General features: G+C 41.0%; 1 protein-coding gene across 1 annotated transcript; it reads right to left on the minus strand.

Moving 5' to 3' along the window:
- Positions 1 to 4703: 4703 nt before the first annotated feature.
- Positions 4704 to 42454, minus strand: tox3 (TOX high mobility group box family member 3). Its single transcript, XM_076077960.1, has 9 exons — positions 42353 to 42454; positions 20993 to 21064; positions 19772 to 19774; positions 13072 to 13323; positions 6505 to 6768; positions 6154 to 6384; positions 5899 to 5979; positions 5079 to 5639; positions 4704 to 4916 (listed from the first exon to the last, which is right to left on the minus strand). The coding sequence occupies exons 1-9, from the start codon at positions 42452 to 42454 to the stop codon at positions 4704 to 4706; spliced, it is 1779 nt and encodes a 592-aa protein (XP_075934075.1).
- Positions 42455 to 72089: the final 29635 nt, after the last annotated feature.

A 72089-nucleotide genomic window follows, 5' to 3' on the forward strand; every position in this document is an offset into this window, starting at 1 on the left:
GGTCCTCATATGCTCACTGCTGTTATTGTTATGGTGACAACTGCTTCAAATAAACAGTTTTTTTCTTTGGGCTTTAGATGTTTGTTCCATGACCTTTGTCACGTTGACAGCAGCAGGATGGTGGTTAGCTTATCTGCTCTCATTCTAGCATATGCTTGACTGCACAATACACTCTCAAATATGTATAGAAGACATTTGCATGAAAAATCCCATTCTTTGAGTTTGTGATTCCAAAAGTATCTAATGACTCCTGACGCATGTCAAAACCATCATGAGGCAGGTAGAGGCATCTCAGTGACTTATTTGTGAACATCAAATCTACAACAGGTTTTTTTTTTTCCATCATTGCATAATTTAGATGTGGCGCTTTAACGTTCCAGATCCATGTGAATCCTCTGATTATGATTACATACTGTTAATCATTTACAGGAAATAGGCTTATTTACAGTCATTAAGAGCCGTAGCACTGCCTCTGGCAATATTAAACAGCAGCATTAGTCGTTTGCAGTATATGGTTTTCTGCATGTGTTTATCAGAATTGTGTTGGTATAGTGGTGCACAGGCTGGCTGACACGGGTCAAAAGACTGGCAGATCAGATCTACAATAACAGATCTCTACAAAAGAGGGGGCTCAGCCTAATGGCTGAATCACTGCGTCACCAAGGCAACATCATTGAGCAGAAATCCTAGGGTGGAAAACGTATGTGTGTGTGTGTGTGTGTGTGTGAGTTTGCATATTGCATGTTCATGCATGTGCCTGTGAGAGATGAAAAAGACGGAGAGGGAACAAAAGACTGCATTTGTGATTATTTGTGCTTGGGCTCGTCTTCCTTCAGAATAGCAAATCTGTATTTCTTGCCAGTATTTTTTCCTGATAATTCATAAAAATGAGCATTATCTTGTTTTCATTTTATTAGAATTAATACACATGATTCATTTACAGAATTAATGATTAATAGAATTAGATAAATAAGATAATCTAGGCTATCATAATATTTATACTAGCCCCCCTGAATATACCATTAGCTTAGCTCGGAGGCATCGTCTATGGTGCTCCTTTAGTCTGGCAGGTCAAAAGTTCTCTAAACAAACGTTACCATTGGTCAGGGATGTCAACAGTCCAGCCAGCCAAAAAGAGCAGCCAACAGCCCTCAAACAGAGTTCACCATTCATCTCAGAGGTCAATAGTTCTCTTCACAAAGCTCATCATCGCAAGGTCAAGAATTCCTTAAACAGAGTCATCCATTTGACTGGAGGCCTACTTCCTCCCTGTACACCAAAGACTGGCATTGCACTTGTAGGGTCAGTTGTCTCTGCAATTCCCCTTATCAGTCAAAAAAGCCTGTTTTGTTTTGTTTTGTTTTTAAGGAAACAAAGTTTAGTATCAGAGCAGAGCGGGTCCTACATCTGCGACCTGAGTCCAGACTGTGGGATTGGCTGCAGCGTGGGTCAGACGGTCAGATGGTCAGTGTCAGCAGGGCTTTTGTTATGCTCACATTGTATATGTGCGATGAACGGGAAAACAACAAAAGAGCCAAATAAATCATTAAAATCCAAAATCCCTTAGCTTCCACATCTGACTCCTTAGTCATCCTTGGCACGGTGCCGAGCAACTGACCTCAGTGGGGAGGTGGAGGACAATTAGGTCACCTCGTGATTGCATTACACAAATGACATATTAATGTCATAGTGCCCTTCATCAGCGTTAGTTAATGATGAGGACTGAAACAAAAAAAGAGCATCGATTGCCTCATGCTTCTATGATAATATCATGTTGCACTCTGGAAAAATATTTATCTTGCTCATACTAACAGGCAGAGTCTACAGCACAAAGCAGTGGAATTTATTTATTCACCTATTCAAATTAAACCAGTCCCCATTATAGGAGGAACAGTGTATTATCCTTGTAAATTATGTGTGTGTGTGTGTGTGTGTATATAGCAGTGTTTTGAAAATATCTGTAACCTTTTTATTGCAGAGTCCCATAACTCCAACCCTGGCTGTGAGATATTTGTACACACAGTGACCACAGTACTGAGGGGTTATGGAATAACAAGGAGCTCCATGCATTATTAATGGACTCTGCTGTGAATCTGTTCAGAATAATAACAGCGATTTCCCAGAGCCTCATTACTGTGTGTTTTTTAAAGCATGCGTTTTGGTATCCATGGACAACCGCTCTCACATTCTCCTCTTCCCCCCCGTGTTAACATTCAGGTCATGCGTGGCACTTGCTGTTTTTAATTTTCATTTCATCATAAGCACTTTAAGACTGTTGCCAGCGCTTATTTGCAGTTTTTTTCCTGCAGCCCTCTTCACTCAGGCTTCTGACAGGACAGATGCTGTAATTAATCACGGCGGAGAAATGGGCATCGCTTCCATACCGAGCCGAAGAGCCAATCACCGCGGCAGCAGCAGCAGCAGCAATGACGGCAGGGCCCCGGCCCAAATTACAAATGCTTTCCTAAAACTAACTAATTGAAAACAAACCAAAAATTTGAAAATTCTATCAAGCCGCTATCACAGAAGCACAGGAGCAGATTCTCTCTCTCTAATTTGTAACTAACATTAAGCCATGTCTAGAATGTCTCAGCAGCCTTTGGAATAAAAAAAGGCCCTTCTCTGGGCCAGTGGATTCACAGCCTATTGTGAAGATATGATAATTATTGTTTGCCTGCCTTCCCTCCCCCGCTCGCCATTTTATTCAAGGGAGCTCAGCGAACCCCTGGGGATGTCTTGGAAATGAAGCGATTTTGAAGGGAGTAAGAAAGAGGCAGAATCCAATGCACTGGTGTGTGAGAAGGGGACTGTTATTGAGACAAGTACCAGTTACAGTACATGCTGACCTTGTCCAGTATCGACACTGTTTTTACACAGTTACAATGACTTCTGTTTAAATCACTGACAAACAGCACGCACTATAATGATGCCCGCATGAATGCTCACATACCACTGAAAATGATCTTTTTCTCTTATAGAATTACTCCATAGAAAACATACAAATTTACATTTTTTGATGTTTCATAAAAAGGACTGAGTGCTATTTATTAATTTTCAATAGCTAACAAGGAGACGTGAATAATTATCGCATAGTAATTATGGCTAGTAAAGCTTTTGAAATAAAGCGATTCCTTCAAATAAATATTTGTGATTGATAGTTTAATTTTGAACAGAGACACAAAGAAATATATAATACTTCATACAAAATTATGGCTACTATCATATTAGTGATGGAATGTCTCTGGATTGGTCTTCATGGCCGAGCAAAAACTCAAACATTAAATTACTTTTCCTATTGTGAGCTGAAAACAACCGTTCAAGAACTCCATACCGATATGCATTTATTCTATGGACAGTTTTCAAAAAGCAGTTGGTTCGTAAGCAAAATACAAACAAAATGAATCGCTGCTATTGTAACTCATAAAAAAGTATAAAAGAGCAGAAATGCACTATGTGATATAGCAATCCACAGGTCGTTTAACAATGTTTTAATTAAAGCCTCACATATTAAAACTTTACAACATGTGATATGAAAAATGTACAACAATTTTCTTTTTTTCCAGGGACTTCTGTACAACTGGCAAAAATACCTCCGATGCCTTTTTCAGTTGGCTTTGGCAGTGCAAGAAACTGGCTCTGCTAGTTTTCTTTTTTCCTTTTTTAAAACAATGATGTATCAAGGAGCAGAGTAAAAATACATCAATCCCCCAAACCATCTGCCTCGACATTTGCATTTACCATAAAATATCCCCTTTGTTACACAAAATAAAAACATAATTTAATTGTTAAACATCTGAAGTAAAAACAAATAGAATAAAGAAGATCATTTTGGGGGGGGGGGGGGGTTGCTAGTTACACGCTTTTGGGCAAAGATTATTTGATACGCGAGGTCTCGCCTCTCCTCACTCTACAAAACATGTACAGCAGATTACAGCTACAGTTTGATGATGTGATGACATAAATGATTTATGGCAGTTTCTGTCTCAGTCTGTTCAGTCATTCATTCAGAGATCGGTGTCCCTAGACTTTGTATTTTCTGTTCCGCTTATTCTTCAAGACATTTTCTGCATTGGTGACATGATTTAAATGTGTTCAAATATCACTGGGCCTCCGACGTGTGATGATCTGATCAACCGTTTCCTCCAAGCCATTGTTAAACAGTTACATCTGCGACGGGTGAGAGATAAAGGTTTGAGTAAAGAATGTCTCGGTAATTACTGGCCAGTGTGGGAACAGAGAGTGACGTGTGGGTTACTGGTTTCCAGCAAAGATCCTCTGAGTCACTCAGTCCAGGTAAGAGCTGATAGAAATCCTTTTGTTGAAAGGCATTCAAACTGACAACTCTGGCCTCATAAATAAAGCTTTATTGTTAAATAAAACAGTGAAAGACACACATCTTCCAACATATTGTGTGCCCAGTCAGTTTAAATTGACAACTGAAAGACCGCACAAACAAACAAATAAACAAACACTGGGAGCTCGCCTTAACAGGCTTCTGTCATAGCTCAGCCTATTTTATAGACAAAAACCCAGTTAACATGTTTACCCCCTGTACACGCGTGTGCATATCCGTCTATAACAATGGACAAGTTCTTTGTATAACATTCGAAATCTTTCACACTTTTTAAGTGCAACTTAGCAAAGCAACGGGGAGTGATGCTTTTATTCTATTCCTGTTCTGTGAGATAGGATTTCCATTTGGCTCAGTAAATGCTGACTTGGGACAGGACCTGGGCGTGGGCCTGGATTTGGGAGGGGTGTGGTTGCTGCTGTGTGGCCGGCTGGGGGCTGCCGAGCGATGCAGAGCCTCCCACTGAATGGGGTGTACCAGGAGAGTGCTGGGGTGGGGAACACTGGGACTGGTGCTGCTGCTGCTGCTGTTGTTGTTGCTGCTGGAGATGTTGAATCTGCTGCTGGTGCAGCTGATGCTGCATCTGCATGTGCTGCATCTGCATCTGCTGCTGCTGCTGTTGTTGCTGCTGCTGCGGTTGTTGTTGGTGCTGCTGTTGGTGCTGCTGCTGCTGCGGTTGTTGTTGGTGCTGCTGTTGTTGTTGGTGCTGCTGTTGTTGTTGGTGCTGCTGTTGTTGTTGGTGCTGCTGCTGTTGTTGGTGCTGCTGCTGTTGCTGCATGTGGTGCTGCTGCAGCTGTTGCTGGAGGTGGTGTTGGAAATGCTGATGCTGCATCTGCTGCTGGATCTGCTGGTGATGCATCTGCTGCTGCTGCATCTGATGGTGCTGGAGATGCTGCTGCATCTGCTGCTGCTGCTGGATTTGCTGCATCGCATGCTGCTGCACCGGTTGCATCGGTGGGCTCATCTGAGACATCGCTGTGGACTGGGCACCCGCCACCATGCCCCCTCCGGCACCCATCTGGCCGAGCAGCTGCGGTGGCATCCCGGAGGACATGTTCGGGTGGGAGACGGTAACCGAGGTCACGATCTGATTGCCCCCTAGTCTCATCTGTAGAGGTTTTGGGGCAATGGCCCGTGGTAGGCCCTGTTGGAGAGCCAGGGCAGCTGCAGACATGGAGGGGTGCTGGTTGAGGGGTGAAGGCATCACCAGGCCTGGGGACAGGCTGGTGGAGGCCAGGGTCTGCTGCACCGAGCGGATAGTCTGTGCCTCAGCTGATTCTGCTGCAGCCTGGATGGGGCAAAAAAAAAATATCCAAACTTATCTACAAAGCCACAGTTTCCCCCTCTGAAGAATACCATTTCCTCCATCTACAGGTCTACTGTAAAGTTTCTGGACATCAAATTGCTTGTTGTTTTTCTCATTACAAAAAAAGTTTTCTACAACATCACAGTGCACAATGTAATACAAAGAATTCTGACAAAATTGAATAAACCTTTTCTGTCAAATTCACACTTTTTTGATGTGACAGGAAGGAACAGTTTCTCACCTTGGAAACCAGGCTGGCGCGGTATGCGGCAAGGGCTTTTAAATATTCTTTCTTGGCAGCTTCTGTTTTGCTTTTGTAAACCTGTAATGACACAAAGGTGCGTGTGAATGGACACATAAGGCTTCTTATCAATTAGAGATCATTCCTTTTAAAATATAGAGTACAATACACAGATCACATACTGTACATACATTTGCTTCTGATGATGTAACCTTTTGTAACTAGAGTAGTCTGAATAATCAAACTTTGTAGTACCTGCTTCTGCTCCTCTCCCAGACCGTCCCACATGGAGGCCACGATCTTGGACACCTCTCCAAAGGTGGCGTTGGGATTCTGACCCTTGATAGCGGCCTGGGTGTCTCTGAAGAACAGGGCATAAGCCGAGACCGGCTTCGAAGGCTCATTGGGATCCTTCTTCTTCTTCTTCTTAGGGGTCTTGGGCTTCTTTACGGGATCTATAGGAGCTGGTCGCTTCTCTCCAATGACCTGCAATGATTGAGATAACGAAATTTACAAAACAATTGTAACAGTCCATTATATCAGCAGGTTAATTCCCTACAAATACGACTTAATACGGTAACATGACTGGATTCCAACTTCGCTCACCCTGTTGCCTTCGTCCTGGTCGTCTTCGTTGATGGAGCTGGAGGGAGACGGTGTGGCGGACTTGCTGGCAGGCGGTGATGGGGAAGTATGGGTGATGTGGGGTCCTGCCATGTTTAGGCTCAGCTGCGCATTGAGTTGGGATTGGTTGATGGTGGTCAGCTGATTCCGTGATAACATCCCATTGGGGCTGTTCATGCTGATGATGGACTTCATCACCATGGCTGGGTTGGGTGGGTACTGGCGAAGATGGCCTGGTCCAACATTCTGTAAAGGAATTGATACAAAAGCAAGAGACATTTGTTAAGAAAATAATAATCAAACAATGTTTTATTGATCCCTTTTTGCTTTCATACTGCTCTCAAGGTTTGGCTGCATAGACTCCCACCTCCTCTCTCCAGCGCAGAGATATCTCTGTACTCACTGTGACACCCCACTGGCCCGTGCACAGAGCTCATGAAGCTGTATCTCCCTACTAGAGGGGAAATCGGGTCATTGGATTCTGCGGATTGTCATGTGGCAGATCACATCGTCACTACGTCCCGGGTCTTAAATGTCTCTATTACAGGCCATGATAAATTATCTCGACACCCGAGGAGCCAACTTCATAAGCCAGTAATAGATGGCTACACAGCTCGGTTGATTCATTTCAAAACTCTATTGTATGGAAATCTGTGACACAGCTTTTGACTGCCCGGTCCCTGGAGGGGAACAGTGGACTCAGTTCCCCGGCGCTGTGGTACATAACTACAAATGCCACAATAAAAGGACTGTTGGAGTCGCAGTTACAATGCATGCACCTAAATGTCAGTTAAGATTGAGGCGGCCACAAGCCTATATGCTTTAGTGTAGCGTTAATTTTTAGGTTATAACTCTTAGATCATGTTTGACGGCCAGAGTGGTATAAAAAAATACTGCTGTATAATCAACTCCATAAATTAACTGGCTGAAGGTTTGAAGCTTAAGGGCTTTGGACAGCTCCCCTCACTTCTACCAGACAGTATACAATGTAATAACATCTTCAAAATCTCTTTTCCGTTTATTTCCTGGGAAAACGTTTGGTTCTTGAAAAAGAGGCTCAGTGAAGGTGCATGCAACATGTTTGCATTGATTGTGGTGAGGATGAAATTACAAGGACTGCCAGCTCCCCAGAGGGAAGACTGATCAGAGAGCAAGCAGAGCTGACATGGAACAGGGGAACACAACAGAAAAGGTGATTTGTTCTCCCTGGGTACATCCATCTGGTATTCAGCAGCACAAACTCAATCTCTCCCAACATCAACACATCATAAACCCACACACCTGGCTTTATTGAAAGAACCTTATGAATGTGCGCCTTCAAAAACAATATTGTAACACCATTTCTGACAAAAACATATTGGATCTGCAGTCCATTTCTTTCTCATATGCCATGTCTACTGCTTATCATAAATACAATCTATGAAGTGAGAGCGGATTTGTAGTTACACGTGCGAGGAGGATTCGGCAAAAGGTGAGCCGAAGGTGGGGGAGAAATTGAAGACATATTGTCGCGACGCTTCAAATATGGAAGCTCTCAGTTTTCTCGCAAATAAAAAGCTGCAATAAACAAGCCTGTGACCAAATGACTGTGATTTACATATCTGCAACACGGCATGTTCCAAGTGCTATTGTCATCTTCATTACCGAGAACACGATGGCTCGCAGTTTGCTCTCTGCTCGCTGCGAACATCAAAGACGCACACACTGAGCTCATTAGTCGTGGCCATCTGTATAATAACACTTTTGCCGAATCCCAATGATGCAGTTTTGACTTAGAGCAATGGCCCATTCTGCCATTTGTTTGGAATATGGTGATTTCTTCTGAATGGCCTTTGGATGTTTGTGCGTTTTAAAAAAGAAATATGCACTGATGACCACGGTTAAACACTTAAACGTATCACATCCAACAGTCTGCTAAATGTCTTATTTTATCACATATTATAGCAATAGCTGGAGTAGTAGCAATTTCCACCCTGTGTAACAGAACAACGATGACAGTTACGTCGGAGAAATGCCAGCATCAGCACGTCTGATTCGAGTGAAAAGATAATAACGCAGCTAATAACACAGCGGAAGAAATCATCTTAGGTAACGTTTGCCTTGATTGTGAATATGAATCTGGTCCGAGGATGTTTATGTATGTTCTTCTACTTCCTCATTTGCATTTTGATTGCAGTATTGTCAGCAGTCACAGCAGACATCTAACTAGATATTTTGATAGTCATCGTAAATCTGCAAATAAGTCCTTATCTCGAGTACACAGTGACCAGATGTGCCCTGTGTGTGTGTGTGTGTGTGTGTGTGTGTGTGTGTGTGTGTGTAGGTGTGCTGTCTGCCTGTGTGTTTGTACGGTCAAACACTAACAAGCGGAAATCTACTCTCAAATCAATAAAGGTCGTTTATTTTTAAATGCAAATTCATTTTGTAATATTCCCCATTGTGTTGCGTTTAATGTGGGATCTGAAAAAGCTGGCAACAACACAATGCTTTTAACAATGTGCTGCAAAAAAGAAGAAAAATAGTTTGTTTTGTACATTATTGTTGGCCTCATCCACACTCCACACAGAGCCGCATAAAGCGTTCGGAAAAAATAAAACAACAAAACAAAAACGCTATTGACAACATGTGAAACCTTTTCCACAGTAAATGCAGGCCAATAAACAGCAGCTGGACCAAAGAAAATGAAACATTATGCATTCACCAAGTGATAAAAATCTCAACACTGATGTCAATGAAAACAGGCTACAGTCTGTTCTTTAAGATATTGGAAATCAGAATTGAAGGAGACTTTATGAACAGTGGCACCATGTACTGAGCTGTAACAGGCTGAAAAGAATGTTAACAAGTTCAATTTCCATTCAATCAATGCCAGAGCTCTTGGAAATGTTCCATGGCAGGAGAGGGGTAAAATCATCTATATGGTAATTATAAGGATGAATCCCCCAGTAACTTTCGCCAGCATGAAAGGTCAGTCCTATTAAAGATAGTTTATCAGTGCTCTGCACATATTCCTTTACTCGCCATCTAAATGGGTACACCATTTTATTTTTTTTCCTCCTCCATTTTCAGCAACCTGCTGAAGTCTGTGCTTAAGCCAAATGAGAAAAATGGAATTTTGAATGCCGGTAAAGGCTATAATAGCATGAAGATAAATTGTTTTTCTTTCCCCTGCCCCGTCTCAGTCAAACACACTTCTCTCTCTTTCTCTCTCTCTGTGGTGCTCAAACTCAGTCCATCTATCTTCCCAACCTCTAACCCCCACTTAAAAACAGATCTCTCTTCTTCTTCCCTGTTCTCTCCCCTCCCCCCCCTCCTCCATCAGACTCTGAGGCCAGCAGGTTCCCTCCCCTTGGTCCGGTACAGCCACTGACCCATACCCCCTTTCCACCCTTTCTCCCGATGCATTATGGGTATTTAAAACTTGTCCAACATGACATCATTTCATTTTGAGAGCTGCCTGAGAAAAGTAAATTACAGAATCAATCATGCAGAAGGTCAAGCTGAGACTTCATTACAAGTATTGCATGCCTGCATGAATATCTTTCATTTCTGACTGACCCAATATGTCACAATAGCCGTCTGTCGAGGGAGAAACGAAAAAAAGAAACAGAGCGAGAGAAGGAAAAAAAAATAAAAAATCCACTCTCTTAAATTGATGTACAACTCATGTCAGTGCTTCTTGGCTTGGAAGGGAGATAAGAGGGAAGTGTAGAAAAACATGCTTTCTGCAACAGTGCTCACATGTTCCATTTGATTCAAGATAGTGTTTTTGACCAGTCAAAGCCCAGGGTATTATACTCTGGCAATCTACACAATATCAAGGCATATCAAATCATGTGAACAACAAACTGAAAATCTCTTTCTCAGCCTAGCTTTCATCTAGCATGACGCATGTGCTCCAAACGGACTATACGTTTGCTGCTGTAGAGCTAATGACATGCGAAACAGCTAGTTGTTAATGAAACATATATAATGCATCGCCACATAGTGGCAAATGGAATGAGACAGCAGGGCTCATTTCTCCTAAATATTGAAATTAACAATTTATACAACTAGTTACTGTAGGGTTTGGAATCCAAGCGTGGAGGATATTTCAGTGCATGCCAACATGTGTCAAGGAAAGCCTAAAGTGTGGTGAAGGCACCAGGTGTTGTTTGAAATAGAACCCAGAGACCCTCGCTGTGCAGCAGGGAGAAAATCGAGAAGAAATTGTGAATAAAGCAATACTGGCAGCCCCAACTCCACTACTATTTGGCACTATTGAGATTCAATCACAAATCAGGAGGACACATGCTGGGAGACAAAAATGAGAGTCAGAAAGCTTGTTAGGAGAGCAGATTAAATAAATAATGACTTCAGATTCATGGCTTGCCAGGCACATTGCAGCTGAGAAAATGTATTTCTCTTTGTAGAAGACCGGCATCTGTGGCCAATTTGCAAGACATACGCTGAACATTACGGGGAGAGGAATTAGCGGAACACTTGGCAATGCAATGACATGGAGGAAGCTTTTGAAAATAGCCCAGGTAATATTCACTGCTTGGGTTTCCTCATTAAGTTGTGATAAGAAGACAGGCTTCCACACACACTCAATATTCCCCACCAGTAAGCGTGTTGAAAGAAAGAAAACCCAAGACAAGTGTTTGGGAAATATGAGCACGGCAGCTTGATGAAAAATGTAATTGCAATAGTGCACGGTTTATTTGTTTGCCCCTGCAGCCATAACAAATACCACAGAATGTAATCATGTATATAAGGTTGTCATTCCTTTATCAGTGTGCTGACAAAATGACAAAACACCCCTCTTAGGGCCTTCGTAAATCATTGTCTCTGTATATAGAATGCACTGCAAACAGCGCTGTTACTTATCTCATTTAAAAGTTGCGTTCCCTTTTTAAGGCAAAGATAAAACCATAGATGAATAAAATTTCTAAAAAGGCATTGTCACGAGACTTTTAGGGATCAATCCCATTTACAGGAAAAATGAAAGGCCACCACCAGCTACAATGTGCGATGACTGATAACAAGTTAGTAGTGTGCCGACGACAAAAGCCACGAGGCAAGGAGCAGAAAACCCCACATGCTCCCCTCGGTTTTTAATAGAGTCTCCGCACAATCAGAGACATGAGCCATGCAAATGGTGTTAAAGAGGAATAATGTTTGAGAATCAAATCTAATCCTCCAGCAAGTCGTGAGAACAGTCAGGAATGTAATTGTGTCAAGGTTCCGTTTCTTCCAGATGTAGAAAGCTTAACTGACCATGAAATGAAAATTCTTTAGGCAAAAGCCTTCCGGGGCTCACTTACTGTATGCGGCGAAAGATATTTTAAAAGCAGCAATTATTTCACATGCCAGAAGCATGGAAGCAGGGAAAAGAGCTGTAAAATTTGACAGCCCCCTTCCCGTATGGAATGTAAATAAATATCTCTAATATCAATGCGATTTAACAAATGTGTTGGGGGGGGGGGGGGGGGGGTAAAGGGGATGCAGGTGGTCTAAACTACATTTAATTTACTCACACAGTTACAATTATCATAGCACCTCTTCTCAATACAATGCGTTTTGTGGTTCACAAAGCCAATTCAGCATCAACATCATCATCTCTCCGCTCATGCCTTTGTCCTTTCATTTCTCCTAAATGAATCTTCCATTCTTATAATAGGTCTGTAAGACAACTACTCAGCCGGTGACATTTCCATTTTTCCTCCTCAATGCTTCTATGATTGTGGCATTTGAAAATGCCTTTCCACCCCAATACAACAATCTCACAATCTATAGCACCAGGCAACATAAAGAGAGTGATTATGTCATCTACAGTTCCATGTTTGATCATCCATAACAGAGGAAAGGAGGATCAAGCTAAAAGTAGAAGGTTTTTCTATACAACACAAAGACAAAGCTGATCCTAAACTCCAAACAGAAACGTGTGTCTTTTTCTGAAGACCTTGTGTGACATTGGACAGGAGCATGCATCAGCATTTACAACAGAAAAAAGGGGGCTTCTGGAGGCAACATGAATTAAATATGAGCATGTGAAACGGTGGCACTTTTGGGTCCTATTTTCTCTGTCCTTCTGGGACTGGATGTGCTTTGTACGTTAACACCTGTGATCTATTCACATCTGCTCACCTTACAGAGGGAGATCATCCACACTCCAAAAAAAAATTCCTCACAGTAAGTAACATAATATCATGACATTTACTTAATGTGATCATATACCTCCTGTGTTGTAAACAAGGCCAGATGCTGTGCCAGATGCAGGGACAACAGGAGGCATACAAAAACTGTGAAGGTGACATTTTGGTTCAGTAAAAGGGATCATTTAAGGACTGTATGCTTCTGATATCAGGGGTGTCCAGGGGTGGATACTTATAAGTCCTATCTGTTAGTTTGGATACATCATCAAAAACCACATCTGGAGCTGCAGCTACTAGAAGGACACATACTGGAGCAGCACTAGTGCAGGCTTTCTGTGTGGTTTTTCTCTAATCACAGAAAATAAACAGACGTCTTGATTTGCTAGTGCTGTATGTGCAATGCAGTGCTCACCACAGGTTGGCCGTTGTTGACAGACACCCCTTCCTGGTCCATCATGTTGCGTGAGATGGTAATAGAGGGCAGATCCAGGCTCTGAGGGGGGAACTGGGGAATTAAGAGACCCCTGTGAGTAACTGGGGGCTCTGGCATTCCTGGGAAAGGCGAGTCCACTTCCGATAGACCCAGACCAGACTCCGTCTCAGGTGGAGGTGTGATGGGAGGAATCTCAAACTCCTCGTCTCCCAAGCTGGGCGTGTGAAAAGTCTGCAAGGAAGAGGGAAATCATGAAATCCAGCAGCAGAAAACAGGAAGGAAACATTCTCTGAGGTGGGCCTTCTCCAACATGCCGGAAGGAAACCTTCAGGGATTAAATCAGACAACTTTGTTTAAGACAGGGAGTGTTTTGGTAGAGTGGTAATACACGTGTCTGTAAGTGCACGAAGATGTAACATGTAACATGTACATGATGTGCACAACATGTAACAAACCTATTAAAGTCCACTTTGAGGAAAAAGAAGGAAAAAAAGGGCGAATGCAGAGGAAGACGTCAAAAGCAAAAATATCAAGCAGCAATCACGGGAGAGAGAGGATACATGACAAAAGCCCTTAATCTTAGGGATGGAAGATGTTGGGTTGAAGTGCAGTGAAAATACACGTCACAGGGAGATGGGTTTAAAGAACATTTTCAAAGATTATTACGCTTGGCCAGAAGTGTTCCTTTATGTTCCCCCTTGCCTGCACCCTTAAATCTGCTCATCAAACAGCCTAATCCTTCTGCCTTTCGAATTAAAGCTTTTGGTCACACTTAATTTGCTTATGTGCCTTCTTGGAGATGGGACTGTTCACCTACTTGGGTCTTGTTTTCATCCGCACATTGCATTAAGCTACTCTGTGGAAAGCCAATATATTCATATCATCACAATGACCACACTGCAAGTCTACACGCATGTGTGCAGACATGATTTCAACCGCTAGCACTTTGCACACTGCTTGCATCAAGAAGCTGCTGTGAAAAACAAACACTATGTGGTTCAGGTTGATCCCAAACGCTACTTTCTTAGCCTCTGTTCACTTCTACGGTACTGTTTAAGACCTGCCTCTAGCGACCGCATCAACATTTTGAAATGTCTCGCACAATCCTGGCATGAAAATAATTGGCTTATAGGCCAAAAGAACAGGAGTAAACAGGCGTTCATACCAATTCAAACGGGCACCGATGAGTCTCCCGCAAGGCGTGTGTGTGTGTGTGAAAAGTGTGTGTGTGTGAAAAGGTTTCACCTTTTCACACACACCTGCTTTTCATTTTCAACGGGATTGGGAGTCCCGGAGATGAGCGTGCCTCACTTTCGGAGATAAACCCTGCTTCTTTGAAAGGGCAGCTGGTTTGTCTCACTCTTGGTTGGCTCACTTTTAACAAAATGTGACAACATTACATCGCTTAGGCACATGTTAAGCATCATCGCTTAGGCTTATCCCATGGGAATCAACCTCCCACCCTAACCTGAAACCTATAAACCGGATATTGAGAGTTGCACGATGTGCAAGCAGAGCACACCATGTTCAACAATGAAGCTAACCGGGCATGTCCTCCGCGTCTTCCTCGGCTCTGTCTGTCTGTCTCCGGTAGGGGATAGAATAACAGAAGGGAGACAACGGAGGGAATATGCCAACAAAGCCCTTGATTAGGGAGTATTAATGTTCCCCCTGTTTGCTTTAGCACACAGACACTTGAAACTAATTCATTGCCTACTCAGGGCAGCTGTCTTGACAAGCACTGATGAATTCCAGTGGCAAAGGCAGCAAATAGAGTTCCTTCCCTTTCTCTCTCTCTCTCTCTCTCTCTCCCTTCCTGCTTCCCATACCACTGTTTCACTTTTCAGTGCTAGAGAATCAGTTCTCCTTTCAAAAGGAGCTAAGGTCATATTCATCACAGCCCTGGCCTCTGGCTCGCAGAGTGCAGAATAAATCACGAGCACCTTCAGTAGGAGCCATTTACTATGAGTCCTCTGCTGTCATATTATGCTTCAGTCCGCTCAAAAGCCTCCAGAACTTAGTCCACAATAATGCCTGTTCAGCAGCATGTGAATCAAAACGCAGTGTTTATAAAAAAATAAAAATATATATATATATAAAACAAAATTGTCATGAGTCATGGACAACAGGTTCCAGTAGCACATTGGAAGGATCAGAGATCGTTTATCATCGCAGTCTTCATTCATCTTTCTCAACATCCCCTGCAGAGTCGGGTCAACCTCCACACCAGCTTTGAGATTGATGGTCTCATCTGTATCCTATCATGTAGCGATGTGAAAACACCGGCACACGCTCACAATACCTCTGACAGAAAAGTATCAGCCTGGTCTTGATCCTGCCTTGTCCAGTACAGATACGCTGCACCGGCTGTGATACTTTGACCACATTTATCCACATAAGCCCTTGCAGGAATGCTTTCGAGGAAGGAAACGTATCAATTACATGATTTTGCTCTTGTGCTTCTATGGAAACCTTTTGCTGATGTGAGTAGGTTTCCAGTGGTGTTACACCGTGTAAGGTAAATCAGGGCAGGACTATATTAGGCCACTGGATCCTATAGGCTGGGTGCATTGTGGCCTGAATCACAGAGCCAACCTGGAGATTTGAGGTGTCAAAGAAGAAGGTTGGCTGAGGTGAGCTCCACTTTTGTAGGACAGCAGCACAAGCATGACTGTGACCTTTAAGCAAAACGCAGACATGTACTTGGAGGAGAGGAATGCTGGTGTTTAGTGTCTGCTAAAGAAGTAGAAGATCGAAACAGAAAAAAAAAAAAACTGTGGGGGAGGGAAGATAGAGCAAGATCAGTATCAAGAGACCTAGCTTGTGTGCATTGCATCTCTTTGTTAATGATGATACAAATTAACATCTGCACCAGAGGCACTGATAATGGAGACATGGCGTTTGCGTCTCTTAGGGGGTGGGGGGTATGGAAGATGTCAACTGTCTGCGAAGAAAGACCCTCTCCCCATAGAGGAGCCAGATTTTACTGGAACCCACAGAGTGTTACAGTGTTGCACACTGTCTAGTGTCATTTCACATAAAGCCAGTCTAATTCTGCACCAGGAGCAGCTTAGGGGGCTCTGATCAGAGATTAAGAGATGCACAATCCACTTTCTTCGCATCACCAGCCTGATTATCCATTTAAATTGTTCTGAAAGGATCAACGGAGCCAAGTGCCAAGCCAGATGCTGGCTTGGGATGTGCAGGCATGTACATGTTAAAGGGTGGGCAAGGGACAGCACAACAGAGAGAGAGAGAGAGAGAGAGAGAGAGAGAGAGAGAGAGAGAGAGAGAGTAGTGTGTGTGTGTGTGTGTGTGTGTGTGTGTGTGTGTGTGTGTGTGTGTGTGTGTGTGTGTGTGTGTGTGTCTTTCCATTGGCAGCCACCGGGGCCAGTGGCATGAGGGCAGAGCAGGGCTTGTAACAGAGAGGCCTGATGTAGCCAGCATGAGGATCCTCAGCAGGTGTGTGGGAAATCTCCAGTCCTCAGTGGTAAACCTGAACTGAACTAAACTGTACTGCATTCTAATAGTCGTTATATTCTGCCTGACAAACTAAACATCTAATAGTGGGGTTTATCTAGTATGTGGTGACAAACAAACCTCCCCTAATAATTAATAATAATCTGAATTACATGATGATGCCCAGCAGTAAATACCAAATAGTGAGATAAAACTAGACAAAAATCCAAAACGAAGAGTCTTCAGCCAGAGCAGCGCTTTGAGCTAAATGCTAACGTCAGCCTGCTAACCTGCTGATGTTTAGCAGGTATATGCATGTTCACCATCTTAGCATGCTAACATGCTAACATTTGATACTCTGACATGTAAACACAAAGTACAGCTGTGGCTGATAGGAATGTTATTAGTTCTGGAAGTATTTAGTCATAAACCAAAGTATCGGACAAATTAAAATGTTGACTTGATGGTGGTGCTAGATGAAAAGTCAGGGAATCATCAGAATAAAAATAAATTAGTCGCGGGATCATTAAAGTCATGTACATCGTCTGAGAAACACAAAACATCTTCTGCCATCCATCTGTCAGATGTTGATATATTTCAAGAGATGAGTAAAAACATGTGTGTAATATCGCCTGTGAAATATCCTTCTGAGGCTTCGTCCTCTGGGGAACATGAACGTCTATGCAAAATCAATTTCCATTCCAATAGTGGGGCTATTTCAGTCTTAGCATGGCTAAAAGTGACTTTAATGCAAAGGGTCAACAAACCTTGTTTTTACCATGCATTATATGCTGCTTTATATTGTGATACTGTAGCTCTATTGAACAAAATTACAATGTTTACAACAAAAGAAACAGGCATTGAGTTGACTAGGAGACGTGTATCAGTGAGTTCTCCCTTCCGATATTTTATCCTCGTGCTGCCTTGGTGCTCTTTCAATATCAGCACAAAGAGCAAGAGAAAGCTTTTCAGGCAATATTCCCAGCCCTTCAATAAACGTAGTAATGCAATTCACAGATGCAATAACCAAGACTTGTTAAAGGCAGCAGCATGCAATTACTGCATATAATAGGCCTCAGAATCAATAGAGGCAGGATTGAGGATCCAGTTTCAAATATCTAGACGGGCAGAGTGCAGCTACTCAAATGACAACATCAACCATGGCACCCCTAATCAACATTATTTCAAATTTGGATCATTTGTAGTCCATTTCTACATATTTATAGTTCATTACACATCTCTAATTTGATTAGGAAAGTAAAGTGATACATCTGAGTGGAACACAAACTCGGTGTACAGTATCCTTTTCCCTCGAGAGAAGCAGTCAAGCTTTCCCTGCTTGTATGCTTTACCAGGCACACCAAGGTCATCTTATCTCATCCTCTAAGTGCATACGGTAAATGATACACCAGCCATCTAAACGGCAAATACAGGTCTGCTGTTCTGATGTAGAAGCATTCTGCCTCGAGCACAATCCATACTGTTATTGTAGATGTATAGTATGTTTTGCTCAGACAAACAGTAACTGGATGTAGGCTGGTTAGAAATTAAATTCAGAAATTCAGCTTCAAAGGATTTGGGGTAATGCTTAATTTATTAACTATTTTCTTTGAACCAACAGTCAAATCCAGGACAGCAATATATGTATATATATATATATATATATATATAAATGAAAATGTATTTTTCAAGAAAGAAATATTACATTATTCCTCTTTTAAATGAGAAGCTTGATTCATTAGCAATAAAACCCTTTGCCGCTACAGTCTCACTTGACGCACAATTAATCAAATATTAATCGCAATCACGATTTTCGCTTCCCACAATGAAATAAATATGAGCGACTGCTTATTGACATTCAAAATGCGTGCTCCGCTTATAGAAAACTCTGCTGCGTATCAAATCAAGCTCTTCCTAAACGGACAGCCAGCCACCAGGGGGCGATGGCCAACTTTTGGCTTCACTTTTGGGGGAGCCGTCGTGCTGCTATGCCGCAGACGTGCGGCCTGTTAAAAACGTTCCTGAATGTTGCGGCTGCAGTCCAGAGTAGAACAGTAATGTAGTGTATTTCATGGGCCAAACAACAATGCACTGAATTCAAGTGAAGAAGAACTTTATTTTAAGTCTCATTTTGGTGCAGAGATTTGTTAATTAGCGCTGACGTAGCACTGTCCCTAAATACAATGAACAATCCACATAAATAACCGGGATCTCAATATTGATCAAAATAATTGTGGTTATCATTTTGGCTATAATCGTGTATCCCTAGTTATGGTTTGCTAATCTTAGCCAACTTTAGATAGGTATGGCTTAAGTTTTGCTGTTTCACGAACATCAGTGAGTCAGTTCACTGACTTTATGACCCTACTTGTGTTACCGTTACACTACGTTTTAACATTTTCCCGCACATTGAAATGTGTGGCCACAGTGGCAGCTGTTAGCAAAACTTATATAGTCTCGCTAAATTGTTAGGTGAAACAACTAAACACTCGCATTGCAATTTCTTTATGTAAAACAACAGGTGGTTGGAAAACAAAAGGGCTGCAAAGTTGCTGACCGTTGTCATTGTTCAAGCAGTTAACTTTCCCCAGACTGAAGCCAAGCACTGGTGCTAACTGATGCAAGGTACAATACTAGTACGGGAAAAGAAGAAAACATGTTGCAACAAGTGCTGATGTGTTTCTAAGAGCGATCAATGTTAAAGTTTAAATTAGAAAAAAACATTTAGAGAATATATGTGCGACTATGCAAATGCTTGTTAGTGCTACGGCCTTGCTAACAACTGAACCTACAGGCCAAATATGTTTGCATATGTCCAATTTATAACTCAAAGCTAATGCTCATTTAATCAGACCTCTTTGGAGAAAGAGGTGAAGCTACCCACAAAAGTAGCAGTTAATCTTCATAAAATACATAGAGGGTGCATCTTTGTATGCGGTACACCACTGGTTTTGATTAGAGAACAATAGCTAAACAAATGTGGTTGCATAAACTTAGCATGCTGTCAAAGTTGGCTGTTCATCATGGAGCCCTCATAAAGGACACTTCCTTTCCCACTGAAACCTGAGCCCAGGGCAGGCACATCAAGTAGATTAATATAGCATTACAGTGGAGATAGAGTGAAACCTCAAAGTGGAAGTCAAATTAACCTTAATTTAGCTCTGGTTGCGACAAACAATACTGTGGGCTCTCAGGGAAAAGACAATCCTATGCTGAAGACTTGCTCTCTCGTTCTCTCCTAAGCACAATACCATCTGTGCCCCAACACTGGAAACAGTTGTTCCTTTTGATGAAATGCAAATGAGCTAGGCTGTTTTTATAAATGAAAAAAATTTAAAAGAAATAATAATAAAAACCTGCCCATCCCCCCCCCCCCCCCCCCCCTGTTCCCTGGATGCCACAGTGGGCCCTCACAGCTGGGGGTTGAATGCTCTCCAAGCAGCTTGTGTCGGCGTGGTCCCCGTTACAGTGGGCCCCAGCAGCCACTGGATACAGAGGATGCACCCACTCAGCGTAAAAGTGGGGGAAAATTAAACTTCTTCCATAACACTCTGTGGCTTTGTGAAGTGGGCCACTCAAAACACTTCTGTCTGTCTGAGCTTGAATGTCACAATTGCATCCCAACTGCCCAAGTGACGTGAATGAAAACAATCGGGTTAACGGTGATATCCATCTCTCTATTTAGGAGCGGTGTAATGATGCTTTGCTGTGCGTTTTGAAGCCAGATCAATCTCCCCTGCTACACTGGATGAGATTGGCCCGTTTGAACCACAGAGGATGATGGGTATTTTTGGTGCACTTGTCTCTAATGACAGGGCAGCGGAGTGGGTGGAGGGGGAATAGAACAAGTAAATTTAGCACACTGTTAGGACTACTATGGCTCAGAGAGGCAGTTTTATACCTCCAGAGAAACAACTGTGCCCTTCTTTCTTTCAATGCCACAGTGCAGCACACAGACCTATTCCAGCAGCTCCACACACTCAGGATTGTTGGTGACATTGCACTTTATGTAAGTGCCAGCAGAGAGAAAGTAACAGAAACGTAGCACCTCTTTCATTACGTCTTTGAAAAGATGAAGAAAACAGGCGTTTATAACCATAGCTTGATATGATATCAATTTATCTTACAGAGTGCAGTCAAGATAGTCAGATCACATCAGCATCAGCTCTCAGAAGTTACTCTGAGACAGTATAGGGTGAGTCGAGCTCATCTTTCCGTAAGCTTATTGTCTCTTTTGAGGCTCTCGGGACAGGCAGCATTTCAGGAAATAAAATAATGTTGCCTCTGATAAACATGGAGAAATTCAAATTGGAATGTATCATTATGGATGTTTCAGTGGGCTTTACAGTGTGAAATATAGGGCTCATGCTTTAGATGAGTGTATGTCTGCATCGGTTGACTTTTCCACGTTCAAAAGAGAACTCTAATAAAGTATACTTACATCACCAGCAGCGAGCAGAGCACCGTTCGCCTCCGCCATGTTCATGTAGCTGTTGTTGTTGTTGTTCTGGAACTGCAAAAAAAAAAAAAAAACACAATCAGCCTACTAGTGTCCAGATAACATCAAGTGCAACTCGAGCTCTGCCCTTTCATAATGGACACCTGTCACTCAAACAGATTGTCACACTTGGCTCTGAATGTTTACACACAGTGTTAACCCCTCTTCTCTCTGTGCATGCGCATTCTGCCACTCTGCCATTATTGAGACATGACGAGAGGCATGCGAGAGGCCCAGGCCAATTCAAACCAGGGTAATGAGAATCTGGTCTGGCTATTCAGCTCATATGGGATGGCAATTAAGGATATGTTTGCATCACAAAGCCATCAAGATGCAGTGGCAGGTTATTAACTTCAAATAAACTATGGGAGAGGAGAGACACTGAGGGGAAATAAGGAGGCGAGGAGTGTTTTTAATATGGCTCGAGTACATTTTTGGTTAATGGGGGTTTTACAATTTAATTCACCAACATGATTTGGACATGTTTCCATTCTCATGAAGAATCCGATTTCCTGTTTTAGTGCAACAAGTAAAAGTGTATTCTTCTCAAGCATTTACCTGTTAATATCAGAGCTGATATCAGAAGAATAGCACTGGTGATACAATCGTGCCACACTGTCAAGAAAACATTCAAAACAGCAAAACATCAGTGTGTAAGACAGTTGATAAGTTACTAAAAACCCTGTACTTTGGTAAGAAACTGTTTTCACAACATACCCCTCCCTCCCAACCCACACATAGCCTGCTGGCAAAATGGCAGCCACTTCCTTTCTTTGGAGACACAGCCATGCTGACAGGTAGGAACAATGGGACATAGAATGAAGAATTATGGGCTAGCAGCTGGGCCCAGGAGCACAATGCACCTCTCTGTGAGTGAGGAGTGCAAAAACCCAGCCTACACGGCACGGAGGAGAAAGAGTCACAGCGCGTTTGCGTCTTCTTGAGGTTCCACTGAGAACACAATTTCAACAAAGCTCGGCGGTAATCTCTTTTGTGTGTTTATTACAAAGTCACTCTCTTAAAACATTATGAGAGGCGAAGAACTCCAATAGACGGAGAGAAATAAATGGCTTCTTATCCCAGCAGAAGCCAAACAATAGTGGAAACAAATTAAGATCAGAGCGAACTGAGAAGTGCGTTAATATATTTTCTAGCCCTTTGTGTTTTTTTTGCCCTTCTCCTTTTCTTCCGAGTGGTTAGTATGCGAATGTAATTACCGAAAGAACTGCTGCTAATCAACTGCGAATGGTATCCATTAATTAGTCTATGCCCTGGAGAGAGAGAGTGGGGAATCAGCAGCAATGTTAACAGTGCTACGCACCGCTGAGTAGCAGAGCCACAAGCTCTGCTAGCAGTTGCTGGAGCAGGTGGTTTGTGCCGTCTAGGCCTCCGGTGCCACCTTACCTGGAGCTGCCCCACTAAACTATATCTGACTGGAGCACTGGGGGTTTGCATGTTTGCACAAATGCACACACAAATGTATAAACACACACACCTTAAGTGAGAACCATCTGTCAATACTCCTTCACTTCCCAGCTGTGTGTAACTTTGAGACATGACATGGTTGGGTTACGTCAGCCACTCGGCTGGTAATTAACCTTATGCTGGGCTTATCTTTGAAGTGTTACTCCGTCCCTCTTCTTCTTTTAGATAACAAATTGAAGTCTCGGAGATATCCTTCTCTATTCAAGCACCGGGAACATTGTTGTGATTGTGGGGGGAGATAGGGCTCCGTTTCTCCTGTCCCCGTGTCTCTCTGGATGTGAATATGACTTTTTTAGAGTGAGCAGACAACAGATCTTCTTTGGAAATAGTTCTCTGAGAATTCAGGTAAAAAAAAAAATAGAGGACTACAGACGGATCTGAAATCTTCATGCTACTTTTAATATAGATGCTTGTACACCCTCCTGCCTGAAAAAAGCTGCGAAATGTCTCTGCGAGCGGAGTAGCTTTGTCTCGGGTTCCGTGCAAACTTGTTGGTGGCACTTCTTGGTCACACATTTCAACTCCATTACTTGCCATGTTAGACTACTTCACAAGCATGTAAGTGTTTCTAAATCAGGAAGAAACACACTGTGATGTATGGCTGAGCTACATACCGCAAGCACGGACATTACGAGAATCATATTAGCTCCATTAGAGGAAACGTAATCACGTTAAATCCATGGGCTGATTAGCGGTGTGAACCTCCCTGGTCTCTGTCTCTGTGAGTCATGTTTTATTGTGTTTCCAGGGCCCTTTAAGAGCAGTTCCTTATCTCCTCTGAGAACTGTGACTAACATCCCAAGAAATGTCCCCAGCCACTGGCGGTATCAATCTTCACCATTAAAAGCTGCACCATGTCGCATCGCAGCCCGGGCCAGAGGCCCCGGCGGACAAGCAGAGCAGGGAGTGGCGATTATTATTGTTATTCCCAATTCATTTTTTTTGCGGGGGTGGGGGGGAGGCATTCGCCACTCATGTTCGCAGCAGTGACGATTGAGTCAAATGCCAGATGAAATTAAGTGTGATTGGAGGGACCAAGCAGCTAAAATGGGTCAGCGCAGACAATGAAGGCTCTGTAATTAAAATGATGTGACGAGCTAGACGAGAGCTGCCATGTGAAGGGCCAAACAACCCATGTGTGTGTGTGTGTGTGTGTGTGTGTGTGTGTGTGTGTGTGTGTGTGTGTGCACGGGAAAGTATTTTTGGAATCAAGAGGGTGCAACAAAAATGAAAAGTTGGCGAAATCTGAGGTGTGGAATTACTTGACTTTTTTTTGCTAACTAAATGCTCCTGAACACACAATAAACTTGTATATATAGTGAAAACTATAGCAACTGTTCAGCAATGTTACATGCATTCAAGAAACTAGCATCTCACCCAAAGGGAAGCCATAAAAAATCGTGCCTTAAAGTGGCTGTGAGGGCTTTTATTAACAGAGTGAATTCACGGCTAAAGGTGCTCTGTAATATGAGTCACACTAAGAGTCAGACGTGGCTACATGGCAGAGCAAACACTGGGCGCTCAGTGTTTTTATTTCTGCTTCTGCAACACCAGCACATTTCTTCAACAACTGTTTAACAGGAGAGAATTAAGAGCTTACATGGGCCCTGATCCTAACGTGAAAAGACTCCACTGTCTGCATGATCGCAGGCAGACAGAAAACCAAGCAACCTCGCAGTGAATGGGATGAATGGGAAATTCTAGGTTTTTCTTTAAACGCACATTACTGCCTTTCTTTTTTTTATTCTAAGTCAAGATAAAACTTCAAGGATACCCCTTCAATCAATGTGAAAGCTTATATGATTCATTATCAGACTAAACAGTTACAATCAGATTCGAAGCAACAGATATCAGCCTGTTTTCAAATATAACTTTGATGCCTGATTTTTTTTTTCTCTCCACGTTTTAAATCCCAGTGCAGGAATATTTGTATGAAGAAATGTGGGAAATAAGGTGTTTTACAGCTATTATAGCAAACAAAATTATTTCAACCTCAGGGTGAACACAATATTGCACCAACATGACCCCATCTCACCCTCAATATGATGGAGTAACCCACACAGATCCTATCAGTAAACATGAACTGGACAACCAAGATCCACAGAATAGATGGCTGAAGGGCCTCTGATAGCACAGCTGCCATCTCTGCATGCATACAAATGGAAAATAAACAGGCACTAGCCCGTACTGCATCTGAACATTGAATACTGCTTTGTCAATGGTGATTAAATGATAAAGCATGACTGGGAAAGATGCAAGATGACACAGCATTTTACCATGAAAAAAAGACGATAAATCTGTTTCCAAGCCTTCCAAAGGCTGTTCTTTGGTTTTAAAGGACGATCAAACAGTCACAATATCAGTGCCGTCTGTCAGCAGGTAACTATATTGGACACATTCTTCCTCCCCACTGAAAACCACCGAACTAATTCAATCAAGAGCCCAGGCTTTTCCAGAAACATATCAACTGCTGACAAGCGATTTTACAGTTCAGCTTGAGCTCAGTAATCACAGCCTAGCATGTGTTCTCTGGAACATGACACTTGTGCTAATATGTTCTCCAGTGGTCTCCATAAAACAGAGCAAAGACACCACAGTTAAAACTCAACCTCCAATCCCGAGAAGCCCGCGGTAATTTGCGATGTATTATTTTATGCAATTTCCTTTCAAGCTTGGCCTGCCACCAGAATTCTCATTCGGTGACGGGGATCAGAGACTGAAAAGAGCAGCACTGTTTCCTCTCCTGCGAAACTGTAGCCTCTGGAAAAGTTATCTTCCGATTCCCAAGGTCCTCCTCAGCAAATACATGCTCATTTACAACCCGATTCAGCATAAACACTCTGCAGCTGCCTCTCTGGCGATCACGAGGCCTATTCACGCCCAGCAGGCCGTCATACATGCAGCGCCGAGCTGACATATAGAGATATATTTCCTCCTATGTGTGCAGCAGTCAATTTGTAAAGCGACTCCACAACACAGCATGTCCACGGAGTCGGCTCGCAACCTGTGTTCTGATCTGCGTGCCGGATCGATTGGTAATTCAGTTTAAAGCTAAAATCATTACTCCCCCCCACATCCAAGCACTGTCTTCCACCATTAGGGCTGCTAGTCCTCGACTACATGAGGTGGAATTGAGGGGAAGTTCATTGTAAGCATCTCACTCTTCCTCTGCCTCTCAGTGTGAGTACCACCGCAGTAGTGCAGAGGATGCGGCGTGAGAAAAAAGTCTCGGTCTTATCTGGGATCTGAATCAAGCTGATGACAGTTTTGTTCAGGCTGTGTGCTGATTATCTCCCTCTCTCTCTCACACCACACTGACCTGAACTTGTGTGATCACAGCATGCTTTTCTTTAGTAAAGATAGACGTGGAGGAACTGTTTAAACCCTTGCGGAGATATCTAACCTGCCACAAAAGGCCATGTTTGTAAGTACGTGCTAGAAAAATGACAAAGAATCAGCTCCAAAAGTATGAAAGCGTTCTTTAATGTTTGATCAGAGGGTGGTAAACATGTAGGAAATTCAGGTTGAAATTTGGACCATTCATTTTGGAAGATGTCATCACTAAGGTCTTTAAGGATGAAGAAATTATAGACAGAGTTTGTCATCATGAACCCAAAAGCAGAGCTTCTGTTTTCTTTAAATGACTCTGCATGGTACAGTCACGGGGCATGAAACCAAGTTTGCATATCCAACCAAAATGACAAGCTTAACTATCAAAATAAAGGAAAATCTTAAAGCGATTTCACAGCTCAGCCAATATGTATTATGTTTTTTCAAGCTACCCAGTCATTATGGCAGTGTTGAAAGACAGTGAAAGGCAAACTATAGCTGGTGCGTTCGGCATATTCCTCGGGGCAGAATTCATATTCAGCACAGACGCAGTGTACAAGAGTGATAACAGGGAGACACAAGCAGACCAGGGTGAAACAGAAGATCTTTGAATTTCTTTCAAAGTATTCGAGGATGAGACTATTTGACTTTACTGCAGCAAAACATGCATCAGTTTAGGCAGAAAAGCTGTCTGAAACAATTTAAAGCACATGCTGTAAATGTTGAAGCAGCAATGCTTTGCCACTCGGGTTCTCTTTCATTCAATACAATAGCCAAACGCCAAAGTCATGTTGGGCTCTTCAACTATATGTGGTAATTTAATAATGGGTCTCCCTATTTAGAAGCACAATTACAGCCACGCTAGCAGCTCTCTGGCCGTACTTGGGCACCGCAGTGCTTTGAGCTGTATGCTAACATCAGCATGCTAAACATGCTCACCATACACACGCTGAGGTTTAGCAGGTAATACTTCACCATGAATGTCTGTACAACATTTCATGGCAATCCATCCAATAGTTACTGAAAATAGAGCTATTTCCATCCGGACGAAAGAGGTGGACCAACTGACAAAGCGACACTGCACATCCCTAGAATAAGACAACTGTAATCCCCCTAATTTTTCTCATCATTTTGTTTAATAATGCTAACATTATAGCTTCTCTGTCATCCGGTTTTATGTATAAATGTTGATTTTAAGAGAAAACGGTGACAATAAAGTAAGACCATACTTTTGTAGCACAGCCACATCCAACACAATGTTACACAATGGAACTAAAATACACTGAGGTTCACCATAGCTATGTTTTCTCTTAGGCCTTTGACTAGCAAAGGCTGCCAAAACAAAGATGGTCTTATCATTTGTCATAATGGATCCATAGCCCGAGCCCAGAAGTCTCAATTCTATGCAGGTCAACATCCAACATCCCGTTTTTTTCCCTTGCTGTTGAGTCAGCTCTGTACTCTCAAGAGCAAATCCTAAAAGAAAGCGCGAGCTAAATGGGGTTCCATCTTTGATCTGGTGGGGTGCAAAGCCATTGGCCCACAGCCACAAAGGAGCTTAGGCAATGGAGAGGGCCTCAGAAACATGGTGTAGTTTTCCCACAATGGCTGCTGTTGCATGGACACACAGCTCTTGAGGAAGCAACATGAGAAAGACTTGGCTTGGTGATGTTGTCTTGCTTTTATAGCTAAGCCAGGTCTCAAGGCTGTTTACCAGCAGCTTTGAAGCAACTCCAACTCAAGATGCTATCAGAGGTATGGATTTTAACCAAGCTTAATCTGCTCTACTTGTCATTCTTTACTGCAAAGCAAGAGGCTGCTGTGGGGTTAAGGAGGCTAATAACTGAAATGACATGGTTAACTGTCATACAGGAGGAAAAGGAAATGGGTTTGTTCTTTATGGCGCCAACGGTGATGGTTGTGCTTCTCTTGGTCTGTCAGACGGCTATGAGCTCTGGTACTTGGATTCACATAAAGCTCAATTGAAACCTGCTGGGAGCTGAGTCCACTCTTATTGCTCCAGCAGCACATATGCATTTTTCTATTCCCTGTACCGCCGTTACTGGCTAATACACTCATTATAACCGGCTTTGGTAATGTGCACAATCAAGAGCTTTAAGTGATGGACTCAACGTAATCCTCTATTTCTTATCTAGTAGTGGCAGAAGACAGAAATAGTTGGGCTAGAATGGGTAAGATAACAAGTATTTAATTCAAAGTGTTGAAAACAACAACATCAGGATATTCAAATCAGTAAAGGCCTTAATGCAAAGTAAAGCGTCACCTCGACCTGGTTTTATTTCACTCATGTTCAAGTTCATTGATATCAGAAGCTAACTCCTTGGAAACCCTCATAAAAACACCTTTAAAAACATATTGTTGAATTCTCATCTGTAGCAACGTGTGCAGCCAGTTGGATGTTTAATCGTAAGTGTCTTTGTCCCTTTCAGGTACTTGCTGATCAGTCCACTCACAGATTTTTAAATCACAATACCTTCCAAGTTGGTGTGTAACCTGTGTCTTTTCTGATATTCTTACCATAAGCTCACAGTAAGCACAAACCGAACAGTTGTTCAATCTCTATGAATCTGAAAAACACAAACTGCTGAGCGGTGACTCATATATCAGTCTATTATATACTACAGGGCTGACTGTATTAAACAAATGGCTATGCCTGCAGCTGGAAAAGAGAGGCAATATAGAGAGAGCAGAGGTTATTGTCTAATTTAAATCTTGGCTGCTTTCCCAGAGCTGTACCACATTCCAATTTGTGGCTGTGTTGCTCGGCGCTACTGACAGAGGTCCGGCTGCAAATACTCTCGGGCTCCTCTCCAGAAATGTCTCGGAACTGGCAATCAACAAGTTGGCATAGATTAACGATTAATGACGGGGGCATATTAGGTGAGATAATGAAGATGCACACAAATAGATGTGTTTGTGCCGTTTGTACACATGCCCCCCCCCTCTCCCGCTGTGGTCTCAATAATGTATCTACAATCATGTGCTACATACAAAGGCTCATAAAGAAAGCCAGTGCATTGTGCCTGTAATGTCTTTGAGATCCATAATGAAATAGCAGCTGGAAAAGACATCTGTGAACACATAGTAGTTACAGAATGGTTGAGCAGGCTCTTAGAAGCAATTAGCTATTTCAAGCGTTTTCTTCTTGGCATACTATTGTCCGTTCATCTGGTAGATTGACAGCGCACCAGGACATCATTAGCGAACCTGGCGGCTGTTGAGTCGCAGACATTGTTTTTCTTGTGACAGCAACCATCAGGCTAAGTGCTTCACTAATGTTTTTAACAGTATTTAAACTCAAAATGTCACTTTAACATATCCTACTTCATAAGCAGTACGAGATTAAGATACCGGCTTTGAATAATTACAAACACTGAGCTTCAACTTTGATTCCATATCATTGCGCTGACATTTAAAGAGATCCAGAACAAAGACACACTATACACATCTTTTCAGTCAAAAATATTCCTTTCCTCCGTGTGAAATGACAGGTTGTAGATGAAAGGCACACGGTAACCAGGAGGTCTGCTGTGTATTGAAGAGGCGCTTTTTTTAAGAGAACAAGGTAACTTAGCAAAGTGTTCACGCATGGAGAAAAAAAAAAAAAGCAATGAATGCAAATGTATTTCTGTTGATGACCCTCGTCAGTGTGTCCAATCAAATGCAACCATTTTCTCCACACCAAATTTCCCTACTGATGCTATAAGGCAAACTAGAGAAAATCCATTTGTCACACAAGTATTACACTTGCATTCACATTATATACACACTGCGTTAAGTAAATCACAAATAATGTACACAGAAGGGTTAGTCTTAATGTCCTGTAGATGTGATTTAACGTGTTGCTTCAACATCACTGCACACAAAAATTTACAAGACAATGAAGCTGAATCGGACTCTTTACGATTGAAAAGAACAATGGACGTTGTATTTGTACAACCCCCCCCCCCTTTACCGGTATATTGATTTCCTCCTTTGGCCACAGCTCCCTTCAAGTACTTTTCTACTATTTCTCCAATGCAGGCCGCTTAAAAAGGGGTCACTGACATTTTCTGTATTTGAGCCTTGACCTCGAATTTAGGACCATGCTGGGAGTTTCTCCACTGAAATAAAAGAGAGCCGGACAGTCTGCTCTGCACTCACACCTCTCCGTGCACATGTTGTCCAATCGCTCTTCATTTGTCTTCATTAGGCCCATGATTGACCCGCTTCTCCAACTCTCTACCAGTATATATATATATAATCTGCAAAGAGCATCAGAATGTGATAGTGTGGCCCAAATCACCTGGTATCCTTTTCTTTATACGCAGAGGTGAGGAGCAACTAAATGTTCATAACTCGTGACTAACACAACCAAACCTTTTGTATTCTAACATACATTTTAAAAATTCCTTGATTGATCCAATTAATCCATATATAAGCAAAGCTTGTAATGACAAAATCTGTGATTTCAACAAGGGGTGCCATGCTGAGAATACTGACTGCAGCTTTAAGTCGGAGTGAGAAACAGAATTCCCACCGTCAACTTGTCATCAGCTAATTCACCTGGAGCCAGAGGGGGGAGATACACTGGACACATAGGGAGAGTTAATCTCTTCATTCATCTTTGCTAAAGAGATCGACCCAATTAGCTTGCCTCATTGACTGACAGCCCTTGTGTTTGCTTATTCCCCCCCCCCCCTTCTTAAATCAGGAGTTATGCAGTTTACACAGGCTCCATCTGAAGGCCTCGAAAATTATATTCGAGGGAACTGTATGACAGAAATAATCATGATGTCTTTATTCAAATCTGTTGAGTCTGAAATATTCAGCACTGCAATTTACTGTGACTGATTAGCCAATGGAAGGGTTGCTTGGGGATAGCTCTCCAGAGTTCTGTAATTGAGAGGATTTGACTTGGGAGAGGTTTTTTTTTTTTTTCTGCTGATAACTACACACATTCCTCTTTTTTTAAATGTACTTTTCTTTTTTTAGCCGCTCCTAAGAGCCAGCGCACATCAGAATTATGACGCTTGCAGAGACAGCAGTATGTAGGACAGTTCATATTTTGATTGCCGTCCCTTGGAAATGTGATTCCACATCTTGTTTCGTCTGATGTTTTACCAAAGTGTGTCTGGCTGGAGCCCAAAGAACGGTCAGTGTTGGTTGGCCTGGTCACTGCCGAACTGTCAGATCTAGAAACTCAAAGATCAGCGGCAACAGTAGCCCAGAGGACTGCCACGATACACACAATATAGAGAATGTTGAAGCAAAGGTCTGCGTGCCAACGCTAACATTGTATTACAAGATATATAAGATAAAGATACGAGTCATTTTGCCAACCAAAGCTACCCATTATCTTAAAAACTATATTTTGTACTAACCTATGCAGTCTTATTTTAATAAGATAAATTAAGCTAAACAACAAGCAATTACAAGTGAACGTATTGCTGCACAATTTAAATACATTTTGCTGAAACACCCTGGTCTGGTATGACCAGTAGCTTGTGGTGGCTAATGTTAGCAAAGTGTTGTACAACTGATATTAGCAAGTTAGTTTGCTGAGCTTATGACTCTTTCCTTCTGCTAATAATAACATGTACATTATTTGGTAGTTTGCATTAGTTGCATTACAGTTATCACTCGCTTTAAATAGCTGACAAAACATCTTGCATCATAATAATTACTGCCTTCTTTTCACAAGTAACACCCCAAAAAATATTGACAAGTTTGTCAAAACTGTGACAGTTTGACAAAAGTACGGTTATATTCCGTAGCTGGCACAGACGTACGTGCAAGGCTTAAAAAAGGGATGAAAGGCATCAAATAATGAGCCGTTTCATTATAATCCTGTATGGGTAATTATGAGATTAATATGTCAATGCTGGTTTTGGCAGGTTCTGCAGCCAGGAAAGGCTATATTTACCGCAGTCCTTGTGCCACATTGCACTGAAAACAGCTTTCTTTCACATTAAATCTCATTTATATTGTACAGAAAAAAGAGAGAGATGCTGTTATTCTTTTCCAAAATGCCCTACTAATGCTCTGGGGCATGATTTGTCATTGTTATTCAGTGCTCGCTCACCTACACTTAAAACATGATCCTTCTAGATTTTAATTAAGCACAAGGTACCTCCCAAGGGGTTCTGGCTTGGCAAAGGAAAGTACTTTGATTTATGTACTACTTTGTTGTTCCTGCTTGAAGCTTGCCTGTTATAAGGGACCGTGGTGATGAATTAAAGAACTGGGCAATTATTCTTATTTGTTCATTAGTTGCTGTAAATAATGTATTCTTCCAACAACGTCAATACCCACTAATAGTGAAGCTTTCTCTTTACATGTCATCTCCTTACCTCAAAACAATCAAAACATAACATCCCAACTGGATAATGCATCTCTTTATGCGTCCCCCATACAGCAGCAAATAGCACAAAACACCTAAAATGCAGTACTCATTTGCTCATCATTATGGGATGCCATTTCAACAGCGATTGTATTTACAATTTAGTGGCTGTTAGATCAGCAATCATCAGCAAACATTGTGGCATCTTAAAGCAATCCCTGAAGCATAAGTACATATTTGTCTCAGTCATGATATCAACACACCCTCTTAATACAGTTAATATGACTTTCCTGTTAGACATATAAAGGCACAAGGCTAAACAATGAACCACAATAAAACATAAAAGTGTACTAACTGTACAGTGATTTGTTAAAAACAAAACATTTTTCATCCTGTAGTAATGAGAAGCCAAGCACATTTCAGGTAGCATATTCCAGGCAGTGTTCATATGTATAATATCCCAAAAGCATTATACTCATTAGTCAAACCCTAATAGTGCCGTGTCTCTTTCTAGGTAAGCATTGCTTATTCAGTCATCGTATAGCGTGGGCAGCAGCCAGTTTTCAATATGAAACTTTAAGTATTGGCAGGAGTATAATCCAGACTACCCAGGTGTGCAGTATGCAGCTGTTTGTAATAAAAGACCACATGCCCTGCAATATCATATGACAAATGTAATAATGTTCAGACAGTCATCTTTTTTTAATGAATCTGGTTACAAAAGCTCTGTAGCTGTAGATTGTGTCATTCTTTCACTTTTTATTCGTTCGTTTCTCTGGATGAGTGTCAGCTGATCGTCTACAACGTAGAACGGTATGTTAAACGTGCCTGGCCCGCTGTGGCACACATTGACGAATCAAAGCGGTAGCTGAAGACGAAAGTGAAGACGGTCAGCCGCCTCGGCGACACAAGAATGGTTAGAGACCTTGTACAAGGTCTGCTCTCCTAGATGCATATCAGAAGGTAATGGAGTCTCGGAACTACAGGGGTGCTGCAGGATCGCTACGATTAGCTCGTGGAACTGCTGAAGGTCACCACTGCTGAGCTGAGCAGCCACAAGCCCTCATAAAACCATGCAGCGTATCATTATTTTCAAAGTGTTTCATTATGGACGGTTAACCTTGGCTAACTCCGACCCCACACTTTAATCAGCTGCCTGTAATGCCTTTGAAGCAGCGTAATCATTCAGCTTCTTTTCTTGTTTATCAGCGGGAGAGACACACAAATGTTGTTGGAGCCTATTTTTTTTTTTTTTAAAGGGAGAAATCTCTTTCCACTAGGCTGTGCAGGTATTTGAAAAGTTACACCGTGAGTCAGAACCTCCAACGATGAGGAGCTAGATCAGTTTCCTTGGAAGGAATGTCATTTGAAAGAACTATCAGTGGCAGTCCAGAGAGGGAAACCCTGCTAAGGCTGAGGCCTCACAGACCATGATCTTGTTTCTACTGCTGCCATCCCGCACTATGACCACATGCGAGAGTCCACGAGCCAGCAGAAACACACACACACACACACACACACACACACACACACATCACAATAAACAAGGACATGCTGTGAATGGGCCTCGACTTCAACTCCCGAAAATATCTGAAGTCGGCTCAAAAATTTCATGGACCCCATTCATGATCACAGTCGAGGTTCCAGGGACCGGACCTTTATTATATGGCTGGAGCTTTTACCGAGGCCGTGTCCATTGTTCCTTTTGATCATGCAACTGAAATAAAACCAGACCGAGTCATGAATACTACATGTTTTTCATCCGACTGGAAATTTGAGGATAAAGAATCCTCAAAGCAGTGACACTTCAGTAACATGTTGAGAGCTTTGCTCATTCAAATGAACATGATTGTTGGGCAATTGTAGCCAACAGAATAAAGTAAGAGTGATGTCATGAGTCGACAGTCTTTTCTAAAAAAAAAAAAAAAGTGTTTTCTGCAGAACATCTTTGTTATGTCTTCCCTACAATATGAGGTCCTAGCAACTACAGCATGATTCACATTTGTGTAGTAATGTTTAGGCAACTCAAAGCTCTTTTTGGGGTTAGGAAAAGATTCTGATCTTAGATCAACACTGGAAAAGGTCTGTGTGTACTGCCTCATGCTTTAAGTAAGGTTTCCAGTTTGTACAAAGATAAAAGTTCATTATAGTGAAACATATAATTCAATTTGTAAAATTAAATAAATTAGTGACTCGGCAAGAGTGAAACAATGACAGTAGATTAGAGGGCAGAAATACAAAGGAAAACAGAGTGGTTGTTGTAAATTGCTTGCAGACTATTTACATGAACATGTTATCTATAATGGATACAAAGATTTTTTGACAAAGTATAGAGAAGACATAAAGGGCAAACATTTTCTTCTAAGAACAGCTGTTTTACCCACCTCCAGGGCTTCACGGTACAGCGAGACAGTGCACTGTACTGAGATCTTGATATCATCATGAACATGAATTATGGCAAAACACAAAAGCATACATGCCAGAGAGTATCAGTCTAATGCATGTACATTAAATATCCAATCAAACTGTGGCAGAGTAAGATGGCAGTTTTCCAATGTTAAAAGACTATTAAAGCTCATTTAGGGGGGTGGGGTGGGGGCGTTTATAGGCTGCTGTATTATTGCTATGGTAGAGTAACTGCTGAGATAGACATTAACAATATCCAACTGCCACAAACAGTCTATGTTTGAGAAGGATGAGTGTGTTCCCAGCATGAACAGAATCAAGCAAAATGGGAACAATACAGTTCCTGTAAGCAACAAATACATCAGTGTATAGATTTTTAAAAGCTATGTTTTAAAGTGACGCTAACATGTTGTGCTGTGTGACAAACGGGCTGTATTTAAAGTTGGTCTTTCTTGAACTCTGCGTCAATTGGCTCCAACGTGAGATCTATTCGACTATTCAAATAAAACATTTATTTACCCCCATTATTTAAGCTCTTTGTTCATCGGGTCGGAGGGATATTTGCACACCTGCTACTATTGTCGGTGCTTTTAGTGCAACCTGGTAACACGCTGCATTATGGGAATGTGTCACGTAGGAGGGGGCAGGTGAAAAAAGGGTGAATTAATCAAACTGCCTAACATGTGATACTACACACAAATATAAATATATTCACAGTCAACCTGATACGTTATCACTTGCTGGAACAGTGACAGCTAGATTGGAGAGAGAAATCCCACAGACAATAAATATTGTTTGGTTGACGGGACTCATTTCTACAGGAATAAGTACTATTTGAAAATAAGATATTCTGCACTGCAATTAGTACCCGACTTAAAAGTAAATATGGGGTACAGCTAAAGGAAAGACGTCCAATATAGAAATAGCAGCAATGAACTCAACTAGTCCAGCCCCGAAAATATAACCCATAAGGAGGGCATTCGTCAGTGCCCTATGCTCCTTGAAAAGAGCATTGGACATTAGATGTATGAAACATGGCTGCCTCTCTGGAAAGCTTTTAAAAATGAATGTGTCTTAACAGCGAGGCTAACCACTAAAAGGGACACAACACTTATTGAATCAGCCAACCAGAAAGTGATTGACTGGTCCTTTTGAAAACTGCTTAATTCACGGTAAAAGCGGTTTTCAGGGGCGCTGGGAGTTTTTCCCCTTCCTTTTAATAAGTCAGCAAGGTTGAGGCTGTCAAAGATGTAGTGAGCCGAAACCAGATTAAAACAGTTTATCATGGTGGAAAAATATATCTTGTGGGGGCTCTGCTTTGATTCAAAAGGGGCCACAGTACTCACACAAATAACAAAACTCGTACAGGAGGTTCATTTTACCTTTGACCTTACAAGATACACGAACCCAATCAGTAGATTCACTATTTTTCATGTCTGTGAGATATAAAGAATTTAGCTAAACTTGAGTACTTGAAGTGCCTCTGGTACTCGAGTCGAGAGGTATCTCAGTCTTATCAGAAGATCATGATCCAGTCCTAAAACTCCCTCCCTCACTGACCTGTCTCTGTGTGGAACTATGACTTATGGGAGTTCTTAGAGTGGGCTTAGATTTGAAGCTTTGTGCATCGCCTCAAAAAAATAAACACTCACGCTTAAATAGATTTGTGTTGTGTCAGACAATTTTGAAATTGAAGTGTTGATTCCTTTTTTTCTGCTATATGTGGTTTGGTCATCTTCAAAAACATTGGAATTATGACTGTGTCGTGTTTCACTTACAGCGTGCCGATGGATGAAATAATGACATATTTTGGAGAAAAGTAATAACAAGGCAAGGAGCATTTTTCTTTTGAGTAACAGATTGTATTGTACTGAATCTAAATTCAGGGATCACAAATAAGGGCAAAAATGATTCAGAAAGGAAGCTCGTGTTTTATTTACCGTAAAATAAAATCACCAGACAACACTTTAAGTCCTACAACTGGAAAAAAAAACAACAACTCTTCTTTCATGACTTTGAACATCAAAATAAACATTTTCTCCTCAGGCACTAACATGGTTTGATGGATGATGTAGTGTGCATGATCAAAATCCAATAACAACTGTGCTTCTCTTGTGGGTTCATCCACTTTGAAGCACTGACATAGATGTTTGTGAAACAGCCATGCAGCTACAAATAGTGGGGACTGTCAGTGGTAATCCTAAAGGAAAAACGTAAGAAAGGTACACACATGGATGGCTTATGTGAAGATGTTTGACGTGTATTCTTAACTGGTTTTACACTGGAGCTTGAAGAGCGTGAGGCCTGCCTAAATGAGCCACACTGAGTAATGTAATGAAGTGGATTTATGAGCAGTGATGGCAGGATTACAGAAGGTCTTTACGAGTGCTGATCTGGGTAATGGTCTATGTCTGCCTTAGATTTCAAAGCCTCTCTCATATCCACCTCATAAACAACGCGAATAACCTGGTCTTACATTTCCCACAGGTTCAGACTGTTGGTTCAGATCATCAGACTAAACTTGTAAAACGTTGCAATGGGACTTGGTGTGTGTGTGTGCATGATGTCAACAGTTCAACAAAATGAAGAGAGTGACAGCTGTGATAACAGTGTGCCACAGGAATCAGAAACTATCAGGCTCAGAGTTTAATACCAAGCTGCGTTAGCTGTAGTTCGGGTCGCTTCTTCAGAAACAATCGCCGTGAACCCCTTAAAGGTCAGTCTTCATAAACATTACATGGTTTCCATCAATATGATCTATATTGCTAGCGCATCGCTGTATGCCATCATTCAGACATCCTGCAGGAAGTGGGGAGCTGTGCATTAACAAAATGTTAACATCTGCCCTGTGGAGACATACGTGTAGCGCAGTCAGTCAAACAGAGCAGTCGCTCTAAGAGGCAGGAACTCTGAGTACAGCGTGTCTTCGAGCGGGCGGACTAAAAATAACACCGTCTAATCTCAGTGGGAAAATTGGGTGTTTAATAAATCGGTTGAACTACATCTCCTGACAGGGTACAATTAAAAATACTCAGCAAAACACATCAGCTATTCACTTCTCGGACATTTAAAATGCACCTTGAAGTCATATCCATCAACTGCTGAGTTTGACAAAGCAGAAAGCCTCTGAGGTTACACCCCAGCCCCCAATACACACACACACACACACACACACACACACACACACACACACACACACACACACACACACACACACACACACACACACACACACACACACACACACACACACACACACACACACACACACACACACACACACAAAGCTGTGTTTGGATATGTTTAGAATGTGTGTGATGAAATGGCACCAGCTGTGTACACTGGAGAGATGCACAAGACCCCCCCTCCCGGTTGAGCAGAGTGTTAACCCCTTCCCGCCCGGTGATTTAGAAAGGACAGCAAAGACAAAAGAGGCCTGGCCACAAGATGTTACTGGGTGGGGGGGGGGGGGGGGTTGTTGCTGTAGAAGTACTTCTCTCAGTTCTTTATATCTTAGCTGTTTTTAGTTTACCTATACACATGGGTCAGTAGGTCCTACATGAGCAGGCTTCTGTTTTACCTCCTTCACCACATTTTACAGGCTTAATAAAATCCTCTGATAATTGCAGCTGCACCCCTACATCATCAAGTCAGGTCTTTACAGTCGGAACAACTTCCTAGCTGTTTGTTGTTTCATATCGTAGGTGAGTTGATGATAAAATACAAAGAATGTGGTAAATACATTCTCAGAGGGGCTTTTTCCCCATGTTAAGTTTAAAAAAGGAAAAAGTAGAATATGTGTAGCAAAATAGACTTAAAGTTGACCGGAGTTACCGTGTTAACAGCACCAAACGCAGTTTGAGCAGCTACTTTTTTAATACAACAGAAGAACAACGGGGGCTTTTGTTTACAGCGCAAACAACCAAACTATTAAACGTTGATTTAATAAAGAAGCCAGTCAATAATAATTACAACCGCAATCTGATTTCATGCTGAGCATGGCACTTGTAGTCTTCCCCGACATCAGGGCACGTTAGTTACCATGATGAGTAGTTTGTGTTGTGCAGCCTGTTGCCTTCAGCCCGCTGATGAAAGAAAAGCTGAAAATTACCTTTTTTTTGTAGTGTCACGATACTAGAATTACTAACTTTGATACAACACCTCAAAATATTGATATCATTTCCGATATCAGAGGGAATATTTAAATATTAGATTGTTATTAAAAGATAATAAGCTGTTGTGTGTGTCAACTCAGTCTCTGAGAGAAGAGTGAGCAGAAAGCACAGCTGGTCCCATGTATCCATACTGCTGAAAATTATTATCGAAACCAGTTCAAATATTCAATATTATCTATACTTCCAATATTTATGACTACACTATAGAAAACATATTTTTAATGTAAGATTTTTGAATCCAGAACGGGAATGGCAGACCCCGCCACTACCAATACAAGCTACAGTATTGTGGGGCAATGAATGGAATTAGATGTCTACTGCACGAAAACTGCAGATCAGCAATTGTCACACAAATGGGGTTTGATTTCATGAAAGTAGTAAGGATTGTGACTTTGAGTGAAAAGAAGCTGCCATTGATTAGTTCTGATGAGAACTTGCCTGTTGAAATGTTTACTAAGCACTAAAGTTGCATGTCCACTTACAGAGCTCAACATCAACAATAATGTAGGACAATGTGCTATGAAGCTATTTATGCTTGTGCCATTAAATTACTCTGATGGATGGTCCATTCCCAAAGACTTAGGATGGTGCTGGTATTGGTTTTGCAAATAAACCTCAAGTGTTAGCACTGGTGCAGGTGAAGAGTTTGTATTAACATCTGTTGTTAATTTCAGTCTCTGCAGATGGAGGCAATGAAAGTCCACACTAAATAGTGACTGTATCTGAAACATTATTAAACCTTGAAAGAAAAAAATAGACCAGATGGCCATAAATATGGGAATAACACTGAGTCCATTTCATGAAACCATTAAAGTCAATAACATATGACTTTTGCAAATATCAAAACCAGCCAAATCCAAACAGCTCCTTGTCTTTGCTTCGATGCTGTGCATGACTGAAAAAACACATAACTTCAACTGTCTCGCATCGCTGGCATTACCAAAACAAGACATTGGATGAATGAGGATTAGAAGCCAGCGTATTCGTTCAAAGTTGTCTAAACTTTCAAAAAGGCAGCTCGTATACATTTTAATGACTACAACCAGGTGTTCTTAACACAAGCCAAAGAGCCAGTGAAACTTAAGAGTCTTTATCACAGATGAATTGGAAACAACGCACCTTGAAGTAGCAACCAATCAGTAAAACTATGGTCCTTGGCAGGTGTGCCCTTGAGCATAGCTGATAAGTGTTCACTCGTAAGTAAAGGTAGTGTAAGAGAAGCAGACCCGGCTTTGACATCCCCTGTCTCCAACCTGAATGCTCTGCATTTAAATGGTAAAAAACTGACAGAAATAAGCCTTTACATTTGCTGTAAGGAGAGTTTTGATAAAAAGGTGTACTGTGTTTATTTCTAGCCGATTCCAGCGAGTGATCTTTCTTGAGTTCCATTCTGTGCGTGTTATTCAGTTGTGTGAAGTTGTGGCGCGTTTCTCTCCAGCACCACTGTTTCTCCTTCATCTCGGTGCCAAACGAAACGGCAGCTTCATTAGTCATGACTGCAGCACCTAATTAAGTTTGTGCCACTCGTTTGGATTTTTCTGTAAATTTAAAAGATTCTCTGATGTTTCAAAGTGCCTCTGGGCCCTTCTGTCTCCGTTGTCATTAAAATTGAACATTTCCTGTGCCAGCGTTTTTGAGAGAGTATTGCCTCTTTTCAAATCAAAACTGTGAATCCAGTGAAAGTCATGCTGTTTGCAAAAAGGTGCTGTGACAGCCAATAAATAGATTAAAGAAGTAATGCCTCAGTTCTATAGCACTTGTAAGCACGCCACTTATTCTGGAGGACTAGCCGCCATGCATTGTGCTACCTTTCAGCGAGCGGATTCAAACAAATTGGAGGCTGATTTGAAAGATGCATGTAAGAGGGGCTATTTGTTCACCATGGGAAAAGGGATTGTAATTAGCATGAAATGCAGGCTTTGTACTCTCCCTCTCTCTCTCTCTCCCCCCAAACATAACTGGTGGAGATACTGGATAAACACCTTCTCGCTCTCGGCCTCCTTTTGCATTGTGGCCAATTACTGTTACAGATGGAAAATCTCACTTGACCTGGGGAATTTATGAGCAGGGATAAAAAAAATCGCACTTCGACTCTTACGCCAATTCAAAGCGATGTAGTTCGCGTGTCTCAAGGCTGATGAAGACATGATGAAATTGGGCACATATGACAACTTGGCCACATGACAAAAGAGCTGATGAAACAGTGAGACAAACCTGGTAACTATTTAGAGCAACATCAGATTGCAAGGGCAAACAGCACTATAGGGCTGAATACATTTGGGTGGGGTGGGGGGGGGGGGGGGGGGGGTGTGTGCGCGCGAGGAGGGTTGGGGGATGTATGTAGGGGGCTACCATTGTTTGAACTTTGTAAAACGCTGCACTGGTGTCATCAGTCTGTCAAAGTGATGTCCCCTCTTGCTGGTGGTACGAGGGAGGCAAGCTCCTGATGGATAACCGGACGAATAGTTCAAGTGTTACATCCCTGAGAAAATAATCACAAAGTATCATCAGCGTTTTACATGACCTCTGCCTCGCGCAGTTGGACAGTTAATAAACGTGTCATACCTCAGCAATGCGAGGAACAGGGCTGCTTGTATAGCCTACAGATGTAGGGAAGTGAATAAAGCAAACTTGTAAACAATGCAGGCCGTCTAAGCTGGGAGCGAGTAGATAAAGCGCTGTTGTACATCATGTGGCTGCTTCTATTAGTATGACAATCTGAGGGGTTTACTGATGCCATGTTGAAGATAAGCGCTCAACACAGCGAAATTAAATGCATTCACACTGAGCAGATCCAAAGTGTGCCGCCTATTTCTTTCTGTTTGTGATTCTATGTGCAGCTGTTTCAGCACAATCTCCAAGAGCCATCAGTAGCAACCCGGATGTGCCAAAGCTCGTTAAATACTCTGAATAAAGTTGTAATGAGTGTGGGGGTATAGAAAAAGGAGCAGCTCGACATGCCAAAGGGTAAACAAGCATAACATGGCATTTAACTGCACCAGTGTTGAGGTTCTTGTAACAGGATCTGAGTCCAGCAGATCATTTTATTTTGACACTCGACACACTGTGTCATACTTTCACCACATTGTTAATGCATGTAGCCATTCTGTCATGTAGATCACTGATGTCTAGGAACATGTAACTGTGTATATATATATATATATATATAGCCAACAGCGCCCGTGGCTGTGGATCACATCACTCTGGTGAGAGTTCAGCAGTGCAGCGTGGCCGGTCCGAGCTGGACCAAAGTAACGCTGTGTGCCACTGTGCACTTGTCGCGTGCTCTCATTTCCATTGCTAGTTCACAACAGCAAAGTTTGTGGCAGGAGAGGGAGGTACTAATTAAGCAACTCCATAAAGATGGTAATGATTAGCGACTCATTATTAGTCAGAGTTGGGGGGGAAACAAGTGGAAGCAACTAAGAAAATGAAAATAGGATTACTTTTAATTCGAGTTAATTATGGATGGATATTCCCTCAGCCCGGTGGGGTTACGGTGCACCAGCGTGGTCACACAACACAAAACTAGACAACAGCACAAACACAGAGGGTGTTTCTCACCTTGTTGAAGTTGTAGTAGCCCAAACAGTGGGCAAAATCCAGGTTCGCTGGTTCTCCCGGAATAGAATTCCCACCAGCAGTCGGATAAAATCTTACATCCATGGTGTGTGTGTGTGTGTGTGTGAGAGCCGCGCAGCTGTAGCGTTAGCCTACTCTGCAACCGAGATCAATTTGTTTCTGCCGTGTACAATCCCAGCGCACAGATAAAGAGAGAGAGAGAGAGAGAGAGAGAGAGAGAGAGAGAGAGAGAGAGAGAGGCGGTGAAAGTGACCCAAGCTTTGTTGTGGGGGGGTGAATGAGACACTGTGGAAGGGGAAGGGAAGGTGGGGAAAGGTTCGGTGTGAAGTTTCGATATCCCTCTTCTACACCTGGTTCGGCCGCTTCATCTCGCAGGAAGCCCACGTGAAGGTTGGACTGAGCCGAATAAGCTGTCCGTCAAGCGGCAGTAGACGCTGGGTGCCCATGCATTTACACACAGCTGCTGCTGCTGCTGCTGCTGTATACAAAGAAGCCACGAGACCGGCGACTGAGCGTGGGTCCACCTCCTTTTCCTCCCCCTTCAGACGCAGGAAAAAGAAGGGGAAAAAAGGAAAACTGCAACAAAGTAGTAATAATAACCACAAAGTAAGTCCGCGCGTCAAAACAGTACCAGTACTCAGAAAGGTGTCCCCTGTCCTCCGCTGTGTCTCTCAGAAGTTTATTTCTCCCAACTTAGGAAACTCGTTGGTGAAGCAGGTTTGAGTATAGGAAGTAGCTAGCTGGCTGCGCGAGCCCCTCTGCTAAATACAGCGATTGGGAGGTTTGTAAAACAAGCCAAACAACACTCCACAGATGGTGCAATTAGTGGATGTAGTACACACACAGTGTGTGTGTGTGTGTGTGTGTGTTCGAGTTCAGCCCTCGGCTCTGCCTGTCGTAGTGATAAACAAGGCAAAATGTGTGAACACGCCAGCCACTCCCCAAACACACGTAGCCACTCCCATTAAAACACTGCAATTTCAGTCCATGTGACATGTTGGCATATATATGGTAATTACAATTACAGGACTCTTTTTTTGTTTGCATATGCATGTGTATTTTATTATTTTAACGATGCATATTACCATCCTTTTCTGTGTTTTGTCTGGAGCATCACGTTTTAAATGATTCTAGTCTGTCAGTGAGGAATGACAGCAAACTTTAAAAAGTGCAAATGATAAGTATTTGATGATCCAAGACATTTATTTTTCTGGAAGCTTTTTGAATTTCCTCCTAGCTTTATTAACAGTTGATGACTTGGATGTTTGTTTGTTTTTTGTTGCAGTCTCAAACAGCCAATATTAACGTGCATGTGCCGACTAGATGCTATCGTAACTAGCTAGTAAAAGACAGCCCAGCCCTGTGACAGAACTTCACACAGACTTGTACTTTCTGTAGTTTTCTTGTCTCTCACTCTCTCTGTTTTCCTTCTTGGTCCCGTATGTTCATGCATTGAGTCATAAAGCCCCAGAATAATTGGAACATTTTCAACTTGTGCAGACGCGTCTTCTCCTCAAGGCAAACTCGCAACTGTTCACATGTACTTACATCTCTGTCTTGACTTTTGCTCCACCTCTAAGATTTAATTCATGTTCTTTCTGCCTGAATACATCTCTAGTTTCAGACCACCACCATAGATGAGGTTCTCAAAGTCAAGACATCCGTAACTTTTTCCAAAGCATAACCCTGTATTTCTTTATATCCAGGTCTATTTAGTGTACATAAATACATACTCAGGGTAGAAGCAATTTCGTGGTAACCAACTTCAAAAAAGTCAATTTGTACACTTTCATTTAGGATATAGTGTCTGTACTTTTACTAGTCTTTATGTACAAATATTAGAAAAATATCTTTTTCTCCATTAGGACAATTTAAGCATTCACATAAATTCATTCACTCTTCATTTGAAATACAGGTTGCTCACTATTTGAAGTTATGTCAAGCTTGTGCTATATTATTATGCTATATATTGCAGGGACTTGTAACAATCTCTAACCGATGTGTCCTCAAACCAAACATCAGTTAGAGATCTGCCCTGGCTACAGCCATGTTTCAGACCCCATATAAAATAATAGTCAGATGCAATGATAATAGCAATAGGCTATTTAGTAATTAAGAAAAAATGAGGAGCAAACAAAAAAAAATACAAGAAAGTACCAGGGCAGATGTGGTGGTGCTCGGAGGCCACTGAGAAAAACATCACATCCTGCTCTTGTTATACCAAATGTAGCATTTGACACTATTTTTATAACTTTTATGATATGAATGCACATGTGTATGAATACACAAGTTCAAGCAAACTTAAGCACGAGATCATATGGGCAACATGTGGTGCCGAAATAAAGTTGACATTATCCACTGTTCATTTGGACTGCTTTGAAAGAGACATGAAAGAGACATGATGTATCGTATTGGTGCTGGTCTAACCGAACTGCCATCTACAGCTACAGAGCCAGTCCCAATGGGATTAATTGGGGAGTATCATCTTTCCAATTTAACCTTCTGACATGAACTAAATGTCAACAACTGATCACAATTACAGCAGATACAACATTCCAGAGAAAAAACAAAAAGCTATCATTTTGCCAAACATGATTTTAACCTCCTGAATTTGTCTGTACACAGACTTGTCCTTTGACTCTTAGAAATTAAAATGTAACTTTATTATTGCAGTTGATATTTGGAGAGATGATTCAAGCAGGCAAGTTTTCTCCCTGCCCCAATAAAGAGTGTTTCAGGGATGACCTATGTTTGTAGACCAACCCAATTAGCATCGCATTTGATCCCTCAACAAAAAGCCAATGGGATTTTTCCATTCAAATTTGGATAGTTGCAGAATATAAAGTCGGTGGCAAACACAAGTTTAGGATAATTCTTCTAATCTTCTAATATCCACCGTTACCAATACCACTCTTAGGATTTTTGAAGCGTGAATACAATGGCCAAAAGTAAAAACCTAACGTTAGGCTATGAGCAAACTACAGCACGGTCTCATGAGTGCGAGTATACAGCGAAGCTGTAAAGGCGGAGTAGTCGGCGATGAAGTTTTGTAGTCTCAATTAGCCCCTTGATAGCAACCGCGCTTTTCAAGACTCTTAAAAGCTTCAAAATTTAAGAGCCGTATTATTTACCCGGCAACAAAACTTTAAAATTTCTTAACATTGTGTTAATCACAGACCTTATTTCCAGCATCTAACCAAAATGCTAAGTAATTTCTGGGTTTTAGGACTCATTCCTGCAGCACTTTATTGCAAATAAATTATTTGCAGGAGTATCAAAACTTAATTTTATCTATGGAAATAATAATACTTATGTGTCCCTGGCCACCTGACGCAACTATATGCACTTCACCACTCTGTTTTACTGTAAATGCTTACAGGGTGCATACAGTATGCTCAATTCTCCCAATACACTTCTCAGGTTTCTTTTTCTCAGTTTCTGAGTTTGGAACAAGACACGATTGTGCAAGGGTTACTTTCAGACGACTGCTGGAAACTGTTATTTCCAAACAAGCAGATGAGAGATATTATTTTTGAGTAGAAGTACCACAGCACTGGGTGAGAGGAGCAGCAGGCATCCAAAGAAGCCCACTGTAAGACTGTCTGATCAGGTTCAAAGGTAGCGGTACTCTATGTGTGGAATAAACAAGTAAAATGGTCTAATGGTGAAACCCGTTAAAGGATAGAAAGCAAATACCTGTATGTAAAACTGGGTGCATTAAAAATATTGACATAGTGTTGAAGGAAATATGTTACTCGTTACTGGAGAGTTTTCAGAAACACAACCAAGAAACAGGAAGTTGCTTTTATTGGTAATTGTGCTAAGATTAAATAGTACACCTGTTTGTATTGTAATTAGACAGTCACAGTATTGTGTGTATATCAGTCAAGATGAGTAGGCAATAAGTGGAACTTTAAAGTGATAGCCCACCCAAAATATATATATAGCATCGCTCTCACTGCAGACATTTTGACATGGCATAGCCAGAAAAGCACAGGTGTGATTAATAACATTCATCATGGCGGCGTTACATGCGTACAATACCAATACATTGCAACATGCACACCTGAATGGAACACAGCTATAATTAACATTATTAATTACACCTGTGCTTTGTCAAAATGAAATGATACACAAAAAGGCCCATTATTATCACGGTGTACACAGTGAATTTCCTCACACAAGCTGTCACATCATTTTTAAATTGCCAAAAGAGTCGGTGGATGTTATGCTCACTATACTCCTGGTTGTGCGGTAAGCACACAGAACGAGTCTTTTCATTCACCTGTCACATTCAGCTCTCCAGAGAGGGAAGAAGAGGTCAGAATAAACATGAAAATCAATGCTATCGGCCATGAGAATACATAAGCAAAGCTTTGCAGTTGTGTCATATTTGTCTGTAAATGTCAGATTTCCTTTATTTACCATTAAATCTCTGCTTTGAGATATGTCAAAATGTGTTTTTGTCCTATACCCTAAGACAATACCTTCTGTTCAACTTCCTCTACTGTTTTATCAAGATCTAATCTGCAATGCAGCTTCAGTTTCACCTCTTATTCGTTTTCAGCACAGAGTACCAAGGTCTGTAGTTTAGAATAACAAGTTTTTTAATTGGATACAGTTGGCAGGCTGCTTTTGATATTACTTTGTACCTCCTGCTCTATAAAGCAATCACACTGTTTTGTGAAGGTTCAAATGTGCAGTACCAGAGATAAATCTCTTGAAGACTTTTTGAATTTCCAGTTCAAAGTTATTGCAGCCGAATGGGCTTCTTAGCACACTAAGAGAGGGTTTACATGGACAGATATTTCAGTGCATCGTCGGTGCATTTGCTATGCTTTTGTACGGGCGACTGTTAAGTGGAGAGCAGGGCCGTCCTTCAATCAGAGGCTCGGTGGTTCAATCCCCGGCTCCGCTAGTCGCATGTCGATGTGTCCTTGAGCAAGACACTTAACCCCAACATTGAAATCAACATCTGAATTGTAAGTCGCTTTGGATAAAAGCGTCTGCTAAATGACGTTTTTGGTATTAGTTGTAATAATAGCAGTTCGTTTTCAATGGACCTGTTTAAACCGGTTATCTCCATTTTAATTATAATTCTTTGTATCCCGATAGGCTTTTTATAAAAACAATACCTGTGGCTAAAGTATGTTCAATTGGGAGTACTTTATCCTTCATGAATACTAATTGTATCTCAGACACAACTTCTACTTCTTTTGTACTTTTTCAGTCTGTGGTGTTAAAGTCAAATTACCCTTTAACTCTGGGAATAATAGTACAAAGTCAGCACATATTAAATGGAAACGTGCCACACTGACGTTTTAATACCTCTGGCTTTGCTAGATAATTAGGAATTATACTTCACAAACAGACTAATTAATGGATGTTTATAATACTATATATAATAGCAATAACACAAAGTATTTTCATTTTGTTTGGAATAAATCATACTATATTTCTTTACTTTTCAGATAATATGCAAGCTTGTCTATCCTAGATGAGGGTTCTTTTAAGCACTATGCAAGTGGGATGTGTGTTGGCATGTAATATACGCAAGCTTAATCAATGACATACAGAGCTAAACTCTGCTGTGCTGTGCTGGAGGAGATAATCCTCATTGGAACGCTCTCCAGTGCTTGGTCAACAATCCATGATAGTCACCAAGAAATCTACATTGTAATTATGGACACTTTGATGCATATGCAAACCATTTTTCGTCATGTTCCTGTTTGATAGTGGTTCTTGCATGCATAACGAAGCAATGCTTTCACATACTACACACACTGATACGCCCACCCAATCAAATCTCATTCACTCTTGCACATACAGACACATAAAAAAACCCACGCAGCCTCCCACACACCACATATCAGATAAGCAAGCTACTCTACGTTCCCAATTCAGCCTGGTTATTGGATGTTTGAGTTTTCAATATGACACGAGTGTGGTGCGCGTGTGTGTGTGTGTGTGTATTTCTGTTGCAGTTGTTGTTATTTATTCATGTTTTTAATGTTGTTTGCCTGTGCAGCCAGGGAGCGGAATTAATTTCTTCTCTGATGGTTAGGTATCAGTGTCTCAGCCAGATGAATTATGCTTTTCTACCATATGTCATTTCCTCTCAGCCTGGCAACACTGGAAGCATTTGGTAACGTGAAAACAAATTATCTTCTGCTGGCTCCTGCTCAGATTTAATTAAAATGGTGCAGAGTAATTATATGGTGCTACAAAAGAGTAATAAATGAAAAATAATTAATTAACCTAATATTCTTTATTTACTGTACAATCCCCTTCATGTTAAGTGTGATTCTGTCAATGTGCGACACCTTCCCAAATAGCTGCAGTCTGGTGTTCTACCATGACGTTCCACTGAAGACAATTTTGTTTATTTAAATCAAGTTTGATTTGATGCACAGGTCATGCTCAGAGCTTTTATGATTACTATCCGCGTCACCCATGGAGAAAACATGCATGCTACAGCTAAAAGTGGTGCTGAACAACACTTACTGAGACAGTGACGTGCATACATCAAACAGAACTCTGTTATCAGTAAATAGTGTGGTGTGAAGAGATTAATAAATAAAAAGTGGATTCAGTGTGCGACATACCGGCGGGGTCTCAGGGGGTCCGAGACCCCTTGAGTGACACGTGAGACCCCCTGAAAGCCTCAATAGCAAAATTTCGGGGTCTCTAAAATCACAAGACATGTATTTGTCACATGCAATTGTCACTAAAATAAGCTTACTAATGCCAAGCAACTGAAAAACATGTATTAACAAATATAAATAGCGCAAAGCGAGCCTGTCTTCATATCTGTCTGTAGACCTAAATAGACAGGACATTGTCTCTCCTCCTGTTGGATACCAGGACAGCAATGAGAAGAAGCCGAGCCAAGGTCTGTGCGTCAGGTTTGAGCTTGTGTCGGCTCAGAGAGAGAGAGGCGAGTGTGCTGTGTGTATTCTGTTGCAGGGCGTAGTTGTTGCGTTGTGTGAGTGGCCTTATTGTTAACAACATCAGCCTTAGTGATGTGTGTGTAAAGTGCGTACAGCCTAGTTGTCTTGGCTTGCATCCACGAAATCTGATATATTACGCATTGAGTCTGTGTACGACTTCAGCCTAATACTGGAGCGCGCGGGGGGGTATTTTGCACACTGAGTGAATTACTGTGGCATATGTATCACTAGATTCTCCGGAGAAAAAAACTGTGCAGCTAAAATGTGTTGTTATAACATTTGAAATAGTGGAAATACTGGAAAAAGTTGAACGGCAGTCGAAATACAATTAGTGAAGGAAAATGAAATAGCAGTGAAAATGGATGCACCGGAAGAAGTTTCGGTTTGAGCGTAAGATATGAGTAGTCATTCAGCGTATTAATTTTAGTGAAGTACCAGTTGAAGTTCAAGCTCTGACATGCAGGAGCTGAAGTCGTGATGAATTGAGCTATTAGTGTCAGCCCAAGTGTAATTGCTGAAAGCAGATGAACTCTCAGTTAAACAATAAGAGATCAAAGCAGCGGACGTGTCACCACTAAAAGTAGTTGTGTTGTCAGTAGTAAGAGATGAAAGCAGTTGAAATGTCAAGAAGAGAAACAAAAGAGGGCAATTGAAATTTTGATTGACATATGGCCACCGAAAGCCGTTGAAATGTCAGTTGAATGATACTGTAACTAGTTGAACGGTAAGGTGGTATGTTAAATATGTTTGGGAATTGAGGACGCAAGCAGGTAAAATATTAGCCAGAGAGTAAAAGATGAAAGCCGTATAATGTTCAGTCTAAATGTAGCAATGAAAGCAGTTGAAACGTCTGTTAGCAACAGTTAATACAGGTATTTGAAGTGCCTGCATCGAAGGCAGTTGAGTTTACGGTTGGGTATGTAAGCAATGAGGGCAGCTGAACCATCGAGAACAATGATTCAAACTGTAAAACAATGAAAGCAAGTTCAAGACTGTGCTTCACTCAAAGCAAGCACTAACTTGTCGTACCTAAGTTTAATTATTAGTTGGTGAAACACCTTTCAGGTGACATCTTTTAATTTTTGCAAAATTTTGCCAACACATTCTCACTTCCAACTCATCAGATAGCGCCGCTTTGTCGGTGCTACTTGACATCGCGGCAGTATGTGACGAGCTGGAAGTGAGAACGGGTTGATTTTCCACAAAACCTTATTAATAATTCCTTTTAATATGTTGTCAATGAATTAATAGTGTTGACAAATCCTGAGCTGACCTGAGGCTCCAAATTTGCTTCTGTCGAAACCACTTTCATTACTTTTACTTTACATGTTTTGGTTTGTACATCAGAAATCTGAACAGCACTGACAGCACGAGGTCACTTTACCTTGGCTTGCAGTGGCCTTGCTAGTTATTTTTTCTTCGTCTAACATGTGAAAGGGTTAATTAACCACACTCTTTGTTCCATAGAAAAATCATCTATTCCTTGTGAAGGGTATTAGTAGTTTTTATTTTTCTATTAGCAAGAAATGGACTGCATTTTTTTTACAAAAAGCATGATACAAAAACCAAGGCAGATAAAAAATGAATTGAATTTAGAGCATGAAGTGTTCTCTTCTCTGAATAATTTCATACATGCCACTGGAAGAGCAAAATAGGGGTAGTTGCAAGACTGCACGTTGTTTTTGTGGAGTGTTAATGAACAGCCACTCCACTGAGACTTAAAACACACAGACACACACACAAATTTAAGTCTGGCACCCTTTCAGAGATAGTGAGTGGCCTGCAGCTAGAAACTGAAAAACATGAGAGGATAACACACTCCAAACCTCATAGCAAACCATTCCACAACTCGCTTTCAACTTCCATCTCTGTTCTGAATACATGTCCCATATAAAATATGATAATAATTATGCTCTTCAGTTATATCCACATTTTATTAAAAATCTTTAAAGGCTGGGAGGTTGAAAGGGAAAAAAGCAATAAAACCTAATCAATGGTGTTTCAGCAGTGATAATCAGTTTAGCAGCTCAGAGAACATGTCTCTCTGTACAGAATGGGTTTTAAGTCATTACACATCAGCTCTATCCTTCTGTTGCTCCCTCGGATAGATTCCTTAAGTGATGATAATAGCTGCAACATGATCATCAAGAGGAGCTCTGGTATTTATAAGGAGAGTTTCGCACCAAGATAAGGTCTGAGGCTCTCAAGGTTTTTATTTTATTTCTGAAGACATTCCCTTACAAAACTGTTACATCGCGTCACGTTACATTGATTAGTTCACTGGGATGAAACAATCGTTCGGGTCAGTTCTGAAGGCCAAGGGTATGCAGTATGAGTTGTGTTGTATGAAAGAGTGTTAAAAGCCGCACTGATGAATGCCTTAAAAGTGAAAGATGTCCGTTATAGTGACGAACCAACAACGATATAGTGTAACTCACTCTGCTGCTTCCCTCAATTCAATGGAGCATGTTAGCATCCATTAGCTGACTGTTTTTAGTTTTATCTACTGTCTCACCTCAGTTCTCATCAGCACCAAACCAGGCTATGTTCAGTGAAAAGGCTCTGATAAAGCCACTGTGTGCTACATACCCAGAACCAAAGGGCTTACAGACAAAGTCAGCTTGTCGGTAGCAGTGTTCATGTTGTTAATGAAAACTGTGACGATATATGTTTGTCATCGAGACAAGAGACGGTGACGAGACGGTGACGAGGCGGCACCAACCTCATTAAGCCACAAGATCAACATGCATTACTGTTGACAAAAAAAAAGTCGAGACCAGACTGGATCATATGAGCACAGCCAGGAGGACTAGGACTTGAAAATGACTTAAAAAACAAGAAAAGTAAACAATGACAGTTCAAATATCAAATATCAGAACACTGGGCACCACTTTGGCTTAACCACTGATCAATGCAACCAAACTGAGACACTGCTGGATTTGAAAGTCCTCCGCATGCGACATACACCAGCTTGCATCTTAAAATATCTCATCCTGCAATGGCGTTAGCCCCCACTGCCCACCCTCGCCCTTATTCCCTCCTTCCAATCACTGTGTTTGCATTTTATGTCGAACCCTTGGGGGCCATTACCTACATTACACTTCTCTGTAATAATGAGGGGGATGAGACATTTAAGGTCGGCTAGATTCATTTTCATTTTTACTTTATTTGCAGTAACGTACTTTACATACCTTAGAATTTTCACATGAACACGTGTAATACAATTAATGCCAGCTGCTGTTTGTTTTTAATTAATGGACATATTGTTGTATTCCGAGACTGCTGGTAAGTACACTGTACCAAACAGCAGTAGATTGGATGTTGGATGTTATGAATAGCAATTTCTCCTGCTGTCCTGCTTAATATTCGTATTGTGTGTTGAATTGAAACATACCAATAAGCAAATGCAATTTAGTCAGCAAATAGAATATGGTTACCCTCCTGAAATTAAATGATTTGCTTGTGTAATGAATGACACCTGTGCACTAAGTAAAAGAAAAAAAACTTTTTCTTGCTGGACATACCGCTGGCTTTTTATTACAAGTCTTAGGCGTGTGTGGACTAATAAGCAACAAGGACGGCATACTGACTAATCTGCAGGACACTTCATTATATTATTCTCAATTAAAACCTGTCCTCAGTCGCATTAGTCATCTTAGCACTCGTCATTCGTACTAATTAGAGATTGCCTTCCATGCCACATGCTGGAAGAGGATATTTCAATATCCCATTAAGCGATTCCAAGATATGCCCTTGATTGACGTACGGAAGGTAATTACATTATATGCTTCAGTTTTCCTTTAATACTTTCAGATTTCCTCTTTTTTTAAATTTGTGTTGAAATCATCCACACAACAATGTGTTAGAAGAAAAAAAAGGTCAAAACACTGGCCCACTGACTCGATGATGCTTTTAAGCATAAAGTTCATGTGTATAAATTATAATAGTAAGTAAGCAAATGCACAAGGTAACGTCTGGGCTTCACTCAATTTACTGACTTGCTGATTTACAGCTGGGTCTAAATGACTCTTCGTGCTGAGCAGCCACAGCACATAGATTAACTTCCTGAATTTGCATCTACCTCACTGTCAGCAGATTTCATCAGAAACCATTTTTTACTGAATGCAGATGATAGGGTTGCTGTTGAGTTTTCCAAATGTCTGTTTTAAATGCTGTAAACATCCCAATGAAATTCCTTTAAAGTCTATTGTACCGGTGTCGCAGGTGACATCTCAGAAGCAGATATCTCAAGACTCTACTGAATATAATGTAATCTATTTTTTTGTGATTTGGGTGAACTGAGCCTTAAAGGTTCATTAGCAGTTAGATACATCTATTTCATTATTATGTCAATATTTAGATTTAGATGTAATGACTTGCATATTGATAGTGTTTGGTCTTTAGTGTGGTTTGAGTTGTTTAATATGGTAAAATAATAGAAGCATCATTTAATGGCGTAAATGAAAACACGTGCATTCAAACCTCCACGTATTGTTGCTGTCTTTTAAAATATTTTCCTCCATGCATACAAAAATATTAATTACTGTGTGTTTTGACAGAACATCTGTTACTCCGGAAACGTTTGCTCATGAAAAATATTATGAATGTGTCCCACAGCGCTGCACATATTCTAAATGGTCCGGTGTGATGGGTTTCTTGTAATTAATGTCCAAAGTAGAACGCAATTAGTTATTCTGTAACATGTCAGCGCAAACCTTCTTTTGTTTGTCTCATCTTAACATAGAAGAAGCAGGTCTTTGTTTTGCTTCACATGTAAATTACAGTGTTCACAGGGTAATTGTCACCGATACAAAGAAAAGGGAAATTGTCACCTGTCACACGGATTATAACCTATTCTCAGCAGTGTGAGTGTCAAAACACCATAATGGTAGGGAGTGAAAAAAAAATCACAGGTATGTTAATACATGCAGCGTGTTTCAATACACAGTCTACAGCATGTGAAATTTCAAATGGGGTTCTTACACTGTTTTTTGTTTTCAGCTAAATCAATCAGGGTACATCATTAGGTGTGTGTATCATTTACATTTGATCAATCCCGGTTCCAATGCTGAGTCGTAGTATTGATTATGATACTTAATGTTTTAAGCTGCTTCCGCTTCTATTCTTTGTTTGAGTAAAGTCTAATTCAAACATAGATGTAAACATTTGACTAGAGTTGGACATGCTAAAGTACCATTAGCTGATTCTGGGGCATTATGGCTGTGACTAGGAACGTCAAAGATATTTTCAAACAGTGCTGCAGCAAATTGCTTTGTGTAAAATTAGACAGGCTTCCACCATGGCAGGAAGTTATAGGTTTTGTTTGGCTTTGATCGTGGACAGTAGAAAAGTGACAGGAAGTGAGGAGAGAGATGTGTGGCTGCATTGTCTTGTTAGTCCAAAATGTAGTGGTAATATATGGGTAGTTACTGCATCTAAGACACTTCCCCGTTAGCTTTAGTTTGTGGCAATAATTGACCCTTCGCTAAGCCCCGCTCATTACTGCTGCTTCATCAAACTCTCAGAGCTACCATGGAGCCCACACTGTCACTAACTGCCCTCCCTGAATAGACAAATATCAAAGTTTTGGAAAAACAAAGACGATTTTAGAGAAAAGCACACAGAGGGGTCCTTAACTTGGATTTGAAGGAAATATCTCTCAAACTGATTCAGCAGAGAAAACTTGTTAAAAAGATAAAGATAGAAGCTGAAGCCTACAGATCACCTGGCGATTGAGACAGAAGGCAATGAAATTAAGTAACAACACTGTTCCTAAAGCAGGGGAGACCTTTTTTCCACTGAATAAATCATTAAAAAGCAAAAGCAGCATATGTATCAGTATAGCCTCAGTAGTAGCATAGATGTGCTAACGCTAGTTAATGATTTGCTAACGTACTCTGCTAATGTTAGCTCCACAGGCTTTAACATAGACATGTAAATTTTGCGAAATGTATATCTCCTTCTAACCTCTCTGAGTAATGCGTATCACTATCACACAAAATGTAACCATGACAAGGTAAAAATCCACAAAACCAGCCTTAAAATATATATAAAAAAATCAGAAACAATTGCATGAGAGTCTATAAAGCAGAGCTGGTTAGTAGTCGGAACCTTGTCCGAGCTGGCCTAAGCTAAGCTATGATTGGTCAGTTTGCGTTCAAGGGTGGCACTTATTGAATATATATTTGTGACTACTTGAATAGAACAAAGAGTGTTGTGGGAGTTGCGGAGTGGGAGTGTGTGAGTCTTCATTTTCAGAAATAACAAAATTGCATGAACTTGTCTTTTGCAAAAGTTCGATGTCCCCAGTCAAATGATATTGTTCTCAGATCATGATTGGTTTGGTTGGTTTACCACAGAGGGTTCTAATAACCCCTGCCAATTTGAGCTCTACTTTGCTGAGGCCATGACTAAACTGATTCTGAAGGAAGAGCCACAGAGGGAGCGGTGTTTTAACAAGTCATATTCTGTCCCGTATATATGTCCTCCAATCACTGGAATAATGCTGAAACCCCTGCAACATCAAAGACACGTTATTCTATTTGATCACATGTGACCATTCTCTAATGCCTGTCACTGGCCATATTCTTATGTTTATATCATGGGTTTGGAGGAATCCTCATGAATATTTATGCCCCACTGCAACTGAATGCTCAGCATAAAATGAAATACTGTGCTGCTTGAGGGTTGTTTGCCTTGAGACACAAATCTAAATCTACATATTGCCCATTGCATACAAATAGAAGTGCTACAGGCTTGAACCTGCAGGCTACTTCAATCTACTAGTCTGTACAAATGTGAAGATACCTGTTTGGCCGTGCTGCCGGGTAAACTCGATACATATTTTATATCTTTCTATTTCTTTTCATTTCACATTCTAGATTGATTTACAATTTTGTTAAATTTACAAAAAAAAAAGTAAAAATAAAAAGAGTACATTTATTATATTCTCAATTCCTCCAAAACTGTCATTCGACAGACAGATGTTTGTTACCAGACAATCACATTGCTGTGAGCACCAAAACGGACACAGCGCATGGGCACTACGAACACAGCATCATTTTCTAGCTACATTAAAATAACTGCATTTTCTCTTCCATGGTCCAATAACTGAAGAAAGGATCTTGATTTGTTTTCCCCTATGGCTGCAAATCTCATTTTTATAGCACAAGATATTATGTGCAAACCAATTCCAAATCCACTTCTCCTGTCTACTTTTCCATTATCACAATAAAATCGGGGCTCATTTTTATGATGGCTGGATGTTGAAACACATTAAAATGGGTCTGAGAATAGCCTTGCCCTCTTGGCCGTTGTCTTTTGAATTAAATGTCAACACAGGTGTAAAACAAAATGTAACCTCATATTCAGCTGAATATAAATGTGCCATTTGCTGATATAGATGAGTCTGGAAGAGAAAGAGGCTCATCTCTGCTCATAAATTAACTAGGGGCTGTCCGTGGTTGAGTGACACATCTTTGATTTGTAGCAAGCAGTTAATTTCAAAGCCTCCATGCTCAATTCTCACAGCGTTCTCCATCCTAGACTGCCATACAGAGTGAACAAAGAATATACTGCCATCAAATAAATGACATGTCACGCAACCTTTCAAAATACGCTATTTGCTAATGTAAGCTAAAGCAAACATACAGCTTCAGACCATCATTTAAATAAACATGTGCAGTCAGTCAGTCAGTAGTCAAAACTAATTTTTGATGGTGCCTGGTGACAACCAATTTAATGATTTCCACCACTGATATTTTTTCCAGTGTAATTGATTTCCACAGAGTAATTATGTCAGGACAAATGCAGTGTTTTCACCAGAGCCCTGTATTAAGCTGTGCGAGACGAGGCTCAGGAGGGCAGCCAGTTTGGACAGGAGAGAAACAGAGGGGTGGCTGGATCCGAGCCATGACCCTTCTACTGTCTCTCTCCAAAACTGTCATTTCCATTAGTGTAGACTCACCAGGGCCCTGACAAACTCTCATCCCTTCCAACTCTATTTGATTGGACAAGCACTGAACTGTGTCGTTCAATTCTTCATAAATGCTTGTGTTTTCTGAAGCATGAATAGCTCCACTGTGCTGGTAAATGAAATCAGTATACAGTATATAATGGAGAAGTTTCTTATAATGCTGAACCTTTCGCTGGAATGTGAAATAGGACTTAAGGATAGCAGTTACAGGCTACGACCTGGAGCTCATCCAATATGTGTTCTTGAGTGGTGGAATTGAGATTTGCAATAATGATAGATCATTTTCTATATGGGGCATGTGGATCATGTTGTCGGTGACTGATTGTGAAGGAGCAGCTATGTGCTTCCATGATTCCTCATGATATTCATGGTATCCAGTTCAGTTCACTTTGACTCAAATAGCAAGAGAATTCATTTTGAAATGAGCTGGACATATGTGTATATAAATTATATATATTATGCAACTTATTATGTAGTCTTTTAGTTTATATCGGTGTTTGCCTTCTTTGCTGCACTGAATCAGGAAATGTAATTCTCAAAATGTGAAATAAAAGGCATTAAAAAAGCAAGATAAAAAGCAGCATTGCCTGCAAGACAATAGACTGAGAAGACAAGGTGAATTGAAGAAGAGAAGAGAAGAGAGAAGAGGGGTATGAAGGATGAAATGCTCTCTAGACTATCCATTTACTCCCAAACACACCTTGGGTTATTGAGAACGATAACAATGCAGCGAGGGCCTTTTGTATTGCAGTGCACAGACACATGTTTCTCCGGAGCTGACATAATTGCCATTCTTCCTCTATTTTCTATCTGGGCAACATCAATCTCTGTTGCCGGTCTGTCAGAACTGTCAGAGGCACAGAGCAAAGTCAGGCTTCCCATATCAGCTTGTTGTGAAGTACTGGAGCTAAGCACAAGATGCAGCTGAGGATGAGAGATTCATACAACTGGCTCAGCCAAAAGACTCCGTTCCCCCTCTTTACATCATGTGTCACCAGATAGATTTAGTGTAAAATTCTGACTTCAGCACCAAAGCTCTATATAGGCTGACAGTGACAAATTGATTCTTGTTGTCTCTGCGATGTCTAATATCACATCAATAACACCTCAAATGGATGGCAAAAGCAGGGACCGTGCGACAGTGAATATGGGGGCACATCAGAATTGATGATGATGTACACACATTACATACATGAGCGTGTTAAGGAATCAGATTTGAAAAGAGCATATTGAACCAAGTATGAGCTTGTGTGCAGTCTGCAAAAGTATGAAAAAAAAAAATGAAAAGAATATCCTGTGCACTGTGAACATAGACTAATCACTGTTTCAAACATTTTTTCACAACTTTGGGATGAAAAAGATTGTTTGAGGGGAGAAGCAATATTTCACTGGGTGAAATAGGTGCAGGCAATCTGCCTTTGGAGTGGAGAAGGCAGCAGTGTTTTATAATGGAAGAAATTCAATGTGACATGTCGAGAATGAATTGCTCAGTCAACCAGAAATATCCCTTGTTCTAATGGCTTGGGACATTCAGTGGCGTGTTCTCTCCTCCCCCCATATTTCTCTCTATCTCGCCTTCCCTCTATCTCTGTATAAACACAACACACATCTGTAATGAATAAGGTTATAATCCTTGTTTGAGGAAATATACCAAAATATGTAGCAATTAAATGTTAAGGGGCTTGATGGAAGCATGACATAACTGACCTATTGTGTGAAATAAATAAAAAAAATGGCTTAACATCATTACTAACATTATTATAATTGCGCCTCCAATATCATTACTTTATCATTACTAACCTTGAAGAAGGAGACCATTATGATATACATATTATTATGTAAAACAAAGCCGTTTCAAAATAATAATAATTATGAGAACTGTTTTATACAGACAGTTCTATCTGAAAGATTTGAATACTAAATGACTTTAAGTAGAAAAAAAGGGCTGAATAAATTGAGGAAAATATCTATCTGTGATTTTTCTGACCAATGTTGTAGTTGCAGCTTAAATTGTACACACAGGCTGTATTTGTTGTCTACATTGCGTAAAAAAGATATGATTGTACTAACAAACTTATTTTGTTTATCCGTAGATTCATATTTCAACCAGTTGTAGTAACAGTGACGAACCGTTGGTACATAATGTCGACGATAAATTCTGAATTGCAGCCTCAAATGATACTGCGCTGTAGCTGCTTGAGCTAATGTTAACGTTAGCTTCTAATGTTAACGTTAGCTTCTAATGTTAACATTAGCTTCTAATGTTAACATTAGCTTCACAGACAGAACGAATCTGATTCTGACCTTGTAAGGTGATAAACTTTAATGTTTTCCTTTTTCATGTGTTAATAGTCAACACAGTCTCATGGCAGTTTGTGAAATAGTCACGAAATGCAATCTATTGATTTAGTTTGTAGGGACACGAATTGTCCGGTTTTTTTTGTGTCACTCTGAACAACTTTCTTTCCGGGACGAATGTCAGGTTTAGGCAACAAAACAACTTAGTTAGGTTAAGGAAAAACATTATGGTTGGGCTTAAAATAACTATGTGCAGTTAGGTTTAGGCAACAAAACCACTTAGGTTTAGGAAAACTGTCACAAACAGTTTGATTTTGGCAACAAAACCACAACAAGAAAACCACAACGTGATGTCGAACAGCGCTCTCCTGGTCGAAAGTCCTGTCCACCTGTCCACCTGCCCAACAATAGTCGTCTTTTTGGATATTATAAAGTATGTCACTTGCTCTGATGTTGCTTAGTCACGTGGATGCATTTAATTGACTTTCCATTGGCATTATTTTCGTCCTGAGTGACACGAAAAAGAAGGCCAAGTCATGTCCCTGTACATGAACCAATAGATTGCATTTCATGACTGCCATGATACCGGGCTGAAATAGTACGGACACAGGCAACATACCTGTAAATAAAGTTAATTAGCTACAGCTGTGTAAATGGTAGCTAGCTTAAACTATACTTGATACATCGCATTAAGACACCAACAACAACAATATAACAACATATATTGCAATCTTTCAAGTCACGATTTCATAAAAAAACAACTAACAATTGTTCAGCGCTGCTAGAAAATAAAATAGTTGCCTGATGTTCAATGAATAATATCAAAAAAGACATGAATGGCACAGTGCTGTCATTAAAAAAACAACATTTAATAGCATCTTAGAGCGATGTTTTTCAAATGATGGCCTTTGAAACTCATTAAATCAATGTTGCTCCAGAAGCATGGTGAAATGATCATGTTGTAGCTTTATCTGCGTAGTGGGCTGAACATAATGTGGTGAGGTGTGTGCGCTGCAGCCATAGAAATGTATTTTCCCCAGGTCCCTGCCATGTTGTGATATGTGTACTGTTGCTGCTGATACAGAATATATTCCCTCCTCAGTGAAGATAGAGGATGCACTGTCATGTATCCTTTTGCATTACTGCCGTTTGAGTGTATACACTCCATGATTGGCACTTTAGATATTCATCCTGTCCACAGAGCATGTACATGAAATACAATTTCTTGAGAAGTGTAATCATGGGTTGGAAGATTGCTTTCTATTATCCAGGAGTGAGAATGATAAATTGGTGCTGGAGGGAAAAAATGTTTCAGGTGTCAGTTTCATCATGGGGCTATTTTACACATGTGCTCAGTTTCATTGTGTTAGGTGTCTGATCGAAGTATTGTTGAAGATTGTGATGATTCTCCCCTCTCATCAACAGGGTTTTGTGAGGGCCGACACAGCATATAATCTGTACTCAGGATGAGTTAACCCGCAGTCAGCGCAGCCAGCCAGCCAGGGGATCCGGGCTTTTCTTGAGAACATTGTACACCTTCTTATTCACAGTTAGCTGCTGTCCTTGCGCTGAAATGGAAACAAACCAAACTCAGAGGCTAAAAATATCACAGCATTAAGATATGTTATCTGGCTCCTGATAACAGGCTGCACAATACATTACATATTAACCAACATTCACACTCGGGGGTTTCAACAATCACAGAGGAGCTATCATTTTCAACACAGAAGTGGGCCTGATTTCAGAAAACACACATTTGTGTTTTGCTTAATGCAAAACATTGGCACTTCAAAATCAGGAGTTTAGTTGATCCATTTAAGTTGAAGCAATCTAAAAGGTTAACTTGCAAAAACAGACATCTTTATTTTCTATTATTTTTTTATTCAACATGGTTGTTGTTTTTTGCACTCAAGGGTGTATTCTTTAAAAAAATGTCCTTTATCTGTTTGATGTCAACAAACATTGATTGAAAAGGCACTGTTAGATGTGTTGCACAGCAATATTCTGTATGAAGATGGAATGTATAGAAAAGTCCCAACAGAGCTGTTTATGGCGCATGAAGCATCCCAGCCGTTTGTGGCAAAGACCCACAGCAATCCACAGGGTATGAGGTCCAACAAAGTGGGCTGGAGAATTTGTCATCAGATCATTAGAACTGGAAAGCCCCTACCTCTTGGAGCTAATGCACTGTTGTCTATTCACACAGACTCATCCCTTCCCGAGCTCTAGCTGCGCTAAGCTAATACTCTCCGAGGCGTTAACATTAAGCTGGGCTACAATGTCCGGTGGAGCTGTGGAAAAAAGGGGCTCCCCATGCAGCCCCATCCAGCGCACTGTTTAGAGTCAGCCCACCATTAGTCAAATCTCCTCAGCCATGAAAAAAAGGAAGGGGGAGGAGGGGGGGGGGGGGGAATCAAAACAGAATATGCATGCATAAAATTCAACACATTTGTCCCCATGGTAACCATTCAGCATGTCATTCACTTGTCAAGCCGCATCAGGGCCGACGGGGTCCATTGTCTGGGTCCTGGTGAGCACGGTTGCCTGGAACAGACCCGGGCCCCCTCTTCCTCCCTCTGACCGACATCCAGGTCATTCACCACGCTGTTATTTCTCTTTAATTCACATTGGGCTCGTTTTTTCATTGCTAATCACACGACAAATGACCACCACGGCTAAAAAAAATAAGAAGGGGATAACGCAGTGCAGTACCGAGACATTGCTTTTATGATTCTTATGAATAGGAGGAGGGGGGGGGGGGGGGGGGGGGGGGGGGGGGGTTCGGGGTTTGGGATTAGGGAGAAATTCAGGCCCCCTACTCTCAGGCCAACACCTCAAAGATTTTCCTCCTTAGCTTATAGATTTGGTGGGCGGTGACGGCAGCGTAGAGCCCCAACGTCTATGACTGGCTGTCAAGACCAGTTTAACAGTCACAATAGTAGAAAAGGCCATTTGACTTCTGTAATCTTTTCGAACATGCTCCAGAGTTGCTGTTGATTGGCACTGCTCAAGCATTTCCCCAGTGAAGATCACTGTTGGATGTTAAAGCTTGAGCAGCGGTTGTTGGATGTCGTGCATTGCTTTAAAACATTGGTTAAGGTACATTGATCTTATCTTTTTTCACTAATTTACTGCACGAGACATTGAGTGGAAGAGGGCAGCATTACAGAACAGTTGAGTAACAAGAAAATGAGTCTTGCTCTTACATGTTTGTTCTGTTTTGATGAACGTTGGGCTCCTTTCAATACCAACGCACGCTTCCTCCTTTAGTTAATAATCAACCCAACCTTTAGCTTGTTAACATGACTTACAAACGTGTAAACATTGGCTGTGACAACAGCAGTTGTGAAACTGCGAAATGTACCCTGTTTTTTGGTGATGCAGCTTAATCTCTTAATTATTACCTATTGACAACGCTTTTTTTCTAGTTGATAACAATGTATTGCCGACCATGCTTCCAAGCAACACAGCGCTGATTATTAAACCCTGCGTGGTGGAAGCTCCGGACACGAGGAGAGCAGGTAGTTGGTGTGTTTGTGAGCTACAGATGGTCCTCCTGAGGGCGGCTGTAAGCTGAGGCCTTTGGTCAAACAGCCATATCTCAACACAACAACATGGCTGCTCCAACCAATCACCTGCCTCGGCTCAATCAATATACATCAGAGGAGATAATATATGGTATCGAGCAGTGTATAAATCTGTGTTGTCAGTTCATTGCAGTTTTTATTTGGTCTGCTCTTCGGCCGTGTTATCTCGAAGGGGACTGCACTCAAACCTACTGTGCTAAATAACACTGTGTGTAGCTTGCAGTTACATCAACAGTAATAATGCAAACTGAGACCTTTTGTTTTTAACATGTTGACAGTTTTTCACAGGCACCCTCATTAGTCATTCCTCCTCATTCATGTATAGTACACCTTCATCAGACACCAGTACAACCTCCGTACTTATGTTTTAATAGAATTAAATGAGGGATAGAGTCTTGTGTTGAAGCTAATCGCACAACAACTTAATGTCAGGACATTAGCATGGGAAATGAATAACTGAGAATTCCTTTCCAGTATATAAAAAAATAAACAGGTACACACAATCAAACAGCATAATAATACACAAGACAGTGTCCTTGAAAATGGAATGCTAATGATACATTACATAACAGCAAAATGCACAGGAGGGGAGAATTAATTAGAAAATCACTTTTATAATTAACAATGGATATCTAGAGAGAACATGGTAAATGGACTTGTTTTTATAGAGCGTCTTTCTAGTCTTCCCACCACTCAAAGCGCTTTACACTGCATGCCAACATTTACCCCATTCACACACTGATGGCAGAGGCTGCCTACAAGGTGCCACCTGCTCATCAGGATCTAATCTAATGCTCATTCACACACACTCGCGCACACACACACCACACACACACACAGCCTTCGGGAGCAATTTGGGGTTCAGTATTTGCTGAAGGACACTTTACCTCCTGAGCTACAGCCGCACTACAGTGTACTGGTATGTGTGAGGCCACAAGCTAATGTGTTTTTATAAATTTTTATCGAAAATATACTCTATATGTTATCATATAGTCTTCTTTTTTCCTGAGGGAGCAGATTGATTTCACACTGCTTTCATCCAGACTGTAGGGTGTTCTTGTGATTAACAGAAAATCATGTTGTTAAAGAAAGTGAAGAAAATATTGGACGAAATGCAAATGAACTGATATGCACCACAGTCTAAAACCCAATTCTCACCTACGTTTATGAATAGTTTTTTATGACATTGTTTTCTTTGTTACTGTCTGTTGAAAACCATGTATCTCCAAAATGTAAACTTTTCATGACCCAAAAAAAACAACCCTGTTTTCAGCAATTTTATGATAATCAAATTACACGGTGTATTGCACTTTAGAACTTTTCTGAACCCCTCAAGGAACACTTCACTTCGTTTTTTTTATAATTCGGAAATACAAGGTTTACACTGAATATATATGTACTGTATACATTCCCAGACGTTTTTAAATCAAGAACATAAAATGACAGTCGTGACCCCCATCATTATCTGGCACAATGGAAGATTTTTCTATTCAGTAGAGTTAACACTATATTTTATGCATGCATGGTTATGGGGTAATACACAAAGTTAAACCTCACATTTACTGGTCACGTAAGAGTCAAATTAGTTTTTTCATGGAGGCTGATGTGATTGAAAGCAGTATAGAATTGTTAGACAACCACATGAAGAGATTGGGGATAAGCCTCGACAAATAAAAAGACCCGAAGGTGCACTCTGGCCCTGCTACAAAGTGGAGGGTGTGAGAAAAGGAGAGTTAAACAGTACCCAGGTTTTGGGCTTCTTGATAATTTCTCCTCCATGGAGAAATTTGGTGTGGGAGTTGTGCCTAAATGGACGTGAGACATGCTCGCCGCCCCTGCTCACAGCCAGTATCGGGCCTAATGAGGCATTAATCGGAGGTGTGGGATGTTGCTCTTTAGAAAAGCGCAGGGTCAGCAAAGCACAATGAAGATGACAACAAAGACTGGGGAGGCAGTGGCCCAAATGTGAGCGTTTCTCTGAACTGTATGCTCAGCAATCACTTCAAAAGCATGGTGACAGAATATTCACCAAATTTCAATGGAAAACATGTGAAAGGGCCTTTGAACGCTTTTGTTTGTAGGTTTTCCTTTTTTCACAAGGGTGATTAACCCCCCTTTACAACCCCACCCCCACGCACGTGCACACACACACACACACATGCGTCAAACCCTGTCAATTCTGGAAACTAGTATGCGATCATGCGCAATGTCCGCGTATGTTAGCTTTAAGCATTTCTAACTAACCACAATGAATTTTATTTGTTTTGATGGACATGTTTTCGTTCCATAATAATTCATGAACATTTACAAGACTGAGTTATTATTATTATTGCACTCAAAAGATTTGTATTCACACAGGCATAAATCAGCTGCTGGTTGACGCTGCTTTTAACTCCAGTGCATACTGAACAGTTTCTCCATAAACACTAGAAGGATGGAAATAGGTTGATTGGTTTTCAGTGTTCTCATCAAAACAGAAGATTGTTTTGTATTCATGCCATTGCACCACTGTTTGGATTGCCTCTTGAGCTTTTTTTTCAATTTGTTTTCATTGTTCTTGGCATTGAGAAATAAAACACAAAGGTTATTGAATATGTTATATTTGAGGAGAACATCAGAACTGCCTGCACATTAGCTAAAATGCTGAGGGTAAACTAGGTCAGCTATAACATTGTGTTATTTTTATCCCAGTGTGAGAACCAGTGGGTGCCTTTTTATCCCCAACTGTCCAAAAATACAATTTATCCTAAGGTACTGAGTGCAGGGTCAATGATCATAAACTGGTTTTGTGTATTTTTTTTATATTTGGTTCGGTCACAGATGGCTGTCAGACCCGACCATCTGGACGTGAATGTCCAGCCCAGAATGTGTGTATCCCTGAGGAAACGGACTATCCCCTGACACACTGAAAGGTCTGAGTTTGACCTGCCCCCACAGATATTTGACATTTCTCAAAGATAAAGCATACATTTGTTGTTCCTCTTATTTATTCGCAGTAATGAGACATAATGATTAAACTGTTAATAGAAGTGTAATTAGCTCATTTAAGTGCATTTAGTCAGCCTATGCAGTGCACACAGTTAATGACATTAGTGGACAGAAAAATCGTAACTGTCCCATAGACGCATATAGTCTGCCACTTCAAGCCAAGCTCTATTATCAAATACATTGTACTTTACCAGTTACCATTTGCTCTGGTGTATACACAATAGTATCTGTGCAATATGGCAGGCCCACCTTGCGACACTGCGATTAAGCTCTGTTCTAACCTTGCTAATGCTAATTGTGTAACCACTTATTAACGATGACTTTAACCTGTAACAGATTTATACACGGCGGAAACAAGCCACACACAGAAGTGGCATGTTATCACCTTTCAAGTTGATACATGCAGCCAACTTGATAGCATTGGCTATTAACACATCCAGTAAATACGTAGCAACATTAGCAGAGTCTTGTTTCTCATCACCTTCTCATTGCCAACATGACACTATAAGATCGGCAAGAGTGAAATAAATAATAAAGTTGCAGACTGGAAAACCAGGACGATGACCTGAAAGGTACAATAGTAAAGCTCTGGGAAATTGCAGAGTCAGGTGATAATTCCCTACACGCGACGCTGTTCACATTACACACACACATTTGCTCCTTTATTATTGTATTTCATTATTTTATCTTGTCAGGCCTATTATTCCATTGTCACCTGTTATTCCTGTGATACTAGTTGATGGTCACACTTAATGATTTTCATTTACTTTATCTGACTTGTTGGAAACTCATTCAGATAGGACTTGTGTTGTGGGATAACACACATCAGAGGACAAGTCAAGTTAATGATTACTGCTGCAGCTGTCAGCAGTACTGACAGGTTGGGAGTGTTCAGCTGCAGCTGGGACCCCCTGCTCAGACAGATTGTGTTGCCGAGAACTAAAGATCCAAGTGATGTGAAAATATGCAAACAGAATTGGACTTCTAAATTCACTACATGAACAAATACAAGATCATTACGTCACAAGACTTTGGTCTGTGTGTGTGTGTGTGTGCTTGTAATGTATACATATGTGGTTGGGGTATACCAATAGTTTATAATAGGTATAATTAGTTGTCACATTGTTGGTTGCGGCTTGTAAACACTGCATTCAAAAACCGCCCCTCCTTCTGGCTTAACAAGTGAGAGAGAGAGAGAGAGAGAGAATGACGAGAGGGACCGGCGTTAGAGAGAATAAAGCAGCGAATTAGAAGAATAACGACAGAAGAACGTTATTTTCTGATTACTTCAAGGCAGTTATGTTCTACAGCACAAATAAACACATCCACACCTCCTCACAAACCTGTGGGAAGGTGCCGGCTTTTGAATGAATGCAGCCCACGGTATGCTTCATCCTTCTGTGGGCCTGTCTGTGTCTCCACTCGGTCACTGTCAGATACAGCGCCACACAGCAGAGAGACTAACAGGGGAAACAAGTACACACAGAGGCACACAGCGGTGTAACAACCCATTCTCAGCTGCTAAAGAGTGCCATACCTTGAGCCTCGACACGCCGAGTGGCGTGACAAGGCCGCGGTGTTTGACCTGGTAATGAAAACGGGGTGCACCCCCTGCTTATTGGCAGAGGGTTTACACCCCAACGTGGGGTCCAAATGCTCTTTGCCAATGCCCAGAAATATCCCGAACACAGCAAAAATTATAATAACAGAAAAAATACAGTCAGTGTCTCTGTAGACACAGACACACATTTCTAAAGGGTCACAAGTGATGATTTAGAGCCATTATATTAGTATCAGTCTATATGTTTGAGGAAATTGTTGCATACCTTTAATACTGGTATATTATAGTATATACTGTTGTCTTTATGTGACCACTGAAATTAATGTATGTGTGAGGTAACAGGCAAGGGTCGATCTGTGTCAATTCAGTGGTAGGGGAGCTCTGTGATAGATTACCACCTTTAAATGAAGATTTACAAAAGGCAGAACTGAAAATGGAATCAATAAATAAAATGTGCGACAGTCAACAGGCTTTACTTGGCCTTTAGCCGAAGCTGTGGTTGTGTAAGAACCTCAATAATATCTGGAGAAGATAACATGATTCGCCAATATCCAATATGTAATAAAAAAAGAATAATTCTATCTGCAAATAAATCAATCACAGTAAAAGACAAAGGTAAACAGTATCATTACTGTATTGGAGATTGTGGATGCTATAGTGCTCTAATATAGAGTATATTGATTTGAATTGCCTCCCGGACGCTGCCTCATCATGCCACAAACGGCATAAGACTTTGATTGAAAATACCTTTAAAGTTAACTGCTGGAAAAGGTAATTTATTTGGCAGCCACTTCATTTATTCCTCCTCTGATGCACATTCAACAGAGTGATCAATAATCAAATGATTTCGCTGATTATGTGAAATGAAATGTACGGAATTAGCGCATGAAGCAATCTTAGGCAGCTCTTCATACTACAATGGAAATATGGGATGTATTACACGGTAGCAATAGTTTTATGGAGCAAATTAGATGAATTTCAAGGGGTGTCTGCCACTTACTCTTGATCTCTTGTTAAATGCAAATGAGCGCACTCAGCGGCATCTCGGTAACTGAAGCGTGGATCCTTTGAACAGGGAAACAAATGGCTGAGAGGAAGACACGGGATGGAGAGGCAGGCACAAGATGGAGCTATGAAGCAGGCAGCATTGTTGACTCCTCCGAGCTTTTTGAAGTCCAAACACTTTCTCTTGGTTTCGACTGAATTTTAACTATTGACCTTGTGTGTGCTCAGTGATCAAAGCAACAGACCCTTCAACTCCGAGGGAGGTATTGAACATTTGTTTTTGACATTAGCCTGTCAAATGTTGTTGCCGCGGCAACGAGGACACAATGCAAAGCGAGGCCTCGCTCGCCGTTGCCTGTCAAGACGCATTTCACTGTCAGATTCGGTATTGTGTCATTAACTGCTTCATCTCCACTAACAGAGACAGCGCACTTACGTATTGACCTTCAGCGCAAAGTTGTATTAAGAGCACCGCTGTACACTTTCCTCAGTTTCACACCTGTCACATGATGAATGCAGTTTCTTAGATAGTTAGTGAATGGCCACGAGCTGCCCCTCTGTCAAAAACAAAGTTTACAATAAGATAACGTTATTCATACCAAGGTCCCGTATGGAACAAACCAATTCAGCCCAATAAAAAGGACCTCCTGTCTAATATGGGACAGTTGGCAAACACACAGATAGTTGTTTCATCTTAAACTATTTTTTTTTGGATGAAAATGTTAATGGCTACAAATGGCTGCAATGTAAACTTAATTCCCACAAATCATCTACCTGGATGTTTCAAAAAAGCAGGCAGATATTCATCTTCCCAGTCATGCTCTGATCACATACTCTTCTTTGTTGCATGCCCATCATAATTCCGTGGCTGGTAAAGAAGATGTAGGTCCCTATGTAAGATTGTTGATTGATATCTTCATGCCCTGTGCATCAAGCATGCCATAGAGATGGGGAAAGAGGGCCAAAGAAGTTGCAACCGGATGAGTTCGTATATGGTATCACGTTTAGTTGAAGACTGGGTCTTTAAGGTTGCAAACATAACTCTATCTGCAAGTGCAAGTGGATAATGTGATGAATAAATGCAAAACTGAAGACATTTATTTCCACATTAAATAGATATGAATGTGATTGTGGCAATCATGCCAGTAAGGCACAGTCTGTCCAAAGCTAAAGACTAGTAAATGGTTCTGACCAGCACGTTTCATCCACAACTGCCATTTGAAGGCAACAGGACATCCGTTTTCAATCTGAAGTGTCTTATCTGAAGGATGTGCATATTTACAAATCAATCAATCACACACGCCAGACCATTGATTAAATCATGCACAACTATCCCAAGAACATATATTGTATATGTTCCAACACTATTTGGTTATAACTTAGTGTTTTATTGTTTTTTGCAGTTTTAGAAGTGCAAATCATTGGGACTGTAGAACATAGAACACACATGTAATATCTTAACTTGTGTATCATTATGTCAAAATAAAATGCATCATTTATCATGCATGATTGACATTATCTCCTTAAACCTGAATACATATTCATAAGGTACTTCTTAAACAATGTTATTTTCCTAATTGGAGAGCTTATGTGGCACTGTGATGGGCACAGCTGTTTAAAGATCTGTGATGAATAAAGTGACAGATGAAGATAATGATTAGTTACCATGTTCTCACATTTATTTTTCATTTCATGCTCACATCGTCCTAATGCACCTCACATAGCACTTTGAATTGGTTGTGAACATGAACATCTTGCCTAATGCATTATTAAATAACACAAGACTGATGCTATAGCTCATTACCTGCATTTGGTACAGTGTATTAGCATTAGCCATGCAAGTGTACAGTAGGCTGACAATGAAGACATATCAAGACGGATTGAAGCCGTTAGCCCCCGTCTATAATGTTTCCTAAACACAATAAGCGTATCCGTCATTGGCATAAGAAACTACAAATTAAGCTTTCAGAACTACGAATAAAAGAGTCTGCTCCTCATTAACTTGGTTGCAATTAACAAGAATGAGTTTTCTCAGCACATGGCAGTGAAATGCTGGCAAGGTTGGGTGATCTAGCTATAAATACTCGAGAGAACAAAAGAGCAATTGGCTGCTGCAGTGGAGGTGTTACACCATATGTTAAGACAACAGAGATCCTACCTTCTGGATTCTTTATATTCACACAAGATATTCAGCATATCCACCTGCTTTGTTCTAGCACTCCTTTGATGAACCCAGGCATAAACGTTGACCCTTGATTACAAGAACACAGACAAATGCAAATACATTTTATTTCGAGAAGCTTAGTTTGCGAACCAAAAGTGCATACAGTTAGACAAAAATGTTGAGCTAAAAATGAGCTAAGCACTCCCTCGTGCCAGGCTAGTATTGAAAAGTGCAATCCAAGCTCCTATTAGGTTTTAAAGCATTTTTGTTTATTTATAGATTTAGAATAACACAACAGTAATAACAGCAAGCTGTGACCTCCATCCAGTCCTGTGTGTCCTACAATGTTTGACAGCAGAACCACTTGATCCTGGCAAGGACTCACTGTAGTGGCAGCTTATTTTACCGTCCTTCTTGGCCACTTCTTGCAGGATGTAAAGGGTTCTGACTCGCGTAGCCTACCATGTCCAACTTACGTGCTCTTGCAGGCTAAACTTTTCTTGCTAGCTGTCCAAAGATGAGGCTCGTAGCTCGTAGTTAAAAGTGGTTTTATTCCATGTAAACAAAAATAAACAAAACAATTTCCTTAGGTAATAACTGGAGTACTAAAACATTGACTTAAGCTGGCTATAACTAAAAAGTATATAATCTGCGGTCAGAAAAATTGTTGCTCCACATCCTGCTCCATCAAAGCCTAACTTACACTGAAACTCACTTAAAGGTGTCAACCAATAATTATCCAATAGCAGGACAGAATAGAGGAGCCTTTATCTTCAAAGGGCAAAAACACACATTTGAAGCACATTTTACAACATGACCAATCTTTTAACTCTATTATATGGTAAACATTCTAAAGAGCATAACACACATACTTTTGCAATAAACATAAAATACAAAAACTCTTAAGAATACAAAATGGCTCTTACACTCACTATTGCAATGCTAATCAGAATCCCTTTAATGGCCATGTGCACTGTATACAACCATGTGCCTAGGTGACATTGCTGAAGAGACATATCAATAACTTGGTTAACACAGTGTGTATGGTAGAAGGACAACAGGACCTGAACTAGTGTGCAAAGGGTTAATGTAAGACAGTATGGCAGACATAAGATGAAACACCGATATACCAAATACCCACTCTTCAATAACTTGTATTGCAATGTTATTTATGTAGAAGGGGTATTAATT

Source organism: Anarhichas minor, unplaced genomic scaffold (assembly GCF_050575085.1).
Source record: "Anarhichas minor isolate MPS153535 unplaced genomic scaffold, ASM5057508v1 ptg000062l, whole genome shotgun sequence".
Classification (NCBI taxonomy): Eukaryota; Metazoa; Chordata; class Actinopteri; order Perciformes; family Anarhichadidae; genus Anarhichas; species Anarhichas minor.

What these genes read in the sequence shown, in the direction of transcription:
- tox3 (XM_076077960.1), bottom strand. Translation starts at nt 42,454, where the DNA reads ATGGATGTAAGATTTTATCCGACTGCTGGTGGGAATTCTATTCCGGGA. An exon ending in ACCAGGACGAAGGCAACAGG is followed by an intron (nt 6,385 to 6,504) that starts GTGAGCGAAGTT and finishes CAATCATTGCAG; the next exon opens with GTCATTGGAGAGAAGCGACC. An exon ending in TGGGAGAGGAGCAGAAGCAG is followed by an intron (nt 5,980 to 6,153) that starts GTACTACAAAGT and finishes GTGTCATTACAG; the next exon opens with GTTTACAAAAGCAAAACAGA.